General features: G+C 32.7%; 4 protein-coding genes and 1 pseudogene across 4 annotated transcripts in view; 4 read left to right on the top strand and 1 right to left on the bottom strand.

Annotated features, from left to right (window-relative positions):
- LOC130939189 (pyrophosphate--fructose 6-phosphate 1-phosphotransferase subunit beta) overlaps window positions 1-1,772 on the top strand; it is a 7,436-nt gene extending 5,664 nt beyond the window's left edge. Inside the window, exons 13-16 of the mRNA XM_057867307.1 lie at window positions 80-164; window positions 341-385; window positions 978-1,046; window positions 1,196-1,772. Coding sequence (XP_057723290.1) covers window positions 80-164; window positions 341-385; window positions 978-1,046; window positions 1,196-1,272 — 276 coding nt within the window. The 3' untranslated portion in view covers window positions 1,273-1,772. The remainder of the gene's footprint in view (window positions 1-79; window positions 165-340; window positions 386-977; window positions 1,047-1,195) is intronic.
- Window positions 1,773-25,713: 23,941 nt separating this feature from the next.
- On the top strand, window positions 25,714-26,918 carry LOC130971023 (uncharacterized). Its single transcript, XM_057897084.1, has one exon. It carries the CDS (start codon window positions 25,771-25,773, stop codon window positions 26,785-26,787), a length of 1,017 nt encoding a protein of 338 aa, XP_057753067.1. The 5' UTR covers window positions 25,714-25,770; the 3' UTR covers window positions 26,788-26,918.
- Window positions 26,919-32,762: 5,844 nt separating this feature from the next.
- Window positions 32,763-34,297, bottom strand: LOC130934089 (uncharacterized; annotated as a pseudogene).
- A 1,922-nt stretch (window positions 34,298-36,219) lies between these two features.
- On the top strand, window positions 36,220-39,770 carry LOC130971040 (plant UBX domain-containing protein 4). Its single transcript, XM_057897085.1, has 4 exons — window positions 36,220-36,526; window positions 37,956-38,241; window positions 38,529-38,624; window positions 38,942-39,770. The coding sequence occupies exons 1-4, from the start codon at window positions 36,381-36,383 to the stop codon at window positions 39,314-39,316; spliced, it is 903 nt and encodes a 300-aa protein (XP_057753068.1). The 5' UTR covers window positions 36,220-36,380; the 3' UTR covers window positions 39,317-39,770.
- A 29,064-nt stretch (window positions 39,771-68,834) lies between these two features.
- Window positions 68,835-72,089, top strand: part of LOC130945098 (homeobox protein SBH1) — a 3,751-nt gene continuing 496 nt past the window's right edge. The window contains exons 1-3 of the mRNA XM_057873778.1: window positions 68,835-69,212; window positions 69,281-69,521; window positions 71,919-72,089. The exon at window positions 71,919-72,089 is cut by the window's right edge and continues 77 nt beyond it. Of these exons, the coding sequence (XP_057729761.1) occupies window positions 68,835-69,212; window positions 69,281-69,521; window positions 71,919-72,089 (790 nt within the window). The remainder of the gene's footprint in view (window positions 69,213-69,280; window positions 69,522-71,918) is intronic.

Raw genomic sequence — 72,089 nt, 5'->3', positions numbered from 1 at the left:
ATTGTTGAAATTGTTTGGTGATGATGAAACTATCAACTAACTGACTAAGCTCCTGTATTTTATATGATCTTTTGATCAGGTTGCGAATTTGTGTGCCCCAGTAGAGGAATGGACTGTTGGTGGAACTGCTCTCACTGCACTTATGGATGTGGAAAGGAGACATGGTATGCTCGGATTTGCCTGATGCCTGTTCACTGAAATTGCGTTCATAAATAAATCTGTCTCCATATTGTTCCAAGACATGGATTTATTGGGTTTTGACAATAAATGCATTTAAAGTAACATTTTATGTATTTTCTGGACTACTGTGTTCCGCTCTTTATGAATTGTGATTATGCAGGTAAGTTCAAGCCTGTGATCAAGAAGGCAATGGTGGAGCTTGAAGGTATATTTATGATTTATTCATCTATTTTGCTCCACCAAAATAGGAACATTTTTCACTAAGGCGGATTAAGGGAAAATATTTCCTTTTTTTTCCCTCTTCTCCCTTATAAAATATTTATTTTAAGAATAGAGACTAACTTTTTCTATTTAATTTTATTACTGTTTTATAAATTTATATTATTTTGTTTCATATATCATATGCATAAATAGACTTGGAAACCAACTTCGGTTGGTCTCGTGATTAACTCACTAGTTCGCTTAAGCAAGTGTCGAGAGTTCGAATCCCACATTGTTCATGCAGCAACCCATTAGCCAGCAGCAAACCCTTAAATGGAGCTCAGATCTATGGAGGATTAGTCCTTAGCCTGTTGGGTTGAGGGATACCATGGAAAACCAAAAGGAAAAAAATGGACTTGAAAGTTGAAACATAATAATGTGAAACCTGATATGATTCACATTAATATATAATTGCTATGACATAGTCGGTTGCCCAAACTTACAGTAGATGGAACCATATTCTCCATTCTTTGTAAATGTGAACTTGCAATATCTGATACTCCTCTTTGGTAACACATTTCATGTTGAATCATCAGGGGCGCCCTTCAAAAAGTTTGCTTTGTGGCGCGATGAGTGGGCCCTGAAGAATTGCTACATCAGTCCAGGTACTTTCTTACTGTTTCTTCTGCCTGCTTACTATAAATCATTCTTCTTTACATTTATGTTGGCAAAACAAAATTGTTATAAGTTCAACTGTGTTTATTTTGGATTGGAGTATCCTCATGACATAACATATTAATGTTCTTTAATGTAGGTCCTGTTCAATTCACTGGCCCCGGATCTGATGCCATCAGTCGCACTCTACTCTTGGAGCTTGGTGCACAAGCTTAGGCATACCACAATGCTTCTGTCTTGATGATGGTAGCTCTCGATGTGTTTTTTTTGTGACTGTACTACAAAATACAAATATAATGGATGAGAGTTAGTTAGTTAGTTAGGTCTTCAGTTTTTTTTTTTTTTTTTTTTTTGGGTCATCTCCCAACCCCACTTTTTACTTTCGGGAACTTATAAAGAGAATGGTTTACTAGCTGTTCAATGTGCATAGATTTGTCCAACTCTTGTGCGTCCTCAGTTTGTGCCAATGTTTGAGAGTACTGTCTCTGTTTTGTTACCTGTCATAGAATGAAAAACTTGGAAAACCAAATGGTTTATGGCGCCTTTGTACCAAACATGCGTGATTGGCCCCAAAAAAAAAACGAATATTGATGCATTATTGATGTATTGTGAAATTAAAGCAAAAGAGAGTTGAGTGCTTTGGGAATTCCTACTACTATTAATGACATTGAGATATAAATACAGACACAAAATTGTGTTTAGTAGATGAGATATAGATAGAGATATTGTGTTCAGAGACTCTGAATTAATGTATTTTGTATCCATTTTAATAAAGATATAAAGACAATAATAAGATATAATTTATTTTTTTATTTTTTTATTATTTTTAATAATTATATTATCTTATTATTATATTTTTTCTTAAATTTTTTGAATGAAAAAATGATAAATTTATTATCAAATAAAATACAAGAATATCAATTTTTGTGTTTCCCTTTATTTTTTTTTGTTTTCCACGGTATCTCCCAACCTGGCAGGTCAATCTATGACTAGAAACTGGAAGGGGAAATCATGCTCCGGCCCAGACCCATTAGAGCTAGCTACTGTTATATTTAATCATTCATGATTCATGATATGAGTAATGATCCAAGTTTAAATTAAGAATTTAACTTGATGTCGTTATATAACTGTTTCAATCAAAAGGAAACTCAAGACCCAAAAAAAAAAAAATCAAAATGGAATAAGATTGAAAGCAGGCTAGGACCAGCACGGAAACTTTTGCAACTGTGGGCAAATTATTCACCAATTGGCCATTGCAACAGTTCTCATGGTCACTACAAGAGGTGACTGTGATTGCATCTTGAATTGATTTACTTCTGTTTGGCTCGCGCGGGTAATTCAGTCTTTTGTGTCACAAGATTCCAGATTCCGTTGATCGGAAGGATAAAGGATTTCACATATTAACCTTTAATATCATTGGAAACAACAAAATTATGAATCAGTCACGTTTCCATATTTTGAAATTTGTGGATAATTTGATCATGATGGTGGTGGGGCATGCATGAATAATGTAAAGAACAAAACTTAAATTATTTTTGTGATTCAACTAGTCATCAGGTGGTAGCAGGTGTAAATGATGAAAAGGAAGCATGTTATAAACACATTCATACATTCAGATATAGACACACACAAGGATGTATCAGGTCATGTATTCATAGGGTTAAGTACATGACTCCTATATAAATGTCCGGTGTGCATTATTGAACATTGTCCATCATCACTCAATCTATGTTCACCAACGTGGGAGGTTTGGTTGATCATTGTTTCCGAGGAATATGGTATATGGAGGATGGATGAACAGATAGCTCTGATGTGATCACTATTTGGAAGCAAATAAAATAAGAGCAATTATACAAATCTGTCTCTTCCTATGTTCCTTTCTGCATCAAATTAAATTGGCTTCTTCTGCTTCCTCGCTTTCATTATGCAATTCCAAAAGGGCAGGTACCTCTTCTCTCAAGAACATGACAAGCCGTTTTTTTCTTATAGTGATGGCTAATCAGTGTTATTATCATCTTTGTTATTTTTTAAAATATATTCAATGCATAAAACAATATTAACATATGTTTCTTTGTGAAGATTTTTACCTCTAGCAGACATATTAGCGAGGTAATAGGGACACTCACTAGCAAACTCATTTTTCTTTTGGTATTTGTTTGCATTTAATTTTATTTATGGATACACTATATGTCAGAAAATAATTTTTGTAATAATAAGTAGTTGAATGAAATACTTTTATTGATACATTAGTATGATTAAATATTTATGTAAAATTAGAGTTTTTTGTTCCTTTTAGTTTTTCTTTTTCCCACTTGGCTTGTATTTTTTTTTTTTTTTGGTACAAGCAAATTTATCTTTTTATTCACTTTATGGCTTATGACTTCCTAAAATAAGCACAACAATAGTGGAGAAACTAAAGTGCAAAACTATCATTACTGCTTTAGGGTTACTGGCCTGGTTCTATAAAACTTCCAATTTTTCTTTTTCTTTCAGATAGATGGTTTACCTTGTTGGCTCATTCTTTTAGTAATGGAGCCTTTTGATGTGTTATGTAGCCTTATGGAATAGTGGGTGTGCTTTTTATCATTATGGAGAAGAATTTTTTTTTTTAATTAGGAAATTAAAAAACAAATCAAAGACTCCGATTTGACTTTTTTAAATTTTTATAGAAATTTGAGGGTTAAATTCGTTTTTTTTACTAAAGATAGGAAAATTCGAACCCGCGATCTCATAGATGAATATGGGGAGATTACGCCATTTAAGTTATAACTCATTAGCTTTTAAGGTTAAATTTATTAAGGAAAAATAAAATAAAAACAAAATCTAAGAATCGAATTTAGATGAGATATCAAATATGTCATTAAAAAATTAAAATACAAAAATTTGATCTTTAGATTTGTGTTTTAAGTGACAAATATGATAATTTGTGATATGGCTGTTATAATTCAACTCAAACGTTATAACTACGTCTCATGCGTTGTAACTTGCTTAAACGTTATAATTTAGTTTCATGCATTAAAACGAATATCATAACATCCTAAGATGATATTAATCCTCTTTAATACAAATAATTTTTGAAAACACAATTGATAAAATTCATTTCACATACAAAGAAGGTAAGACGTTTTATCAAAGCAGAACATTTTTTACACATTAACTAATTTAAACATCGGAGTGTTTTTGTAAGTATTTTCTCCCTTTATTCTTTCTACACCAAGACATATTTCTCAGATGAAAAGTTCAAAATTCAGGCAACAAGTTTGGAATTGAGATAAGAAGCTCGGAATTGATAGTTAAAAAGACGAACTATACTTAGTCAATCCACATAATAACAATTCGATTTGTGTTCTTCACATTTTGGTTAATCATATCATACTCCAACAACCTTGTAAAATGCAGCCCACGAGAACTGTGCAATAATAATCAGCTAACACCTCATCCCCACATTTGAGATGACAGAAGGAGAGCTTTGATTCATGATTCATGATTCATTTCCTATCTACCCATCACATATATAAGCTTTCCTTGCTTAGGTATAAATGCCAAATTAAATTTAAATAACGAGAAATTTTCAAGTATTCTGATATTAATTATGTACATATTTTATGATTAAAATGAATAGAATACCAATATTTCTGGAATACTTAAAGCCCTTCCCATTGATACACATGCCATTGCAAAAGCAAAGTGGTTATGATATATGGTTGTGTAGATGATCATGGCAAATCAATGTTTGCATCACACATAGTGGAAGCATAGACTTAATTCTATTTCACTACCAACCAATTCCTACATGTAATGCGAATCTTGTCGTTTTCCCTTGTGCCCTTAATTCCGTGATTCTCCCCAACAGCTGGTTATGATTGTGAATCTCATGATATACAGTGCCTTTTTTTTGTTTTGTTTTTGTCTTTGTAAGAAACTAAGAATTATTATTGAATCATCATGATCTTCACAAGAGGAACTAATTTCTCATTTCTGTCATCTTTCAAGCCATTAGCTTTAGCTAGACAGAGTTTAGGGAGAAATCAAAGGAAGGAAAACCATGTTTAAAATATTCAAATATGTTCTATGATTTAGATACATTATTTGTCCGGGCCTATTTTTTTAGTAGGATGGTACATAATTTGATTAATCCAAATAAAAATCAAACCTATTTTTCAGTTAATAAAAAATTTAATCTTAGTTAATTAATTAAATTAGTTTTATATGATAAAATTGGATATTAATCGGTTATAAAATTTAAAAATTAAGTATAAAAATAAAAATCAATTTAAAAAAATTGGTTTTTGAATAGAAAAATTGGTTTATAAAAAAATAAAATTAACTTTTGGATAAAAAAAACGATTTTTAGACCAAAATTTTTTTAAAAAACTAATTTTTTTAATTGAATTTTTAATCTAAAAAATTAAAATTAAAATTTTTTAAAGTTTGATTATAGTTTTGATTAATCGATTAAAAATTGATTTTTTAAATTTAATTTCAGTTAATTAATTTTAAAAAATATAAATATAATTTTTAATATAATTTTATTAAATTAATTAACCAAGATGTAGTTATAATTTTTTTTATAGATTAACCACATTTTGGATTTTAATGTACACCCCTATTTCTTAGTTTCTTACATGTCCATATCGGTGAGTTTGAATAATTGGCTCAACAGAATAAATTAAGGATGAGTAGAAGAAAAGTTTGAGACGATTATTGTAGAAGTAACACCTAAACCAACAAATTAAATTATAATAAGATAATAACGTGTTGGGTTGTTTAATATTTTGTTCCCCCAAAATTGGTAATAAGCAATAGGCACGTGATGCCCTAACCCAAAGAGATGATGAGATAATGGTTGTTGGGTGAGCATCACATCGTAACTAACCCCAATAACAAGATTGCAGTGATGAATTAGTGCATGAAAATTAAAGACAGATGCATGGTGGAGCTAGAAGCATATATATATAGTACTAGCTACTTATGCTATGCAAAAAAGTCAACAGCGTAATTATCGAGGGAGAGTGAAATTAAAGACGACAACATAGCAAAGAGAGCCATATATATGTGTCTATGTATCATATATTCATATGCATGTCCTTTACGAAGGGTCCGAAGCCATATGCCATTTAAATATATATAGGTCCCCTCGATCGGATCCCCTGTCCTAATTAAACTCACTATCATTGCTACTTTGCTTCTTCTATTCTATTCTTTATTCTCTTGGATGCACTCTTGTCGTTTCTTACATATATATTCCCACTTCTTTTTATTTTTTTTCACGGTAATATTCAGACCGACATATTTATACGTCTAAGGATAATTCATCTTTGAACTAATGAAATATTTATACAATACGTACAATAAAGATTTAGAGAATATTAAAGATATAATTATTAATGTAATTTTTTCTCATCAACATAAATCTATTTGGGATGAGTGGTATCATAACATAATATTAAAACAATCTTTGGTGAATTTCAAAATCAGCTTAAACTTTTAGGATAAATAATTTTATGACATGAAATGTTTATTATCCCTAATATCCGAATAATTATTCTGAATATTATAGATGATGTTCATTTTGTAATCGGTTCCGCTACGTTACCAACAGCATATCTGCCAACTTCTGCCAACTTTTATTTATAATTGTGTTTTATGGAAGTGTGTTTATAGATGTGTCTAATAAAAATGTCTTTTTTATAACTGTGTTTAATAGAAGTGTCTTTATAGATATATTTTCTGGATGTGTCTCTTTATATATGTATTTAAAATATATTAATTATTAGACACATCTATGAACACACTTCCATGAAACACAAATATAAATAAGAGTTGGCAGAAGTTGGCAGATAATATGTTGGTAACCTATACTTTTTCTTTTGTAATTCATATAGCCCATTGTATACATGGTATAAATAAGCCATTAGCTCTCTAATAGGACTCATATAAAATTAAAATTTTTTTTTAGAATTTATTTTTTATATATCGGTTAAGATTATAAAATAAAAAATTACTAAAAATATAAAAAATTTAAATTTTTAATATATTTATTTTGTATTTAATAAATAAAAATATTTAAAATTTTTTACTAATAATTTTTCGTATGCCCTTAAAATATATATTAACTAAAATTTTTTTATAAGAATAAATAAGTGAGTTCATCGTTCGACTAATTCGAATTAATTTATTTTTGCTTTCTCTAAATGCAGATAAAATGAACATCGTGATTTTAGAATCTGATGACTGCACACTATGAAACCATTATTACTTAACCTTTAGTTGTTGATAAACTAAGGTCATTAAAGTACATGCTTTCTTGCTTTTTGCATCTTTACGCTAAACTAATAATCCTATCAATAATTATTAGCAATTTTCAGCGAAATGGCAGTAGTTATTAAGCAATGATCTAAAAAAAAATTAATTTAAACTAACTTGTAATTAGTTCGTAACTAGTTCTCCTAAAAGTCATTGATTAAAGAGGCTAAAGTTCAAACAAATAAATTTAAGCTGATAGGACTTAATTAAATACATTTTAAAAAATCTGGACATGTGGCATTTTCATTGGTAGGTTGGTTTGTCTGGAGTTTTCAAAACAAGTGATCAAACATAAATAATTGTTGGTTTTGAGGAAATAATAATAGAATTTAAAAATCATGTCTGCCAATTGAAAGGCATATTGGCTGAGATGAAGTGTTAATAATAACTTAATTAAGTTTTAGTAAGATCAAGACACAACTACAGTTCTTAAAGCAAGACTACTATTATTGCATAGTTTCCCAGAAAATCAAAGTTCGAAGTCGTTTTAAAATTCAAATTAAATATATAGTAATGCAGTGGTAGCAAGCAGTAGTACATAGTAAGAAAGCTGGATAATTGGGAGGCAATGGGAAAAGCGAGAAAACAAACAAAACTACCGGACAGAACAAAAGACAAAATAAAGAACACAACACAACACAACACAACGAATTGAAAGAGCCAGCTGCATTGTCGCTTCAATTGCATGGCTTTCAAAGCATTAAAAAAAATAAAAATAAAAACAACAATAACAAGAACTGTGTACTTCCAGAATAGATAGAGTAAGTAATAGAAGATTACTACTTTAGAGGCCGCGGAAACTGACAAATCACCTAGTTTTTAGTTCTTACAAACAACAAACATGCACGTATCTCATCATTTCCATAATAATAACACTAGGTGTTTATTTATCTTCTTTCATTAATTTTCTTGGGCTCTACATGCAGAATAGTAATGAAGTTTTTAGAAAGTAAGTTTGAAGTTTTAAACCTTGAATATTCTATATGAATTTTATAGGAGCTTTAAAAATATGTTAACTATATATCGTGGTTATGAGAATCAAATCAAATTCGGTTGATTTAATTGAATTAATAAAAAATCTACCGCGTTAAATCGATTCAGTTTAGGCAAAAAATCAATTGATAATGATCGATAAAAAACTAAAAAAATAATTGAATTAGTATAAGTTTTTGTGACACAAATAATTATTTTATTATATCAAATTTAATTAAATTTTTAAATTTATATATATATATATATATATATATATATATATATCTTGAGTAATGTTATATATATATTAAAATTATTTATCAATCTAAAATATATATTAGAATATAAATATATAATAAAAATATATTAAATTACATATATAATTATACACAAATAAATTAGTGATTAATTTTAGTGTATAAATAATATTTTTAATATATATACCGTGATTTGATCAGTAGATAATCAAGTAAGAAATGTGGCTAGCGGGAGAAAGACAAGAGCTTATGGTAAAGAAAGTGCGTGTTTGAAAAATGGGACCTTATTCATTAATTAAATTATGTTGTCTATTGCCAGCACATGACTCATCATTTTGCCTCCAAACAAAGGCCATTAAGGCATTAACATCCTCAACTCTCTATTATCCATCTTTATCTCCCTCTCTCTCTGTAGGGTAAAACCAAAGTCCTACGTGGGCCCCACTGGGGAGCCTTCAGCCCCTTGTATATCATATCCTTTTCTTAGTGGTGGGGCCCACTCCATTGTCAACTAGTTGTGGTCCCGCTTTGGATTTTATGAAACTAGTCACACTACGAAATGGGCTTCAGATGGAGCCCATTTATCATTGGGCTTCTTCGGCACTTGCTACATGACAACTGTAATAACCGTCTCATATTTGTTGCATTTCCTTTTCTAGTTTAGTCATTTCTCTATCTTGTACCCAAATGCACGGTTCACTTCGTCTCATATATTTGAAGGTAAACTTTACAAATCAACTACTAAACCAATTTTTATATTAAATTATTAATTTACTCATTTTTTAATAAAACAATAAATTATCAGAATAATCAAATCTGATATGATAGAAGAAAAAGCTAATATTATTCCATCAATATCTCCGTCAATATTCAACTTAAAAAAATATTTGAAATTTTTTAAAATAAGAACATTCAAAAGTTATTTAAAAAAATATTCAAAATTTAAACTAAAAGAAACTCATTTTTAATCTATAGTGCTCGTTAAAATTAAACTGTTATAGTGTTGATTCTCTAATATTATTCATAATAAAATAATCAAATTTAAAATAGACTAATAATATTTAAATTTGTTTATAGTGTACTTTAATAAAAAAATTTATAAAATGCTAAATATATATACATGATAATAATTAGTCACTAAAGATATGATAATAGTTAGTGACTAATTTTGTGTGTACTTTATGGTTGATTTGCCTTGTTTTACACTATATACTAGAACTCAAAATCTTTGCTGAAATTTGAATACAGATATTCTTAGTTTTTTTTTTTTTTTTGAATTCAAGAATAAGAATATTCTCGCATGATTAATGATTAACATGTTAAGATATTATACTGTGTGATAAAGAGTAAATACTGAAAAATGGGAGTGAAGGAAAGAGAGAGACAGAGAGAGGATGATGCCGTGTGGAATAAGAAAGAATGTCCGCACTCTTGTTTCCAATTTTCGGTTGTCTCCAGCGATTGGGTGTTCATCTGACATCATTAATGGCTATTGCTGATCAAACATTGCACACAATGCGGCCTGCAATTCATTCTGTGTTTCAAATTCAGCCATGTTATAGTAATTTTAGCCATCGTAATTATATATATAATAAATTATATTAAATTAATAATTAAATTTATTAGAATCAGGACGGTTCTACGTATATTGTTGTGGGGGCAAGCGCCCCCACTACAATTTAAAATTTTTTTGAGTAGTATATGATAATAATATTTATTTGTCCTCATTAGATTATTAAATTTGACCCCACAATAAATTTTTACTCAACTTTTAGTACTTAATCGTCAATTTAAAATTTTTATATTAGAAATTTGTTAGAATTTAGAATGATCAATTCTCAAATTTAAACGAAATTAATGTTCTTTTTTAAAAATCAACTCAAAAGAATATTATTTATCTTCTTTTCAAATTAGCTTTAATTGTTGCATAGCAACTGTTTCAATTTAAAGAACTTTTTTAACTATAAATATAAATAAGAGTCGACTTCTAATTGTGTTAGGAAGTGAATTTTTAAATAATTATTTAGTAATATATATAAAAAGAGAGAAATTTTGATGGTAGTTAACAGAAAAATTATTTAATTTTTTAAAATATAAAACCTAAAATAATAGAAATTTAAATTATATATTATTATTTAAATTATTATTTTAGTATTGTAATTTATATATTAGATATTTTGAAGGTTAATCATATTTTACAATAATAAAATATAATCATAACAATAATTATGTTATATGTACATAAAAAATAATTATTTGTATAAAATATATATTAAAATATAAAATACACATTAAAAATAAGTTAAACAATATATATATTTATACACAGATATATAATAATTAATAAATAATTTAATATTTAATTTTTTATATACATATATTATTTTTATTATAAAAATAATTATGATATTATATAAATTTTGCCCCACTACTAAAATTTTCTGGATCCGTCACTGAATTTAGAATATTAATATTTTTAAAATACTTAAAAATTTTCTTATAATATATATATTAAAATGATAAATTGAGTGCGAGTAAATTGACTTAAAATAGTGTTAGGGTTAACAGCTTTTGTGATTTGTAGTTATCAATAGTGTTTTTAATAGTGTGAAATTATATCTAATGATGTAATTATTTTTTTTGTTTTGTTGATTAAATATTGTCCAAATTTTAATAAAAGTGCTAGTTCCCTAGACTTTTTCATTAATTTAATTTAATAGATAGATACGCTTTCTTATAAAAGTAATGTTATATTAATAAAAGTAATTAACTTTAAAATTTATTACATAAAAAATTATCTAAACACACAAATATAATTAAATGCTCGTATAAAATTTTTTATTGTATCAATATTAAATTTTATTTTTATTTAGTTTTTTACTAATCCATCCCTTATTCCTAAAAATAAGGAAATAACTTTTGTTAACATGCATTATTAAGTTTTTCCACTATCAAAGTAACTTCATAAAACTTGGTCGAATAATGAACTCATGATGATAATGAGTAATATTCAATTGTATTGTATATGATGGTCCCCGGAGAGAATCTAGTGGCACTTTATCAGTCTATTGGAGTTAAACTCCAAAATGGTCCCTGAGATTGGCATTTTGCACTGAAATCGTCTCTGAGATTCTAATTGCACCAATTACGTCCCTGAGATTGAAAAAAATGCACCATAGTAGTCCCTGACCCATTTTCCATTAACAACGTGATGACATGGCATGATGACGTGGACTGTAAGTGACACGTGTCACTTCATGATTTGGCCACGTGTAATGGTAGGATGATGTGGTGACCAGTGACACGTGGCATGCTGACGTGAATAGTTGTGCCACGTGTCACAATGTTATTTGGCCACGTGTCCAGTTTGCCACGTGTCGCAACAGTATTCGTCCACGTGTCATCGATTATGCCATTATTGTATATGCACCAAATTAGTCCCTCACTTTGCATTAAGTGACTCATTTTAGTCCCTGAAATTGAATGTCGTGCACCAAACTAGTCCCTTCACCAATTTTTTCTCATTTTTTTTTAAATTTAAAATTTTAATATCTTGGATACACTAATTTCAATTCTATTTTTTCATATATCGTTTAAATACAAGTGCTTTTATAAAAAAAATTAAGATTTTAGTTTTAATTATATAATTTTTTTAATAATTTAATATTGGTAAATTTTGTAATATATAAGTATGTTATTATAAAAAAATAATCATATGATTGATTAGACACATTTTTTTCATAAAAAAACATGTGTTTTTAACAAGAAATTAATAATTAAAATAAATATTTTTTTCTTATGAAATACACATTTTCGTTATGTATAAATGAGCTAGATTGAAGGCACTTCAACCACCCTCACTACCACTTTTGATTTCTGCAGTCTAGACGAAAGAGGTCGGAGATGATAATGAGGGAAGCTTGAAATGCCTTCACGTCAACTCTAAGACGGCGGCTATTAGAGGTATCCGCAAGAAAAAAAATATTTTATAAAAGTACTGAAAGAGGTTGGAGATGGTAGTGAAGGTGCTTGAAAAGTCTTCATGTTAACTCCAAGTCGGCGAATAGGGTATTCGCAAGAGAAAAAACATTTTATAAAAACACTTTTATTTGAAGAACGTGTGAAAAAATAGAATTGAAATTAATGCATTCAAAAATATTGAGAATTTTGAATTTATAGAAAAAAATGAGAAAAAAATTGGTGAAGGGACTAGTTTGGTGCACGACATTCAATTTCAAGGACTAAAATGAGTCACTTAATGCAAAGTGAGGGACTAATTTGGTGCATATACAACGATGGCATAATGGATGACACGTGGACGAATACTGTTGCAACACGTGGCACAACTGGACATGTGGCCAAATAACATTGTGACATGTGGCACAACTATCTACGTCAGCATGCCACGTGTCATTGGTCACCACATCATCCTACCATTACACGTGGCCAAATCATGAAGTGACACGTGTCACTTACAGTCCACGTCATCATGCCATGTCATCACGTCGTTAATGGAAAATGGGTCAGGGACTACTATGGTGCATTTTTTTCAATCTCAGGGACGTAATTGGTGCAATTGGAATCTCAGGGACGATTTCAGTGCAAAACGCCAATCTCAGAGACCATTTTGGGGTTTAACTCCAGTCTATTGTAATCTGAATTCCATGAATTCTAATTTCTAAGAGTTGGTTAAGTATCTTGTAATGATGATTTATTATAGTAACAAATACTAATGATTTATTATGACTTATTGGAGATTTGGAGCTGATCAGGTGAGGAGCTACCAGGAAAAGAGACAGTGCTCCAAACACACCGTCGCTATAGCTTGGACGATTACATAGTTCAACTTATATTTATGCTCATATATAGTTCATATTTCACACTTCACACCAAATAAATGATTTTGAAGTTGGCGGCTGAACGAACTTTTTTTTTCGATCGGGTTATAGATTCTGGACACCGGAGAGGAGAAAAAGGACGCAAGGCTTATAAGACAATAGAAAAACAATGGACTTCAAATGCAAACGGTAATTATTAAATCGACTATGTTATGTGTAAATTAAAATTAGTGATTGTGATGAGTAATGGGTCCAGCGTATGTGCAACTTGTTGGGTTGTAAGGGAGACACTTTTTCAGTTAAATACCTTGTGATCTCTTTAAGAGCAAATCCGAGGTTAGTGAAGACATGGAAGTCTATAATAGGCAAAGTGGAGGAGAAGTTCACCCTGTGCAAAGCTAAGGTGCTAAGCAAAGCTGGTAAGTTGGTGCTTATTAAGTCAGTCTTAAATAGTTTGCCAGTTTATTATTTGAACTTGTTCAAGATGCTGAAGGCTGTTGCTGAGAAATTGATTTCACTGCAAAGAAGATTCATGTGCAGTAAGAAAGATGGGAGAAACGGTATGGCACTAGTAAGATGGGAAGTAGTGTAGGCCCCCAAGAAATTAGGAGGGCTGGAAGTTGGTGATGCTATGATTCGTAATGCAGCCCTTCTGTTCAAGTGGTGGTGGCGATTTGCAAAAGAAGAATACCCATTGTGGAAGAAGATCGTTTGTTCGTATAATAATCTAAATCCTAATGAGCTACTGCCAACTCAAGTGCTACCTACTAAAGGAGGCCCGTGAAAGGATATATGCCAGCTACAGAGCACGAATCAACGTATAAGGGATAAGCTGGTTACAGGGTTGTCAATGGAGATTGGAGATGGGCGACAGACTAGGTTTTGGGAGGATGTATGATTATTCGGTGGATCTCTGAAGGATCGGTTTCCGAGGCTTTTCTCTGTCTCAAACTAGTGTGGATCTGTCATTGGGAATTGCAGATTTTGGGATGGGCTAGATTGGGTATGGAATTTCCAATGGAGGCGAGAGCTCTTCCAATGGGAGTTAGAACTCCTGAGTCAATTACATGAGGCTCTAAGACCTGTGAAATTAGTACATAACCGGGAGGATAGAGTGGTATGAAAATACGATAGGCAAGGTATTTTTTCAACTAACTCATTTGTGTAGGTGGTGAAGGAAGAATTGATTCCGGAGGAGGTAACCAGTTACATCTTCACTAGAACCATTTGGAAAGGTTTGGTTCCACCAAGAGTGGAGTTGTTTACTTGGTTTGTTTTGATAGGCAGGGTTACAAAGGAAAGGCGAAGCCGATTTGGAATTGTCAGACCAGAAGATAATGTCTATGTTTTGTGTAATAATGATATGGAATTTGTATATCACTTGTTTCTAGGCTGTGCATTTGCTTGGCAGGTTTGGAGTGCTTGGATGTCGGGATTCGGCCATCAATGAAAGAGCACTTTTTAAGTTGGACAGAAGAACCAAGGAGGAAGGAGGATCACAAGCATAGGATAAGATGCTTTTGTGCTATCGTATGGAACATTTGGATGGAAAGGAACATGAGGATTTTTCAGAATAAAAGTAAAAGTGTTGAAAAGATCATCAACATGACTGTGACCAGTGTTAATGAATGGATAGGTGTTGATCTCTTTTGTTGTTGATGACTATGCCAAAGATGACATGGAGACTATTTGATGTCTGGGTGTGTGGTTAGTTTATTTAGAGTTGCTATCTAGCTCTGTATGCTCCACTTTACTGTGTTGGGCTCTTATTTTCAAAAAAAAAAGGTACTAATATAAAATACATATTAAAATACAAAATATGCATTGAAAATGATTAAATAACCCATATATTTATTCACAAATACGTGATAGCTGATTTTGGTAGTTAATTTTAATGTACAAATAGCATGTTTATAAAAACAAACACAATAGACAACAAACTCGCAAACAAACTATTGAGTTAGAATTAATTTTGATATATATTAAGATGATGACAAATATTATATTAGATTAAAATTTCAAAAAGTATGTTAATGAGTTTATAAGTATTGCAGGCTCAATATTTGGTAATACATCTTTTACCCCACCTCATGTTGCTTCAGCAAATTTTTCCAATGCAACAATCAAAATCTCGATCCAATGCATATGAAGACAAAAATTAGAACCAAAATATAAAGAGAAGGTTTTGCATTCGCTGAGTTCTAGATTTGCTGAGAGGGAAGTAAAAGAAAATAGGACATTTAGCAACATTACGATGAATGAGAGACAACTAAAACACTAGGATACCAACAATACAACAAGAATAACAAAAGAACAAAACGGATTACAATTACAACCTCAAAAACAACACAGAATAGTGGAGCAAAATAAAAAAGTAATATGCATACCAAAGAAGACAACAGTATAGATAGCAGAAGTAATGGAGCAAAATAAAAAAGCAATACATGCCAAGAAAGACAGCTACAGCAGACAGAATTAACAAGAAAAATGAAGAGGCAGTGAACCAATTTGATGAAGCAAGGTTCTCACTATATAGTTGGCTCTTAACAACATTTGAAGACAAGAAAAATAGAGTGAAAGATTCAAAGCATCATCTCATACATGCAGAATTATTTTTCTTCATCTTGAACTTCATTTTATATTTTATTGTTATGGCTATCTAATGTTTATCTTTTTATAATTGAGAAAAAGATAAATCATAGTGAGGTGAAAAAAAAAAACATGAGAAAAAAGAAGCAAGAGAGATACATTGAAAAACTAAAAAAAAAATCTGTGAATTTGGTTATTGTTGAACTATGATTAATTCTTCTTACCAAGTTTGGATAGCACTTAGTGGTTGTTGAACTAGTTGGGTTCTCCTTAGCCAAGTTGGGACAGCATTTGGTGGCGACTAGGCTTGGTTAGAAGTTTAGTGGTTGATATTAGATGAATTAGGTTGTAATTTATTGGTATTGGTGTATATAATCAGTTTGATTATAGTGCAAATTCTACCATGGTTGTGGTAGAGACTAGATGTAGGTTTCATTACACAAAAAAACCGAACCAGGATATATGCTTACCTGATTCTCTTCTTCCCTACTCTGTTCTATTCTGGTTTTAGAGATAAAATAAAAAAATCTCCTACATAATTTGCTTCTGTATAAACAGAGCAAAGAACTTCTGTGATTGAAACTAACTTGATTCAACTTCTACTTTCTCAAGTTCTAGCATTACCAACGATTGATATCAAGAGTCCAGTCTCAAGGAGTCAAGCTTCACAGTTTGAAGCAATGATTCATGGCCAACAACACGGGTGCAAACATTGTGACTTACATGCTCACTGAAGGTTAGTCCAATAACAAACCTCCCTACTTCATTGGCAGCAACTACTCATACTGAAAAGAGAGAATGAGAATCTTCGTGCAGTCAATTGACTACAACATTTGGAAGATTATTATAAATAGACCTGATGTTCCAACAAAGCAAAATGCCGATGGAGAGGTGGGGCCAAAGAAAGACAACGGGTGAACAGAGAATGAGAAGAAGGTTAACCTCAATGCCAAGGCAATCAACCTAATGCACTGTGTTATCAGTTTTGAAGGGTACAGAAAAGTTTCAAAGTGTAAAATTGCCAAAAAAATCTGGAACAAGCTGAAACTCACCCATAAAAAAACAAAATAAGTGAGAGAGACAAGAATAAACATACCGATGAAGGAGTACGAGATGTTCTTCATGAAGGAGGATGAAAATATTGATCAGATGTTTGAAAGGTTCTCAATAATCATCAACGATCTGGACGCTATAGGAAAGAGTTATTCCAAAAAAAAAATTTAGTAAGAAAGATTTTGAGGAATCTCGCTAAGAAATGGGAAGTGAAAAGTACAACCATTTTCGAGAGTAATGATTTGATAAAAATCACCTATGATGAGCTAAGAGATAAGCTGCTGGCTTATGAAACTATCCATATGTCTCAAGACAGAGATGACAAAAGAAAAAATGTAGCATTAAAATAAAAAATGATAGCTAAAGAAAAGGAATCTAATGACAGCATTTCAGATGACGAGATGGTATTCTTTGCAAGAAAACTGAGGAGATTAATAAGAATCAAAGGCGAAGACAAATGAGCAAATTCATCCAAAATTTTCAAAAGGGATCCGTCCAAATTCATATGTCACCATTACAAGAAATTCGATCACTTCAAATCTGATTGCCCATAAATGAAGAAAGGTGACAAATTAAGGAAGGACAAAAAGAAGGAGATGATGACCACTTGAAAAGATTTGGAGAATTATTTTGAAGATGAAGAAGACTCAGATCATGAGGCTCAAATGTGTTTGATAACTAATCACACGGACATGTATGAGATAGGTTTTTCTGATTTATCCCACTAATGAATTACACTCTATTGTTAAAGATTTAACTGTAAACTCAAAAAATTTATTTGATAAATATGCTAAGTGCAACAAAGATAATAAGGCATTGAAAGCTAAAAATAAATTTTTATTAGAAAAGTAAAACAACTGAAACTTGTGATGAAAATTTTTGAAAGAAGAAAATGATACTTTAAGAGCTGAATTAAACAAATTTAAACTCAAGCATTCAGCCTCAGCCTCAAATGCTCTAATTGTTGAAAATGAGAGACTGCGTGAGAAAATTAAGAGTGTGAAGGAAGATTTAGGAAAATATGTTCAAGGTTTGCAAAATCTTGACAAATTACTTGCTTATCAAAGATCAAGTTTTGGAAAATATGGACTTGAATTCAAAGAGAAAAGTAAATCTATTTTTGAACCAAAATTTGAAAGATCTGAAGCTTCATCTTCTAAGAATATTAAGTCAAAATTTTTCAACAAGCCTCATCATTCTGCAAATAAGAATCATTGCTATAAATGTAATAGAAATTGTCATGTTCTTAATAATGCTTCATTTTTCTGAGATTTTTTTTGTGATAACAAATTATATCCAATTGTTCATAATTATAATGCTTTTAGACAACCAAGAAGATTTCATATAAGAGGATCTAAATGGATTTGGATACCTAATGTTAGTTGAAAAATATGCAGGTTTGCCTTACATCTAAGAAGAAAAAAGACATGTGGTATCTTGATAGTGGATATTCAAGGCATATGACTGAAAAGTCTACTTTTTTTCATCAAAATCAACAAATATAAAAGAGTATTTTCAAAAATAAATTAGGTAAAAATGGAACCATTATCCGAAATAAAGCAAGACTCGTTGCTCAAGGTTATGATCAAGAAGAGATAATTGATTTTAATGAATCTTTTGCACCTGTAGCACGAATGGAGGCCATCAGATTGCTCTTAGCCTCTGTGGCTCATTGTGACTTTAAGCTATTTCAAATGGATGTAAAGTGTGTATTTCTAAATGGAATAGTAGATAGAGAGGTTTATGCGGCTCAACCTCCGGAATTTGAAAACAAAACTTTTTCAAATTATATTTTTAAACTTGCTAAAGCCTATATAGTTTGAGACAAGCTCATAGACTTTGGTATGAGAGGCTTAACTCACTTTTGCTAAAAAATAATTTTTAAAGAGAAGTTACTACTACCACTTTGTTTATTAGAAATTCCAATGATCATTTCATTCTTATGCAAGTTTATATTGATGATATCATTTTTTGTTCTGCTAATGAAAATTTGTGTGTAGATTTTGCTAAACTTATGACTAGTGAATTTAATATAAGTATTACAGGAGAGTCTACTTTTTATCTAGGCTTGCAAATTAAGCAAATTGCTGATGGCATCTTTGTTCATAAAAAAGAAGCATGCCAAAAAAATTGTCAAAAGTGTTAGGATTTGGTTGAATTAGTCCCACATTGCTTAGGATAGCAAATGGAGTGGGTGGCCTAGGCTATAAATATGATGCTAAGTTCTTCATTTGGTTTTGCACCAGTCATAAACACTTTAAGCTTGTATCTGATTTTTCTTTTCCTCTGTACTCTTTGATTAGAGAGTGTTGTGAGGTGTAGTTAGATATTTGCTTTGAGAGAGTGTGGGTGTACTGGGGTGCCGGTGAGAGAAAGAAGTCTATGTGTTGTAACAATTTTTACATAGTGATATTCTCTGGTTGTCATTTGACAACGGCCGTGGTTTTTTCTCCGGTAATTGGAGTTTCCACGTTAAATTCTTGTGTTGTGATTGTGTCTATTTTATTTCTCTGTCAAAGGTGTTTTCTCAAGGGGGAATGGTGTCTTATTCCCAACAAAAAGGTTTGGGATAGAATATGCTAAACCAATGAAAACTCCTATGCATTCAAACATCAAGCTAGACAAAGATGAGAATGTTAGAGATGTAGATGAGACAAGATATAAAAAAATGATTAGTTTCTTAATGTATCTTGCATCCTCAAGACCTGATATTATTTCAAAGTGTTAGAGTATGCTCAAAATTTCAATCAAAATACAAAAAATCTCATATCTCAGGAGTGAAGAGAATCATTACATATGTGTTTGGTACCACTAATTATGGTTTGTGTTATCTAAAAATTGATTTCTTTCGATTAGTGAATTATTACGATGCAGATTTTGCTGGGGATTGAGTTAACAGAAGAAGCACAAGAGACATTTGTTGCTTTCTTGGCAAATCTCTCAATGTGTGGTTAAACAAAAAGCATGAAATTGTTGCCTTGTCCACTGCTGAAGCTAAGTACATTGCAGTCTTTTCATGTTACTCTCAATTATTATGGTTAAAAACACAGTTGGCTGATTACAAGTCGAATGCTTCTAATATTCCATTACTTTATGACAATATGAGTGCTATAACCATTTTAAAAAAATTCTTTTTTGCACTCTAAAACTAAGCATATTAAAATTAAATTTTACTCTATTAGAGAATATGTGTAAAATAAAAATTTACATATTCAATTTGTTAAATCAGAAGATCAGCTAACTGATATTTTTACCAAACCATTGATTGAAGAGAGATTCTACAAACTGCGTACTGCTTTAGATATTATTAATTCTTTTAATTTTTTTATCATTCTAATGCTCTGGTTTAGTGTTTTTGTCTCACATGTCGCTATGAGATAATTTTGGGCAGATAATGAATGAGTTTTATTATCTAAGTTGGTAGCTTAAAACTTGGTGAAATTATCAGATTGTGTGGACCATACGTGCTTGTTTCTTTATTCAAACATGGGCTATGTGTGTCTGATTTTGTTAGACCTATTTTAAACTTGTATTTAAAATAATTGTTTTCCATCATATTTTTAATTAAATGTATTTTTCTAATATATTGTGAACTGTATGTAGCTTTGGTCATAGGTGTGTAAAATCTTTTTTTTTTCAAATTCTTTTAACATTTTCAAGCTGAGACCTTTACACCATTCTATATTTATGTTAATGTAGCACTACATATATCTTTTAACACACTTCTCTCTACTCACACACCTAACTTCTTACACTATAAAACTGGAAAACTAGATAATATTTCAATTTTACTGACAATGAGGATGATGGTGCCTCTAATGACTCTAGCTTTAATGCCTGAATCATTTTTGATCTCGACTACTTCAAACCTTTTCTAATTTTGTTTGGAGATTTTTTTATATTTGTTTATTTTGCTTGTGTTGGAAGATTGTAAATACTTTAAATATCTTACTTTAGTTGCTACTTGAATGTCACTGCTATGCATCTAATACTCTTTTGTAGGTTTTTTTTATTTTCCTTTCTTGATGACAAAAGAAAAAGAATAGAAATGAAAACTCACATGAGACCTTTAATGTTTACTACCTTATAATATGCTGTTAATTCTTGCAATTATCTATGCATAATAAGCATTATATTTGTTCATCTGCTACATCTTTTTCATAGTAGCACTTATGGTGTTGTGATAATAGATAATCTGTGTTGTTATTTGCTATGGCCCTAGATAATTGCTATGTGTTTTGGTGATGTTTATCTATGATGTTGAAATTTGGTTGCCTTTGATTCTGATTTTTTCAATTAAAGTTTGGGTGATTTCTTCATCTGAAATTGTATGTCTTGAAAAAGGAATCATTGTTGGGTGGTCTTGAAGAATTACCCATATAATTAACTTGTTCAGAAGGAAATTACTCATAGTCATAGCTTTCAAATTAAGACAGTCTCGTGTCTTGGATATTTACAGCTGAAACTTGCATGCCTTTCAAGTGTTGAGTGATGGCATTAATCTGTTGAGACATGGCCTTATTCTGAGCAAAAATAGCATCTAAGACATCTAATTCCATGACACCTTTTTTCATGGTTCTTTCTGAAGAATACAAGTACTGCTTATTGGCCACCATCTCTATCAAATTCAAGGCCTCATCATTGGTCTTCATGTGCAAAGAACCTCCTATAGAATTATCCAGTGAAAGTCTCGAAGCCAAAGTAATCCCATCATAAAAAATCTACAGTTGTACCCAATCTGCGAACATGTCTGGAGGACGCTTTCTCACCATAGCCTTCTATCTCTCCCAAACTTCATAGAGAGACTCGCCATCAAGTTTTCTAAACATATGAATATATGTCCTCAGCTTAATCAACCTCTGAGGCAGGAAGAATTTGGTTAAGAACTTACCAACTAAATCCTCCCAGATCACTATGCTTTCCTTGGGTTGTGTCTCGAGTTACTGACTAGCTAGGTCCCTCACAGCAAAAAGGAATAACAACAACCAATAAACATCAGTAGAAATTCCATTGGTCTTGACTGTATCACAAATTCTCAAAAAATTGGAGATGAATAAGCTGGGGTCCTCCTGAGAGCTTCCACTGAACTAACAATTCTGCTGAACTAAAGTGATGGATTGAGACTTCAACTCGAAGTTGTTATTATGCACAATTGGTGGTACGATGCTTCCCACACACAATTTTCAATATTGGGGTTAGTATACGACCCCAGAGTTCTCTTAATAGGTGGGACATTGTTGGGATTATTGACAACAATATGCTCATTATTTTCTACCATACTGACTTTAATTTTCTGTAGCTATCTGAGCTCTGACTTGTGCTCTGTTTCTCCTACAAGTCCTTTCAATTTTAAGATCATACAAAAGAGGTTCTTTATCCCTATTTTTTTACATAAACAATTATAAAACAAAAAAAATGGAATTCTCAACATCACAGTGAAAAGATCCAGTAAAGCACTTGAAAATAAAAAAAAATAAGTAAGAAACTAGAATGGCAAAAATAAAAAAAAATAAAATTAGAAACAAAAAAGTCTAATCTAGGTAATCAATCAACTGGTAGTTGTTAATCACAGTTAATCTCCGGCAACGACGTCAAAAATTTGATGCGAATTTTACACCACAAACTACCAACAAGTACACCAGGTCGTATCAAGTAATAACTCACGGCATGAGGATTAATGGACAAATAAAACAATGGTTGACTAATTATTCTAGTTAGTCAAGTGAAATTGAGAGTTTCGATTATTAAATAGCATAAAAGACAGTGAATTAAAGAATGCAACAGTAAACGTGTGAGAAAACAGTGTGAGAAGATAGTTAAGGCTTTGGAGATGTTTAGATTTTCGGATTAACAATCATTATCATCTACCTTGATCATGCAAAGATTCAATTCATAGCAAATCCTAGGTGATTGAATTCAAATTCCTTGGCAATCCAATCTCTTCTAACCTAATTAACCGTCAATTCCTTGATCAATTAATTATGTCAAAAGGTTAAGTTCAAATTCGGGTTTATAAGCCACACAATCCTTAAGAAACCATAAATAATCCGATTATATATCACGTATCACATTAAATCTAGATAATTGAAGAATTATGATAAAATGATTTCAAGCTTTAATTCCAATTATGTAACTTTTTCAAGATTCAAAAGGATTCAATTTAGATTAGGGTTATTTTCTAATATACACTAATCCTTAAGGTGAAGAATGAAACCAATTTTTGAATATAAATCAATGCATTAATTAGGAGTAAAAGAAAAAATAGTTATTAATCTATCAAAATAAACAGAGTTCCTAACCTTAATAATAGAGATTTAGTGGCTCTAGGTACAGAGAAAATTCTAAAGTGTGAGAAGTGTGTAAAACTGCAAAGCGTGGAAGTGAAAAAGAGGAGCTTACAGGACAAATCTTTTTCCTTTTATATCTAATCCTAATTGATACGCAAACTAAAAATTCAAAACCTAATAATATGTTTTCTATTGATTTATTTGAATTGAAAATAAATAAAATCTTCCGTGTGACTCTGAAGGAAATATGGTCCCCCACTCCTTACAGCGATGTTTAGCGCCATCCGTCCAGAGAGTTTTCACGCAATTTGAAGGTCCGGCGCTAAACACCGGGTTGTCGCGTTTAGCGCCACCTTGGCCGAAGAGAATGGTAAGTTTAGGGTGCCGGTACTAAACGTCGGTAATGTGGCGTTTAGTGCCACATTGACAACAACTTCTCTTATTTTTCTTCTTTTTGTATTTTATCAAATTTTACCCGAATACTACCTGTACAAAATTAAATGTAAGAACAACTCAAAGTAGCAACTAATAGGGAGTAAATCACCTAAATCTTTTAAGAAATTAACAAATCACTAAATAAATCACTAGAAAAAGATATGAACGAAGCTCACGTATCAGTTTGTTAAAAAATTTTAAAATACTCTTAAGTTGTATTTTGTTTTAATTTCGTTCTTAAAAAATATATTTTTGATAGCTAAATTTTGAAGAAATTTAAGACTAATCTACTAATAATATATGACAACTATATTTTGTTTGTTTTTGTTAAAAGTTATATATTTTTGTGAAATTATTGTTAAATTAATCCTAAGTTTTTTGAAAAATTAGTCGTTAAGGATATATTTGATGCAAATAAAAAATTTATGGGACAAAGTTGAGACAAAGTAAAACTTAAGCATATTTTTAAAATTTTTAACAAATTTTAATGATAAAAAATATATTTTACTCATCTAATAAAAATAACAAAATCAACCTAATATCAAATTAAATAAATATAAAAAAGAAATAACTATTTCTACTCGTGAATGTTTAGAACACTACAAAATAACTCACAAAAATATGAAATTTATGTTATATCTATAAAAGATGAATTTTATTTGACAAAATTATTTAAACTCTAAATTTTGGTTTTAACTCTATTAAAAATAATCCAAAATATCTATACTACTTTTGTCATTCTCACTGTCATCTTCGTTTCACCCTATTCTCTCTCCACCAATTTAGTTCATAATCTCCATCGTCAACATTATTATCTTCACCTATGATTGGCACTCATTTACAACTAATTTTTTTTTGTAATGGATTCTCATTACGTATTATACAATGTTATGAATTATTCGGGTTTCTTATGGATATGGAGACAAATATTTGTTTTAATATTACAATTCACAAATTAAAAAGCTCAGATTTGGTTGCGAGAAAAAATCAAGTGTCCGATTTGTGAGTTTGAAAATTAGGAAAAACAAATTGGAAAATTCGATTTGAGTTTAAAAAAACTTTTTCATTGTAAAGTGAATCGAAGAGTTCAAACTGCACGTTTAATTTTTTTAATACTACAATACAAATCTAAAGATTAAATTTGTATGTTTAAAAAACTTAAAATAAGAAAAAATAAATCTAACCTTCATATTTGCATGTTTTAAAAAAGAAAGAAATTTTGAAAGCCATTTTATGCTCTCCATATAAAAAAAATTCAAATTTTTACATTGTTAAAAAACACAATCTTAAAAAGACAACACCAAAAATAAAAGCACTCATCCAATACTTCTCATCTTTCTTCATCTCCAGTTTCAACTTTTTTTCCTAAATTTCATCAACACCTCCTCTTTTGCTTCCAATTTTACCATCTACTCAATCGTCACTGTCTTAAAAAAATAATTTTATTCTATTAGTATATATATATTTCCTTCATTTTTACCATTTTTATTTTCATAAATAATTTTATTAGCATTTAGTATAAATAATTGTTTTTTCTAAATATAAAACTAATTTTATTTTCATAAATAATATCCTATCCTAAATATATTCTGATATATAGTTATATACATTATTTTTGTGTACATCATCGTATACCTTTTGCATCTTTGTTTTCGTGAGTTTGGTACATATTGAACTACAAAAACAAAATCCTGCATGGCTAAATTTAACTCATATCTATATATATGATGACTTATCTACTAAAAGATTATAAGAAATTTTGTACAGTTACGTTTTTTAGTGTATTGTATGGTATTGCTATAAGGATGGTTGCATGGGGAAAAAGGTCCCACCCGAGCGGGGCAATATTGAAAATGTATGTATGTATGGGTGGCTGTTTTAAATATTTGGTCTGCTCCTTCAATTCCACGCTCTCATTTCCTCTCATCTCATCTTTTAATTTCTTGTGTGTCTCTTAAAACAAACAAACAAACAAACATGGACACCAAAAGCCTACAACCTCGAACAAGAACAACCACCTCTGATGATTGCCCGCCAAAGTCGCCGGAGTTTGAGTTCTGGATGGTCCGAAACCCGTCTTGTCCCCAACCCGACATCCTGTCCGCCGATGAACTCTTTGTCGACGGCGTCCTCCTTCCTCTCCACCTTGTCTCTTCGAAAACCCAAATCCATAACACCGACACGCAACAAACATCTACTTCCTCATCACAGCCGGACCCGCCTCCACCTCCTGAGCCATCTGCCTCCATAACCGACTCCTCACCCGCCGCCGCCACGCTCTCTTCTTCCAAGCGCTGGAGAGACATTTTCAGGAAGAGTAGTGAAAAGAAGAACTCGGAGAACAACAACAGTGCACAAGAGAACGATAATGAGAAAGACAAAGCCAAGAAGAAAGACAGGAAAGGCGGCGCCTCCACGGCTTCAGCGGCCGAGCTGAATATCAACATATGGCCATTCTCCAGGAGCAGGTCAGCGGGGAACGCAGTGACCCGACCCAAGCTCTTTCCCGGAGCTCCGGCGACCCGCAAGACGAACAGCGCGCCTTGTTCTCGGAGCAATTCCGCCGGAGAATCCAAGTCCAGGAAGTGGCCCAGTAGCCCGGGTCGGGGCGGGGTCCATTTAGGGCGGAGCAGCCCCGTTTGGCAGGTCAGGCGCGGTGGCTCCACTTCCAAGAACACAGAACCACTGTTTCTCAACCACGAAAAGTGGTCGAAAAGAGAAACCTCCACGGTGGGTCGCCGGAGTAAGGTCTCGTCATCCGGCGGGGAAGGTGGAAAAGCGAGAGTTTTGAACATAAATGTTCCGACATGCATCGGTTACCGAACCCACTTGAGCTGCAGAAGTGATGTGATGAACAGTGCCGTTGGTTCTAACAGTACTGTTCGTCCCAGTAACGGTAACGGTAACAGTAACGGTGCTGACGGTGGTAATGTTGGTTCTAAGCTTTTCAATTTGCGCAGCCTCTTCAAGAAAACCCTTCTAACCTCTCACTAGTCATTTCATTTTTAGCTGAGCCAATGTCTATAATTATCTAGTTTAATTTAACTAATTGCCTACTAGACGTGTATATGGATTAAAATTTTATGGATAAATGTATCACGTGATATAATTTTTACATTTATAGTTCATCCATAAAATATTATTTCCTAATTGACTATTTATTATTATTATCTTATTTTTGTTCCTATATATTGCTGTAAAGAAAGCTACAAGTCTACCTTTTTTCACACCGTGTTTTGGATGTAACTCAAAAAAGTATCTGTTCTGACTTGGAACTTTAGGATTTTGAATAGATGGGTTACTGTCATGGCTAGCTACGGAATGTATGTATATTTTAATTAATTAACTAAATTAAATCGTGTTCTGACTTTCCTTCAGTCTATATATATCTGCAAGTGAGGCTATGAGTCTATGACTTAGGTCACTGTTTTCTACCCTTTATTTTAATTTTTAATGCTGTCATATTTCATTCTGAGTGTACGTCAGAACTCAGAACTGAATAGAGGATGTGCTTTTGGGTATTGGGAGTTGAAAGAATCAAAAGAAAGGAGTATATTCGAAGGGGTGTTTGTTTGTGATTATTTTATGAATAATAATAATAATAATAATAATTTTCTCATGGAATGCTTGTGAATTGTGATTGTACATTTGAAGTGGATAGTAAGATAGCAAGGAGGAAGGAGGAGTTGCTTGTGGTTATTTAAGATATTTGAAGTACGTACGAAATGGCTGAGTTGCTTTGTAGTTGAAATGAAGGCTCTTAATTGAAGCAGTCTGTAATGTCATTCATGTACACACCAACCTCTTAAAAACGATTTAATAGTGGTTGCTTTTGTCCTTCTTCCTGTAAAGTCATCAGACTTTGCTAGCTAGCTAGCTAGTTTAGCTTTGGATCATACTATCATAGTCTTCCCAAGTTTGATTAAAGAATCAAGGCTTCTGTTTAAATTTGGTAATTACTTCCTGACTAGATGTGTTATTACTTTTTCGACGAAAAAATATAAATAGATAATGAAAATATTAAACAAGGTGAACAATTGATATATGAGATGTTCAATTTATTAGGTGTACAGATGGTTATTTTAATATTAAAATTTATGTGTGTAATTTGAAAGTGCAGTGTATTTTTATTTTATTAGACTAATTTTAAAATTCATTATTTACATTATTTACGAAAGTCATTGTCTACCTAATAAAATCCTTTTTATATATTCAGTTGCCAGCGAAGTAGTTGTAAGAGAACTCTCACGTTTAAGTTGGTTCAATATGCGAGTGATGTATTTTAGATACAGAAAAACATACCTACTTCTGGGTACTTTTCCATTTTATGATTACATCATAAATTACAGCTTTGCCTTTAAGAACACTATTCATATGTCATCAATTGGATTTTATAAGATTTCATTTGTTTCATCTCTTAATAAAAATGGTCTTAGATCAGACCGTTGCCTCAAAATGCTCTAAACTATTTGTTTTCCGATATGGATTTGGGCTTTTGGATCCATTTCAAATTTCAAAAGGTTAGCCTTCTAAGGCCTCCAGTTTAATGAGACTGGGCCGTAAGGGCCAGATCCGCTTCAAATCAGTTTCTTATAAAAGCAATGTTATATGACTAGTTTTTTTTTTACTACTTCATCAACAAAGATATTTTTATACATAATATTCAAAAATATAATATTACTTAAATTCTAAATCTTAAACTTTAAATATTAAATTTTAATTCTTAAATCACAATAATATAAATAGAGTATTAACCTAAAATAATAACTAATATTAATAAAAAGTATTGACTCCAAACATTTCTACTCGACTAACCCAAAAGAATTTTAAATCTATCTAGAATAATAGATTTTGAAAGGTAGGAGCTTTTGGAAGTTTTTGAGAGTGAATTCTCTCCCAAAAAAAAAAAATGGATGTGTACAGTGTTTAATCTAATTATTTATTATTTTTTTTATTTATTTTTAATCCCACTTATAAAATTAAAAGTGAGAAATCACACTGTATTTTATCAAGTGTTCAAAAAATTAGAGAGAATCTTGCTTCCAGATGTCAGCCTTAATTAATTCTTGTCCATTAGATATCTTTTTGTCGTAAAACTAAAGCCCAATAAACGGTAGGAGAAACCCAATGGACCCAATACACACAATATAAATGTTTCACTGCAATGAGTTGTATAGTAATTTTCCAAATCAATTCCAAAAGATTTTAAAAGTACACATTTTAATTTTTAAAAAAATTAATACACAAATTAATTTTTAAAGTTTTACTTCAACAAATAAATAAATTTTTAGTTTATTTTTTGATAGAGTAATTACTTAAATTAGTCCCTAAAAATTTTAAAATAAAAAATTTTAATCTCTAAAAAATAATTAATACACAGATTAATTCTCAAAATTTTATTCTAGCAGACAAATCAGTCTTTCATAAAGAAAAAGAGTAAAATAAAATTATTATTATTATTATTATTATTATTATTATTATTAATTGTACAATAATAATATACCATAATTTTTTGTATTTTTTAGATAAAAATAATAATAAATTTATTCATTAGATTTTTATATATGTGTTTATAATATAAATATAAATATATATATATAATAAATTATTAAAGATTATTTTACAAAAAATTTAAAGTTAAAATTATTTGATATTTTATATTTAATATAATTAAAAGATGTCTTATTTTAAAAATATGTTTGTATTAAAAGAAAATATTTTAATTTGAATTTCAAAATATCATTATTTATCTTACTTGTTTCTAACGAAAAAAATATATTAATATGATAGTGTCATCATGCACACGCACAAAACTAAGTTAATAATAATAATAAAGGTTGAGATATAGTAAAGTAAAATAGACGGAGAATTGTTAAAAAAATGTTAGAGATTGATCTATTGTATTAATTTTTTTTAAAATTAAAATATTTACTTTTAAAATTTTTAGAGAGTAATTTAGATAATTATTTTACCAAAAAATAAATTAAGAACTAATTTTGACCGTTGGAATAAAACCTTAAAAATTATCCTATATATTAATTTTTTTAGAGATTAAAATATTTACTTTTAAGATTGTTAAGTAATTACTCTATTATTTAACTTCGAAAAAAAGGGCTGATATATGATATACTTAATTAAGGGATCCAAAAAGCTGTTAATTCTTTTTCGTAAGCCAGTAAGTAAACTGCTTAGTGATTAGAAGGAAGTACACAATAAACTATTATTATATGCTAACTTCTAAGTCATCAAATAATAAAACTTGCTTAATCTAATTGGTTGGACTAAGTGAGAAACAAAATAGGTGAATGTTATGGTGCTTAAAAGATGTTATCTATTTATTAAAAAAGGTTAAAAAATAATATTTAATTTAAAAGATATAATAATAAATAATTTTTAAAAAATTAAAATTTACTACAAAAGGTAAATTAGGCAAAATTTAGACACTAATTTATAGGCACCATAGAATTGGCCAACAAAATATAGCTATAGTAAATGTATGGCACATAAATTTAGGAGTGAGTACTACAAATGATATCATCCTAAATCTTAGTTACATCCGTTTGTCCATGTATCTCAAGATGCTATGATTTAATTACTTTTGTATATAATCGAATTGGTCGGGTACCTAAGTAAACGGTCCTTTGCGCAATTGCGCTACTACTCTCTTTCTCATTCCTTTCGCTTTCTTTGATTCTCCACTTTTCCTTACCTAATTAATATCACTGGTAAAGCTATCTAGAAAGTGAAAAAATTATATATATATATATATATGGTATGCCCTGGATAGACATTATTTACAAGCATATCAGCATATGTCCATATTTAAAAATATCTGTTAAAAATTTTATTAAATAATAATAAAAATTAATTTTAGAAGATGAGTTATTTATAATTTGTAAAAATTTTAAATTTTTACAAATTATTAATATATTTGTTTTTTAAAAAATTCTTTTAATAGTAGCAATTAAATAGAAAAAGACTATTATTAAAAATAAAGTCATAAGAAGAAAAAATAATTATAATACGAATTTAAAAAAATAACATCCCACAGAAAATGAGAGAAAATAATAGTAATGTTGATGGTATTGATAATAATAGAGAAAATAACGATGATGGTAAAATATGATGACAAGATATGATTGGATAATTAAAACTAGCAAGACATCCGCGCTATGTAGAAGCAACACAAATGTAGTATATAATGAGATGAAGTTAACGCGTATTTAGTTTTTTATTTGGTATTGAAAATCAAAGAGCATCATTATAATTTAGAAAACTATAGGTAAATTCTAAAGCACTTAGAACCGATTTATATAAAGAAAAATGGATAGGTAAGAAAGTTGATGTTATTCTGTTATCCCTAAGTAATGTTTTGATGATATGAATAATAGAATAAAATAGTGGCATATATTTGATGATTGAGATTGACTAAGATTTGATTTGTAGAAAATATGAATATGGAAGAATAAATTTAACGAAAAGAATTTATGTTTTAAACGTAGGAATAGTAGTTGTGAATTAATAACTAATACGTACTAACAATTGAAATGGATTTCTGATCATGCAAAAGATATGAAAAGAACATAAGTTTACGGTAATAGAAATACAAATAAAGAGTTAGAGTGAGATCACTAAAATGAGCAATATGAGCCTTAATCCCTTGTTGATGGTAAGATATCTAATATCTCATATGGTAAGATTGCAAGTATTTAAAATTGAAGATTTGGATATTTTCGCTAGATCTGTAAGATTGAGCTAAATATAAAAAAATTATACATTATGATATAAATTGCAATAAAAAAACAATGTTGGTGAAATGTAGCATTGTGGTTGGCAATAAAGTCATAACAATGTGAACTAAGGAATAAATTGTTTTTTATGAGCGAAAATTGATGTATATATAAATCATAAAAATTTTAAAGAATACCTAATTTTGAACTTATTGTCATATATATCTAAAGACTTCAGGGTAGACAATATTCTCAGTCTTGTCTGTGTTTTCGTTATGAGCAATCAGAATTTTCAACCCTTTTTTATTTATCACTCTTGAGATGACAACATAAATTTGGCCGTATGTGAAAACAAGTTTTTTAAGTAGTAATTCCACGTGGTCTAAGGATTGTCTTTGACTTTTGTTTATTGTCATTGTTGGAACATCTTACATTTCTATTTACTGGAACTAAGAATGAAGAATCTATACTACAATATGATAAAAAAAAATATATATTTCTACACCATATTAAGGGCCTGTAACTATTCTTGAGTCATTATAAATTATAATAAATCTAATCTATCTATTTTATCATATACTATTCCTAAGAACCATTAGCAATACACCACTATACTCAACTTAAAATTTAAAGCAACTTTAAGCAAACAACAATATTCAACATGCATAGTCTATTCTAATGTCATCTAAACACATCAAACAAAATTGTAACTCAAAATCAACAAAAACAAAATGAAATTTTAAGATTACAGTATATTCTATGGATAAAAAATATCCAAGAGCCTATGATGATACATACTAGATTGCTAACCCATTTTTTCGCAGAATTGTGTGAATATGGAATAAGTGGAAGCAATTTTGAAAAAAATGCTAAAACTGAGAAATTTATAACAAAGCAAGCCAATCTGAGGGAAACATGATGCTTAACATAGAGAACCATTGCAAGGATAGTGAAAACATAAACCACGACGAAAACACAATGCTAATAACTACTAAAGTAGAATGCTGACAAAAGATTTGTCTCATCACGACTTCTTAAAGAAACCAACACCATCACTAAGATACAAACTGATCAATCCATCTTTTTCTTTTCACAGTTTCTCTTAAATGTTTTGTTCGCCGATGCTTTTATCGTAGAGCCATCACATGCATCTGCGCAAGATCTCTTGGCTGAAGCCTGATAGGAACTGTCGTCATTGCTCTCAACAGCAGAATCGTAGGGTTTACAGAAACTAAACAATTAGTCAATCCAACCATCAACTACCTTTTCATTAGAATCACATATTTCTGCATAAGAAAATCTAATGATAAAAAGAACCACAGATAAACCGGTTACATTGGAGAGACGAACTGTAGCATGTCCATTGGTTTCATCATCCGTTTCAGTTATAGGGGTATTTGCTAGCATTTTATTAAACTACAGGATGCAAGATGAATTTAAGGGATCAATTAGTTTTAACATTAAAGTCTTCAACACATGTATGTTTTTGTTCCTGTGACAACATATACTATACTTACACAAGCATCACAAGAGTTAGCACAACCAAAACTGGACATGAGGTACTCATTATCTGAAAGTTTAGTGACGTTGTACACCCACTCCACGAAATTTATGTTCTTGTAGGTGATGTTAAGCTTGAATAAGAATTTTTTGTCAATGATATTCTCCAAGTATTTAGGGTATGACTATATTTTTTTTCACTTCTTTACATGCACATTATCATTTCTTTGTCAGTTACAGAACCTTATTTGACATGACAAATTTTTTAAGTCGAATGTTGAAGACTTACACATAACTCCTTAACTTTCATAGTAGCCTTTTCCACCATTTGCTCTGCTTCTTTATTCCAAAGAAAAAGCTTCGTACAACTACTTCCATCAGTCACAATAATTTGTAGCCGATACCTGCATGAACATCTCATCAGCACATTACCCTTAACAATAAGATATCATCACATGCAACTGCAGAAAATTTGCTAGTTCATGATGCTAATCAGTTGCTTAGAGAAGCTAAAAAAGATTACTCGTTTAACAACTAATCTTAGCATAGCCTTAAAACCTATACGCCTATAATGATCACACTAATACCTATCTTTGTTCTCTACAACCTTCTTCAGACATGTCTTACACGATGTATAGGACCAGTCATCTTTACCAACCTCTATGGATATAACATTGCCAACAATCCAGCATGAGGTTTTCTAACAAAATGCTCCAAGATCAATAAGAAAATGGTTACGGCTTAAGTAATCATAAAGCACCCTTACCTGAGTCATATTAAGGACCTCCTCTATAGTTCACATTGGGATAATAGTAATACCTGCACTAATCTCATCTACCACAAAGTATTGAGATTGTGTCTCAAGTTGAGTTATTTGTTGTGAATAGGACACAATATCTATTGCCAATTTGTGGACACAACCAAAAGAGTTTATGCAGATCAATATTCTTTTTAAATTCTAATTCCTAAACACATAATAAAGCAGCAATTTAGGCACTCATGAGATAAACTTTTTTTGAAGATAATAACCTCAGGAAGGTTAGATTGAAGTAGCATTTGGAGACATAGTAAGTACTTTGAATATTCACAGAACTTAAGTATATATTGGACTTAAAGGATTGAACCACGATTATAAAAGGCTCCCTATCATCTCCTTGGAGGTGTGGAATCACTTGCTCAACCAATTCTCCGAACAATGTACATTTAATTTTTTGTTTCTTGGAAAGAAAAACATACAAAATTTCTTATACGATTTTTTCACAGTTCATATCCATCATAAGACTTATCTAAATGATTGGAAATCATAACAAAATTTACACCTTCAATATAGTATAAATATTAAACATTACTCTAGACTTTTCAACTGTAGTGCAATACGCTTGCTTTCTTGACCCGCCAGGTAATCATGTCCCTTTTTTGCAACAACCTCTCTTATATAATTTGCGTTCCACAATATATACGTTTAAATATAAAACTGTATAAAAGTTCCTAATTATAGCAGCACTGAATAAGCACTATAAGAATTTAATTTACCAAACAATAAATTTTCATCACTTGAACCATTTGCCTCAAGTTCAACAAATGGATGAAAGTTGAATGGGTTAAAAGCGAAAGTCTCAATAGGTAAGACTACCACCTCAATCTTTGTATAAAAGCTAAGCCTGTACTTATATGAAATTGTCCTAACATTGGCATTATTAATTTTAACAATAAAATTTTGCATATTATAAACAACATTCTCTTTTATCCTTTCACAAGCCTGCAAATGGTTGCATGTATTCTATCATCCTAACTTTGATATTTACAAATTTTCTATATATGGAGTTGGTGAGATTTGTTTTAATATCATCTTGGACAGGTGTCGACTATGCGGTTGCCACGCATCTTCATGTTCATGGAGGGAACCTGTTGTTTAATCGCGACGTGTCGTCGCCAAGAATGATGGCTACTGAACTATTTTTGGAGGGAACTCTTCTAATCGTGTGAATTTTTGGATTGTTCATGAGTTGAGTTCTCTCTTAAGCATGTCCACGTATCATCACTGAGAATGTTTACTTATTAGCTATTGTTAGAGGGAACACTATAGCTTTCTGGCAACGTGTCGTTGTGGAAAAAGCCTGGTTTTGGTGGAAACAATATTCGTGTGTTTCAAGGACTAAACTGCATAAGTATTATATATTAAATAGATAGTAAAAGTAGAAATTATGACAATAATAATAAAAAAATGATGATAATAGTGATGGTAGTAGTTTCTAAAATAAAAAAAATTGTAAAAGTTTAAAATTCTCATAAATTATAAATAAAAACCTACAATATTAATTTCTGTTACTATTTAATAATTTTTAATAAAAAAATTATATTATTTTAAAATAATTTTGTTAGATACTAAAATATTTTAATTTTTTAATATAATTTTGTTAGAGTTAAAATATTTTTTTTATTATAAAAATAGTCTTGTCCTTCGAAAAAATAATCGGAATTAAATTGGAGGTTTGGCAAGCAAACGTATCTTCAAGGGTTTTCAATAATGTATGAAAAGTAGCATGAGTATGCCGAAGTTCTTTCTGTAGTATTATTTTCTAGTTGAAGAAAATCTGTAAATTTGTTTTTTTTTTCCATCCAATTAATATTAATTGCTTGCTAATATGCACATACAATGCATCGTTATGTTTTTGTAGGATTCTACCATACTACGATTTAAATTTTTTGTGATACAAGTTTTATTAGTTTTAAACTTTAATCTGTTTTGGATAATTAAAATGGAATAGTACTTGGAAATTGGATTTTATATATGTATATGTGTATGTATGTATGTGTTGGAATGACTAAATTCATGAATTGATTTGGTTTAAAAATATTTCTTCTGGAATCATTTGTAACATTTGACTTGATTCAAAAATCATTATTGCCATTAAAATACACAAGAATGATTAAACACAGATTTTACTTCAGGGTAAATTGTCTTCAACTTGTAACAGAAAGCTAGTTGATGCTTTATCCTATTATTTTAGCAGCGTCCTATTTGAAACTTTTTAGTTGAATGCTATTTCTATTGGTCATTTAGTACTACTTAGGTTATTAGGTTTGGTTGATTAATAAAATTATGATACAAAAAAAATAGAAAAATAAATATATAAATATTTTGTTTGTTGGAGAAAAAAAGGGAAGAGAGATAAGAGCCAGCTGGCGAGAACGCAAACCGCAAAGCAAAGTAAACGGCGTCGTATCAATCCGTCCACTGCACATAAAGATATTCGCCGTGCGACACGATAAACTGAACTACTCCTACAATCAACGATATATTGATTCTCTTCTCTCTTCGGTAGCAGAAGGAACAAAGCGAAAGAAAGAAAATCAATGGCGTCCAAGGACAAGAAATCATCAAATCCCTCCTCCAGCAGAGCTGGCAGAATCCGTACACTCTCCGATCTCAACCGCCCGTCCGTTGACTCCGACTCCGACTCCGATGAACCTCAGGAGTATTACACCGGCGGCGAGAAGAGGTAATATTATTATTATTATTATTATTATTATTATTATTATTATTGTTGTTGTTGTTGTTGTTGTTGTTGTTTTAATTAAAAAAAGAAAAAACTCAACTTTTCCAATTCCCTTGGTATTTTTGGGTATTCGGCACATGTAAATGTAGGATAAGAAACCATTCTATTGAGTTAATTACAGTTTGCAAGTAGATTGGCTTTAATTGGTGATAATATCATTAGCAGTTGATTTCTGTTGTGTGTTGCGTGATACCACATCATAATTTTGCATTGTTGTAGTTCATCTACTGCTAGCTGGCTCTGTATAGTTAGCAACTGTTAAGTTCTTAGGTCCATGATGTAGCTTAATATCTATGAACATTTTCTATTAGCTTGCTAATTATTGCTCTTGGGATCATCAAAGACTTTGACACTATTCAGAGTGCAAGATTGAATTCTGCCAACCGTAGCCTGACTTATGTATAACTGAAGTGAGAGTTGCAATCGTGCTGCCATAGTACTGTTTTTCTTCCCATGATTAGGTGCCCTTATACTTCAGATTATGTTGTCATGACTCTAGACTAAGGCTGTTGCTTGTTTTGCTGTTTGAGTAATGTTACCTTTTCCCTCTTGTTCATGCTGTACATGTGAACTTTAGGGTTGCCTGGTTGAAAGATAAAGCCTTAAACTGCATATAGCAGAAAATCTTATCTGATTAAAGATAATTGAAAAAATTGAGGGGTATCCACTTGTTGTGGATCTCTTGGTAGAAGTATGCTTTAGACTTCAATCATACTGAATTCTTTGGATTTTGCAAAAAATCATCTCTTGGCGAAGGTGTTTGAAATTTGCCTCAAGATGTTAAAAGCAGTAAAATCACGCTTTTGATAATTGATGTTATGCAATGTTGGGTTTGTCTTGTTCATTTCTTATATTCCCTTTATGTTCATGAGCACTGTTGCTCTTCCTAACCTCAACGATGTTGTTTCTGTTTTGTGGCAACTGTAGAGTCTGTAATAACTTGTGTGAAGCTTTGCATCATGACTACAAGCATTGTTGATGTGATTGTTTAAGCTACTTAATGCTTATTCTGTTGGTGACTAGTTATTTTAATTTTGATGTTGAACATATGTCTATATTTTGAGGCCATCTCTATTACAGTATGCAGGATATTCATGTTTAGGCTTTGCTTCTATGCTTAAGTATTTTGAGAACCATGAGCATTCTTTAGTGAAAGCTCACTCTTGACCACCTTTGATTAGGAGTTATTGTACTTGGGCTCTCTTATTTTTCTCCTAAAAAGCTGTATGGTCTGTTTATTTAATTAAGTGGGATTGGATTATAAACAGGTACAACTTACAATGAATAAATATACGTCTCAATCATATATTAAGTTGGTTTTGTTATTTGGAAGTTTCCTGTTGAATTTAAATATTATATATTGCATCTCCAGTGGAATGCTTGTCCAGGATCCCTCAAAGGGTAATGACGTGGATGCAATTTTTAATCAAGCAAGGCAACTTGGAGCTGTAGAAAGGCCTATTGATCAACTTCAGGAGCCACCAAGGTCAACAAGCTTTACTGGAACTGGCAGGTTACTCTCAGGGGAAACTGTACAATCTGCTTCTCAGCAACCCGAGGCTGTTGTTCATAACATTGTTTTTTGGACTAATGGTTTCACTGTAAATGATGGGCCTTTGAGGAGTTTGGATGACCCTGAAAATGCTTCATTTTTAGAGGTAACTGTTACTATAGTTCTGCATTCATAAATGGATTGGAATCGACAAACATACGAAGCAGAGTTTGTATATGGTCAGAAAAAGAAAAAGAAAAAAGAAAAATAAAACCTTGTGACTATTATTCAGGGAATAATGTCATATTTCAAAAGTTTCTAAGAAATCCAGCATAACTAGTACTATACAGGAATGGTCCAGAGATCTGTTTGGGCTACTAACACCATTACTTTCTTCTTGAATATGTCACTAATTTCATTGTGTTAAATGATATTTGTTATGTTTGAATGCAGAGCATAAAAAAATCCGAGTGTCCAAAAGAGCTTGAACCTGCAGATAGGAGGTCGTCTGTCAATGTTAATCTCATAAGGAGGAATGAGAAGTATCCTGTGAGTTTTTATGTTTGAGTTCGTAGTTATTTGTCTCTTATATTTAGTATAAAACCATGATGAATTTGGTTACTTTTGTAGATATAAAACTTCTGCAGATTTTTATTTCTTTATTTTTATACACTAAGATACTATGTGTCAATGAACAACCCCTCTACTTCACTACCAAAACAGGATGAATTCAACTGAATTTGTTGTTCTATTTTTTCTGAAGAGTTGCATTTTAAAATGCTATCCATTCTTTTGTGCGTGTGGATTTTGATGTTTGAGATTATAATTGTATGTGGAGTTTTATATCTCTTTTTGCACACCTGTAGGAACCCGAGAAGCGTCATGTTGCATTTCAAGGTTTGGGAAGAACTCTAGGAAGCAGCTCTTCTTCAGGGTCACCAGAGCCAAGCTCAACTCCTCCCAACACTGCTCCAACCCCTTCTGCCGGCCTGGTGGTGGATCAGTCATTGCCAACAACCTCAATACAGCTCAGGTTGGCCGATGGAACCCGCTTGATATCACGCTTCAATTATCACCACACGATTGGCGACATCCGTGGCTTCATTAACGCCTCTAGACCTGGGGGTGCAGGTAATTATCAACTTCAGGTGATGGGTTTCCCTCCAAAGCTTCTCTCCGACGAAACTCAGTCTATAGAGCAGGCAGGACTGGCAAATTCGGTTGTCATCCAGAAATTCTAGCAGCTGTACAAAGGCTGCTGTTACGTCACAGGGGTCTTTACTGGCATAAATGCTGCTGTATTAATGTGAACCAGTTTTCTACTGATAGAACCTATCAGGGTTTTTCCATAGTGAGTTTTGATGAGGGATTTCGGCGTGGTGTCCTTTAACTGTCATTATCAAAAGAAACAGGGTGGGTGCGGGTTCATATTTTCTTGTTGCCTAAAATTTTATGATGTTTTCTGTTGCTTTAGGTTCAGTTAGATGGCTTGGCGTTTCGGCCCAAATGTATGTGGAAAAGGGTATCATAATTGTGTTTTTGCTATCAACTTGCTGAGCCTAATGGCTGAATTTTGAAGTATACATTGAACACTTGGTTGAACTCGAAGTCTAGGATAGCCCTCGGATTGTGGAAGTACATCAATCTTGGAAATAATATAAGTTGCCCCATATAATCATTGAGTAATGTGATCTGCATGCATATCCTTTAGTATGCTAGAAAAATACTGATATTACGCGTCGCGTATCGTTGCACGTAAATCGTAATTGTTCCACATTGCGAGCTTTTTCCATTCGTTAATGGAAGAGAGAAATTATGAGAGCCAATAACAGTTAACAGAAAGGGATAATGACGTAGGCAGCAATTCTTGTAATCTTGCTTGGGTCCCAATCATGGATGTAGTGACATCTTAGTCCAGCACGAAATGGTGCAATCCTGCATAAAAAATATTCTGTAAGGTCAGCAAGTTTTGTGATTTGTAACCATCAATTTTTTTTTGTTTATTTAGTACTAGCCAAATTTTAATAAAAGTGTTAGTCTTTAGATTTTCTCTTTAAAATATATTTTATATGAAAAAGTCTAAGAGGTCAGCAACTTTATTAAATTCTAACTAGCATATAACCAGCAAAAGAAAATTGAATAATTAGTTAATTACATATCATTGGATGAAATTTCACACCATTAAAAATATCATTGATGACTACTTGATGACTACAAATCATAAAAATTGCTGCCCCTTAACACTCCTCCTTTTATATTTAACATGTATTTTATTCAGAGAAGTTCTATGGTGTGGATGGGAAAAAAAATCCACACTTGTGGACATTATGTAGCAAGCTTCTTAGATGAACACATTTTGGTTGGCCATAGTGACAAGTTCAGCTGATGGGACACTCGGTCAGGGAGAAGCAGCGGTTTTGCAGTTGTACTGCACACTGTAGAAAAGTTAATAAGTCTAATTAGATGGTAATTATTTTTGGCATCTTGAAGTTATTGGGCAAGTTTAATTTTTTTTTCTATGTATATGGCCATGAGTGAATTTTGGGTTTGGGTCACATTTTTTTTATGCAAGTATGCAGAACAAATTTTCTTGTGGTTAAAAATTAGACAAATATAACATTAAAAAGGAAATGGGCTAAAAGTTTTTTTGGACTTGTCTGGGTTAACCGGTTTTTTAGTTTCCAATCAGGAGTCCCCACGAGTTCCTTCTCCCGCTGGCGATGACAAAGCCGAACCACGAGAAGCCAGTAACTGCGACGACACTCGGGTGACACTGGGAGGCAAAATCGACAACCACAGGCACGGACGGCAGGCAGCAACCACCATGCAGAGCTAGACCACTCATTGGCGAACGGAGGCGCGAGCAGCCTAACACAGAGAAATCGAACAGGCGAGCAGCGGACGCGGAGGAGACAGGGATAGGAACGAGAGCACCACAGCGGAATTCCTTGGGTGCGACGAACGGCGGGTGCAGTGTACCACTCCCACAGACGGCGACAAGTGATGGTGGAGGCTAGGGTTTTCTTTCTGCGGCGGAGGCTAGGGGAAGTAGCTATTTTCTGCAAGAAAGAGTTGGAGGGGAGGGGGATAACGCGTGCAATCCCTTTTCCCCCTTCCAAGTAACGAAACGACGTCGTCTTTTGTGAACCGTCCAGTTTAGATCCGGTCCGAGAAGCCAGTTCGGTTCGGCTGTTCTTAATGGCTTATAATTGGACGGTTTTCACAAATCACCGGCCCGGAAAGATTTTCGAAAGTTACATAAGCTTAGCCACATTCTTTGGAATCTAAAAAACCGGTTAACCCAGACAAGCCCATAAAAAGTTGTAGTCCATTTCCTTTTTAATGTTATCTTTGTCCAATTTTTACCCACAAAAAAACTTATTCTGCACACTTGTATAAAAAAAAATGTGACCCAAGTCCAAAATCCACTCATGGCCACATACACAGAAAAAAAATTAAACTTGCCCAACAGTCCCAAGATGCCAAAAATAATTACCATCTAATTAGACTTATTAATTTTTCTAAGTACAAGTGTAAAACCGCTGCTTCTTCCTAACTTAGTGTCTCATCAGCTGAATTTGTTACTGTGACCAACCAAAACGTGTTCATCTAAAAAACTTGCCACATAATATCTAAAGGTATGGATTTTTTTTCCCCATTCACACCATAGAACTTTCCTTTTATTCATAGTTGATTCTGCTTGGTTGCGTGACAAGAGAAGAATGTTGTTTCAGCCCACCATCAGTTACCAGTTCCTCTAAGATTGTAATCAAAATCGTAAACGCGTCTCTTTCATCCAACTCGTCAAAGATTAGCATTTGCTCACTATGTAACAAATAAATTAAACCATCGTATCTTAGAAGAATGTCGAAACACTATCTTGTCTTAACACCAAAGGTTATCCTTAGGATAAAAAGATTCAAAGGCATGTCTTGTGCCCTTCCACTTAACCAAAAGCTAAATATGCCTTTTAGAAAGCAAGATTTGCTGTATTGGAATTTAATTCAGTTTTCAAAAAAGAAATAAAAGAACGGTGACTGGTACCGTGTCTAAAAGTATAGGAAAATAACGTTTTTTTTTAAATAATATGTAAAAAAAAAATTAATTTTAAATTAATTAGATTTAATCATAATTAAATTTTTTTTTTGCTACAACTGCTCTCTCGCAATCTTGTGCCATGTATTGTGATTTCGGTGTCCCTGCAGTTGCTATCTCGTTGTTTCTTATTAACTAAGTCGGACGTTTATTTTATTATATATGCGGATGGTTCTTTTCATTCTAAAATAGATGTTTATTCGGGTATATTATTGATATTTTATTTGATTTGCTTGATTTTGCATGCACATGCTCCGCAGGATGTGCATTTTACTATATATGCAGATAGTTCTTTGGATGTTTATTTGGGTCATACCATCTGAGTGAACGAAGCAAAGTGGCACGCGATAGAAGTGGCAAAAACACGACGCAGCGGCATGGAAGTAAGGGGTAGAGGTGCAACATTGGAGCAGCGACGGAACAAGGCCTCTGGCTCGGCAACGGTGCCACGTCACGGAGGGGAAAAGAAGGCGAGCAGCGGCAGCGTCGCTTGCAGGGAGAACAGGGGTGGCGCAATGCATGGGAGAAGAAGGTGCAGTGACAGCGTCGAGAGCAGGGGGCGCGAGGCAGGAAAGAAGAAGGTGCAGCGACAGCATCGATTGCAGGGAGCACAAGAGCGGCGCTACGCATGGGAGAAGAAGGTGCAGCAATGGTGCGGCGCGTTGCTTCTTCAGAGTTCAAATGGTGGCGGCGGCGGTAAGGTGCGTTGATGACGGCGTGACAGGAAAGAGGGAGTGAAGCAGCTGCGGTAAAAGGAGAGAAAGGTAGAAGGTGAGAGGCTAGGGTTGTGGTGGATAAATGGAGTAGAATATTTTTTGTTTTAGTGGACTTGGAGTGCAGCCCATTGCTCACGTTATTCGCACCCCTCATTATTTACCTAACAGAACTTGGTGTCTAAAAGTATAGGGGAAGTACGGTTGTTAAATGCGTCAGTCCGGCCCGTTTAGGCCCGGACTATTTAGCCTACGGGTTATACGAGCTAGTCCATTTAAATCTACTTTGTTCGCAGGCCAAGATTTTATAGCCCGAATTTTTTATGACAAGTCCGACGGATTATATGGGCTGGCCTGTTTATTTGTTGTTTTTTTTTTTTATTTTTTGAAAAAAAAAACTTAAAAAGTTCAATTTTAAGGAAAAAAAATTTTGTTGTATATTTTTGGACAGGAAAAATGTTGTATGGCACAAAAAAATAATTAAAATTTCAGTAAACAACTAAACTCATTTGTTATTAGTTTTTTTCTTTTTTTACATATTGCATATTTGATTTGAGTAACTATTATGCTCTAAATTTGTCCTTTTAACTCAAAATAGAATCACATTCACATCCAATTAGTGATTTTATATTTTTAATTCTGATATTTTTATTTAAAGAAGTATTCCTAATTCTCCTCATATAGTTAACAAAATATTATAAACCAATAACAACATCACAATTCTACCAAAAAAATCGCACAAAAGTGAAAAGAAAGTGTTTGGCAGATTATATAGCATGCAAATATATTATAAAAGTAGCAAGCAATGTAATCCTACAATTTTTAATCCAATCCACCAAATTAGTCAATACCTACAATGGAAAGAAGAATAAATATTAGCTACAACAGTGTTTCAAGAAAACATCTTAGCATCAGGATTCAAGTACTTAAAAACATTCCTAGTTCTTCTATAACCAACAAATGAGAAAGGCAAATCATGTTCTATGATTGCTACTGCAATTAATTCACGAAAAATCACAACTTACCTAACTCTTAACCTCCTAGCTTCATCAAGCATCATTTTTCCCAAATTATGAAATTTAGGGAGTTCACGACATACAAAGTTATGTCATCTCAATGTAGAGGTACCATGAGTACTATCCTCACCTTTGTATTCTTTTTCACACCTTTTACATTTGCACTTTGCTTTGCCATCTTTCGCAACTATTTTTATAAATCTATTATAGACATTAGATGTAGTTAACTTATTTCCCTTTTTAGAATTTGACCCATCAATAGCAGTAAGTGGAATACTTACAAGAGGAGTCGCTTGAGTTACTTCCGACGGAAATTTGTCGTCAACAAGATCATCAAAGTCATCATCAGAGTCCGAGTCCAAGAAAATGTGTTCTACCTCAATATTTTGATCAACAAAGTCTCTTGCATAGTCATCCATAATTCCAAAATAAATTACTAACCAAAAATGAAAACACAGAATCAGATTACTCTTTACAATTTACAAAAAATATTATTATAAAATAACCCAGAACAAAATAAAATAGATAAATAATTGATGTTGATGTCATTCTGTTTATCTAAACGTTGAGAACCTAAGATTTATATAAAAAAATAACATGCATATTTTATTATTAAGACAAGAAAGTAATATTACAATAATTGGCTGAAGACTTGTGTGATGATCGAAGACTATGAAAATTGAAGAAGAGTAGAAGTTGAGCGAAGAACAGATGAAATAACGAAGACTAAAGGGTTAACGGTAATGAGAGTCTCGCAAGACTCTAATGGTAGGATGTTTATCGATGACAACGACAAAGAAATTACCGTCGCAGGAAAAAGGATGAACACACGCATAAATTTTTGCAGCTGTGGCACTGTGTAAAAGAATTAAGGATTTAGGCTACTCCAGTCTTCAAAAAATTTTTTATTTTTCCTTTTTAAGTTTGAATTTTCAGTGAGTGACTGAAAGAAAAAGAATTTTCAGTTTTGTACTTTTGTATTGTATTTAGGTTGGATTATTTTTTGGGCCAGGTGTTTTTTTTTTTCCAGCTTGCATAGTATTAATAATTCTCTAAATCTATTGTTTTTGTATGGATTAGGTTATAGATTTTTTGAAATACTCTTTGGCCAAAATTTAAAATTTCAGTTAAAAAAATTAAAACTTATGCGGACCTCCATTTAATTCGTAGACTAGTCCGTTTAATTTATAATTTTTTCGAGTTAATCGGATTTAATTCATTTAACCTGAACTTTAAACTGTCCTTAATTAAAGGCAAAAGACCGTCTATTTAAACGGATATGGGCTTGGCCCGTTTTCACGGCCCTAAAGGGAACAACGCTTGCTTTATGTTGGAAAATTGCGAATCAAGAGCAATGAAAAAACAAACAATTATATATGCATCTTCCACCAACTTGACAACTAATATAAGGTGCCATATGTGTCTTTTAAGTGGAAATCGGCTCTAATAACAGATAGCTCTCAAGTCATGGGCGTTGGTGGATCTTGTCTTGTGTGGCGCACAGATAATGTTCAACTGCAAAATTAAGCTTGGACCTACCACAACCTAATTAATCCCCCTCAGGAGATCATGCAGCAACAGGAGGAAAAGTGAAGAAGGAAACAGTGGCATGTCAATTTTAGAAATTATTATAACTGGTTCCCTACTTCGCTTCCGTTTTGTTGTTAATCTCTTTTCTGCCTAGCTAGGCCACCTGGAACAGCTTTATTGTAAATTGAATATAGATATTGACTTATCAACCAATCATGATTGGTCTACAAAGTAAAACTTAAATGATAACATTGGGGCTGGGGGTACACTAAAAAATGTGGAATAACAGTGCTCATAGTCATAGCCATCTTTTGGAAGTATAGATATTGTGGAATAATAATTGATTTTACTGTAAAAGTTCTCCTTTTGGTGCAAAGGCACCGAGTTGTTTACCAATTTACATGTCTCGATGTTGATGACATCTTTCTTTCGCAACAATGGCCTTATGGCCAGATCCATAGCAACGGTTAATTACTGAAACTATTGTCTGTTGCTTCTAAAGAACACATTGTATATGTATTAGTTACTTCTACTGCAAGCTACTCTTAAGTGTGTTAGGGGTAACTTGGTCTTTTGCATGTGAGTCTGTTGAGTCAGCAAATTCTAGTAGAAGGCTAGAAGCTGTTACAATTTATAAGCATGTGTTAGAATTGTTAGGTTAGGGGGTTAGATAGCAGAATGATTAACTAGTTATATATAAGAAGAGTTAATTCACAATATAATTTTGTGCTTTATCATTAATGCAAATCTCATCTCAAATTCTCTCTAAAACTCACAATGGATTTCTCCATTTCTCGCCAAATTTCTCAAACACAAAGCAGATTTGAACAGAGCATCCCGTGCTTACATGACTATTAGAAAATCAGGTAATACTAATAATTTCCTAATTTGAATAAGAATTTTTCATTTGATGTTAAAAAACTTTGCCATACATCTAATGATGCATTGTGGTATAAGCAAAATAATGCTTTTTGCAGCTACCACGTAAATAGTAATACAAAAAAAAAAAAAAAAAATTGAATGCCACAGATTACATAGGTAAAATAACGGTAGGCATATCTATGAACGCTATTGTGGACTATGGCCCAAAAGCAAAACTTTTTCATATTCAAATAATAAATTATAATATGACAAAAAAATTGATAAATAATAATGACCTGACCAGAAAAATGTGATACATTATAATGACAAAAAAAATTATAAAAAATATACTGGAAAATCATATCACAATAAAAATAACGATAAATAAATTCTTGAAATTTTTTAAAATATGACAAAAATAAAAAATATCATATATATGTTATTTATTGAAAATATAAAAAAGATAAAAAAAATAAAAAAATATTTAGAAATTAGGAAGATAATTAAAAATATGAGTTTGTGTTTCGAGGATTACTTGAAACTGGGTTGTATTTGGGTCTAGACGTGAGGTTCAGACTCTTTCTGTGACAGCGTCAAACTTGAACTGGTGCCGAGATGCCGTCTTAGTGGGGGACGATCCTCGTACATGGTGAATAACCAAATTCCAATTGAAGTGAAATCTTTCAGATAAATCAATGAAATTTAGGATGATTCGATGAAAGGATGTCAATTCACATCCGAGCTCTTCGTGAGGAGGTGGGGGTGGTACCTGTAAGGAATTCCGATGCTTAAGTTAGGAAGGGTTCAAAGCAGGTTTTTTAGTAGACTGTGTCTTGAATATACTTGAGTGTATTAGTATATTTATAGTGAAAAAGATAACCACCTTTTAGAGTAGTTTCACTTTTAATGGTGAATAACTGTTCCCTTTTTCTAGGGAAGTTGTTGAGATCTCTCTTCTAGAAAAGTAGGAGATATCTTAGGAGTTAATTATTTATTCAAATAAGTAGAGTTGAACTGCCACCGTCGCGTCCAACTTCTTTGAGGTCGGGTAGGTGTAGAGGAGACATGATCTCTTTTTGGGCTTGGATATGTCTTTTGGCTAGGTATGAGCTGGTAAACGCGGTGCGGTTTGGTTTGGTTTTGAGGAAAAAAGTTATCCGATTCGAACGCTTAATTTATGTGCAGTGCGGTTTGGATTGGATGAACTTTTTCTGGAAATCCGATCCGATCCGATTACAAGCGGTTTGAATATGCGGTTTTTTAAATAAAAAATAATAACTTAATTTATAGAGTTAATAACCTGTCCAACAATCCAACATAATAATAAAATATAAATCCCATAAAATATTATAAAGCAACATGTCTAAATATTCAACAATCCAATCTATTCAGCAAGTCTTGAATAATAATTCTTCAAATAAAAACAACTAAACAAGCCTCAACAACACAAAATTAAATAATATAACAAAGTCTTAATAAAAACATAACATAAAAAACTCCAAGTTGAGAGGTGAAACACCGATCACTAATCAGATTTATCATCAGAGTCTTCTTCATCTATTAGTTGAGGAATTGGCTCAAGTTCTACAATAAAATATAATAAAATAAATATTAGTAACTTAAACATATTATCAAGTAGTAAAGTTAATCAATATATGTAGATAAAATAAAACATAATAATAAAGAACATTACCTTTCTCAAGTTTTTCAAATTCTTTAAAAGACTCCTTAAGGTCAATTGGCAATGAATTGACTCGAAACCAATTTTGTGCATAAATCAAAGTTTCAACCGTTTTGGGGGTAAGAGAACTTCTATATTGATTAAGCACTCTACCTCTAGTGCTAAAGGCGGATTCAGAAGCAACCGTTGACACCGGCATAGCTAGAATATCCCTCGTAATTTGACTTAGCACAGGATATTTGTAATTGTTAGAGCTCACTTTTCACCAAATCAAAATATTAAAACTGGTTTGGGACCACTTTCATCTTTTTTAAAATGCTCTCAAGTTCAAGATCTATGTTTAACAGGTTTTTTAGTGTTACATGTACCTGGTTTCTCAGACTGGCCAGGATTAGGTGTCTCATCAACAACATTTGCTTTGCCTCTCCTCCTCTTAGATCTAGTTCCTTCATTGTTCTTATCACTGCGTGGCGGCAGCGGTGACAGTGATGGTGGCTACGTCTGTGTCTGCGTTTGTGGCTGCAAGCCTGCAACTGTGGCTGTGGCAGCGACATCGACTCTGACTGTCCCAAAGATCTGACTGATTCAAAAGTGAACGGAGTAGCATTGGTAAATCCTAGCTCACTGGTGAACATCCTGGGATAACCAAAATCAGTTTATGTTATTTTAATATTTTTTTTCAATTAATCAACATATTCAATTGTTACCAACATATACATTACAAAATAAGAATATTACCTCAGGATATGAATCTGACATTGTTGACCTTCAAATTGGAAGCTAAAATCAACTGAACAAATATAAAATTTGCAAAAGTACAACACAAAATTTAACATAACAGATTCTCAAAGATAACAAGAACAGATTGTCAAAAATAACAAATTTAACATAACAGATTGTCAAAATAACAAGAACAGATTGATTGATTTCAAATTCAATATATTAACAGAAATAGAGGGAAAAAACTATTTCTTTTTATTTCTAACAAAAAAGTCATCAAGAAAATAGAGTTGGGGTGGTGTGTCGATATTATTATTATAATTATGGTTTAAAAATTAAAGACACATATATAATATTCATTATTTGATGATTGAGCTTAAAATAGACTAGAAAATCGTGTGCACTTTAATATGATAATCATATAAAAGAAAAAGTAAAAACTGTTATGTAACCAAAAAGAGGAGGCAGTAGCAGCGTCACCAAGAAGAGGAGGCGGCGGAGGGCATCGTTCAGAAGAGGAGGCGGCGAACAGCATTGGCGTGTGACGGTGTGAGTGAAGAGTGAAGAGAAGGTTCCTTTAGGTTAGGGTTTGTGTATGTTTGGGAGAAGGGGAATGAGGTGTGTGCGGTGCTGTGGAAAAAGTTAAGGGAGTATGGGTATTATTATTATTATTATTATTATTATTATTATTATTATATGCGGTTCGGTTGTGCAGAGTGGAACCGCAAATCAAACCGATCAAAAATCCAAAAAACATCCAAAATTGAGTGGTTTGAAACGGTTTTCGATTTGGATCGGTGTAATTTTGCGGTTTTTTTAGACCGGTTTGGATCTGAACATCCCTAGTATGAACAATACCCCTGCTTGAGTACGGTCTTTACAAGGTCAGACCCAAGAAATTGTGCATTAAATTGGTTCCTTATAGATTAGCGCCTTAGGTCGGACAGTCCGCCTTTCTAGAATGACGTCACGTATTTGACGTGTTTTAAATTAAAAGATGTTGCATCTTTTCATATGTTGCGTTTATGAGAATTTGTAAGAACTATATCGTTTGTTGGTGTGGTTGACGACAACCCGACTTCTTATGATTTTGTAGATACTTTGCTATACCCAATTTTTTAACTTGTTGCGATGATTTTTCTTTGTTTGTTATATTGTAGGTATAGCTTTTATCTTTCGTTCAGAAATTTACAACATGTCCTCCAAAGTCCTGTCCAACTTAACTTAGGTAAAGATATCAGTTCTTACTCCCATCCCTGTTATTGATAATGAGTATGCTGAAACCTTTCATAGGAATCATAGATTATGTTTTAATCAGGAAGATGAGAGAAGATACGAAATTGTGGTTGCCGACCTTGAGGAGAGTGTTTGTTTTCCCCAACTTGATAAGTCGAAGCGTCATTTCATCTATGTCTATAATTGCTTTTTCACAAAATTAGAAGTTAGCCTTCTGTTTTCCAAATTTTAGTCTGAGGTCCTTAAGGTATGTAATGTTGCTCCTTCCAAACTTCATCCTAATTCTTGAGATTTCTTGAGAATATATCAATTTCTTTGTTAGGAACTTGATGTCCTTCCTTCTCTTAAAATTTTCTTTTATCTTTTTGGCCTCACCAAACCTTTCATCTCAAAGAAACAGGGCTGGATCTCTTTCCGAGCTGTTTAAGGGAGGAAGGTTTTTGCCATTTTTGATGATTCTTTCCATGACTTTAAAAATTATTTTTTTAAGATCCGTTCTGTTGAAGGTATCCGACCTTTCTTTCTGGGTGAGGGAGATGAGCCCCTTTTTTTCTTTGTATTGAGAAGAACATCCCGTAATAGTTAAGTATAATTTGGATGACTTAGATGAAGTTGAGAAAAGTGTAATCGGTTTGTTCCAGGAGTGTTGGGGCCGATCTGCTTATCTGGATATCAAAAAATTTTTAGGAAATCCAAGCCAACTTCAATCTAAACTAGGTAGCCTTCTTTTTTACTTTTGTAGATATAGTTTTGTTTTTGTGGCTAATATGACCCGACTTTAATGTCGTATAAAAAAGATGGCTCCTAAGTCAGTTGCTATGAAAACTCTTCGAACTGCCAGAAAAAATATTGTTGCGTGAAACATACAGCTGAAAGAGGTCGGTGAATCTGGTGACCTTTCCTCTCCTTCTAAATTGGACTCAGGTGCCTCAGCCCTAGTAAAAATTATTGCTGACACGACTCTCCCCCGACTCTCCACCCGACTCCCCCCTTCTAGTTCGGGGAATCAAACAATTCCTCTTCCATCTCCCAATCCCGGGACGAACCCTAAATAATGTAAGACTGTTGAATCGATGGGCATTTATGAGCAAGGCTTTGATGCAGTAGCTTGGTGCAAGAAACACATTCTTCCAAATAACTTTATTAGCATGGATGATGTTTTCGTAAAAAGTTGTCTTCAATGGCTTGCCCGATGTGAAATTCAGACGACTGGGGTGTGTGCAGCTTTGTTGAGGGAATTAGAGATGACTCCCCTTGGTGCCACTCAGCGTACTTTGACTGATCTACAAGCTGAGGTAGTGTCTTTAAGGGAATAAAAAAAGGAGTTGGAGGGTGAGAAGGAGTCACTTATTTCTGACCTTACCAAGGCTCGGGAGAAGGTAAAACAATCTGAGGCCGCCTTAGCCGTAACACCCTAATATTCAAGTCCTTATACTCGAGTCATAAGTCAATGATATTATGGTGGTACGACTCTTAGGTGGATTTTTAATATATAAATATAAGTATAAGTGAAAGGAGTATTAACTTGAGAAGCCTGAAAAGAATGAAATAAAATCGCGTAGTTGTAACACTCACGTATCGAAGCATAAGAAAACTCAATGCGTTCAGCTAACGGATGAAATAACTAAAGCATATAAGGAAGAAATAGGATAAAACAAAATAGACATAAATATAAGTATACTAGCTACTAGTCGCTACCCGCGAAGTTTAGGTCGATTAGGGTTACAGAGTTAAACAATTGACAATAGAAGTTCTTATCTCTCCCAAAATATATCACAGCCTCTATAGGCAAGTTTCAAAAATAATATATATATATATATATATATATATATATATATATATATATATATATATATATATATATATATATATATATATATATACACATCAATAAAGTCTTTCCAAATTAAAAGGAGAGATCCTAAAACAAAAGTAAATAAGAAATCCAGTAAACTTCGCCGCTTCCCAAATGAACCACTGCTCACTGCTAAGCCCAAGGATCTGCATCTGAAAAATAAGAGATATATACGAAATGAGAACCCCCGACCTACGGATTTTCAGTACAGTAAAAGTGCCAAATAAATACAATGTATTATAACATAAATTCACTAAGCATCTTAAACCTCTTATCTCGTCATATCCAACCTAAGTTCTCACTAGTCCATAACTTGGCCACTATCATAAGGGATTCTATTCTAACCCAATTTCCTTCATACTTTCACTACCTTCTAACCAATAAAACAAGAGCTGAATTCCTCAACTATTTCTTTTCCTCCACAATTTTCCAAAACACCAATAGAGTCACACAGACAAACAAAATAGACAAAGTCAAGCACATACTGAAAGCATATATAATAAGTAAGCAATTAGCAATTAACATGAATAAACAATTAAGCAAGCCAAGACATTATACACTCAAACAAAACATACAAATGCATATGATGAATGCCTGCCCTATGGCTGATGATATCATCTGTCGGTTATATAGCCAACTGCACACGTCCTGGTAGCTAACCATGGACTGAAACACCCATGCGGAGCAAGTGAGTTTGAGCTACCACCCCCTTACTACTACCTGCTTAACCCAGAGCCAGTGGAATAATAACTACTACGGCTACTACCCAGGCGGATGTATAAAATCTCAACCTGGAGCAAGTGGAATACTCCACTACTGCTGCTACTACGAAGGCGTCACAATCTCTGATCTGGAGCAAGCGGGACGAACCACCTTCCTTGCTACTACCCAGGTATCTCAAGCATTGACTTGGAGCAAGTGGGATGAACCACAACCCTTACTACTACCCAGGTATCACAAACATACATTCATTCAAAACTCCATAATTAAATTCATTTCTTCATAATTCTTCTTCCCTATCTCATACCCAGAACAAGTGGACATCGCCACTGCCTACTACCCGGTCACATATATCTCATTTATTTACAAACCAACATTCCCGTTAAACTTTTCAACTTACATCACTCCTTTACAATTTTTTTTCACTCACAAGTTATTATCCTCTCAATATTCAACTCCCTTTCTATAATTAAATTTAAGTTTAGGACACTAGGGAGTAAAAATAGAGGTTTAGAAGTTCGAAATTAAGCTTTAAATCACAAAATTCTTGTTTGCTGGAACAGGGGCCACGCGTACGTGTGGGCGTACATTTTTTCTTCCTCGTGTACGCAAGTACCTTGCTCGTGTACGCGAGATGCCCAACCCAACAAGATTGGCTGCGTCGCATGCAGGTGGTCGTGTACGCAAGCTATGCAGAACAGTAAAAATGCTAAATGTTACAAATTTTTCAGTTTTGCACTCCGAACTTCTGACACGCATAACTTTTTCGTTTCAAAATATTTTTCATCCGTTCTTTAAACGGTGTAAACTTCTCAAACCCAATTTTCATATGAAAGAAGTTTGAAAGAAATTGGGGGTCCGGAAGCCAAGTTATAGCGCACTGAAGTTTGGCTAAAAACTATATTTTTCCTCAAAAACACCAACCTCTATTTTTACCAAATTTTCATTTTCAAACCAAACCACTATCAACCATAACACTTCCAAAACACTCATAATCAATGCCAAATGATTATCAACCTTAAATCAATAATTCAACCATTTAAACTATTAAACTCTCAATTCCTCAACTCATTCAATATTCTCAACTTAATATGTTTCAAGTCAATACTCATCAATAATTATACAACAACATTTCTACATATGCCAACACATACTCATTCAACCAATTCATGCTCATACCTAACCAATTCTCAACTATTCCACATTCAATTCAACACAATATACAATAATATACATCGTCATTATCATATCCAATCTTCACATACAATATTACACATCACAATCTCAACCACAATCTCAACATTACTAACCAATATACATATTAACTAAATTTCAATCACCAACCATCACTTACCATTCTTACCTCCTTCCATCCTTCGGCCTAAATTTACGGCCTCCGACCCAATATTTCATCAATTCAACACAACTTATAAATACACAATAATTATCCAACACCAATATCAATTTCATAAATACCGTATCAATTTCCTTCATGCATCCTCTACATACATCAATCCATCCAAACATATCATTCAAGCTTAATCCTAGGGGCATCTAACCTGAGAATTCACATCATATTACACGGTACTTAAATAAAACTTAAACCGTACCTTAGTCAATTTCTCGTAACACCCAAGGACACCTCAAGGTCAACGTTCCTCAAGAGTCCATGATGTCTGGAAAATTGTCAATAAAGATTTTCACAAAAATATCGCGTTGCAAGTATATTTCTAAACTGACAATTAAACCTCAATCAACGTTTAGATTGTTTGTCACAAATACAAACCCAATAAAATAAACCAAAGTATTCAAATATCGAGTCATCTCTAAAGGAATTGCAGGGAAGTGTGTTTATTATTGGTTATGAAAAAGTATTTTTGGGGTTTTTAAATATTGTACAAGGAATGTAAATAACAAGAAAATAAACTGATAACTAAGTAAGCTCTTAGCAAGGAAAGAGAATTAGAAGTCCTATCATAATTATCATCGTCAATTATGATGATAAATGTAAGTTGCCTTCACTTAGTTAACCTCTAACCAATGAAGGAAAGTCAAGTACATACAATCAACTTGAGTTCACAAGTTCTAGTCAACTCATAGTGAGAGACTAGCTTTAGTGAAGTTCAAGCTAACCGGCAATCTTCAATCACCAATCAACAAAAGACTTTTGATAACTCAAGAGTCTCTAAATAATCAATCCAAGTCAAGAACATAAAAATCTAAATTAAAACCCACCCAATTATTTTATCAAACACTTGGAAGGCACAAAATAAAAGCATAGAAAAGTAATAAGAGAATGTAAAATCTAAGACCAACAATTGCAAGGGATCAATAACAACAAATGAAGAAAGAAGCAGTAAACATGAAATACCTCAAATTGCATTAAAAGGAAATCGAATCTAACATGAAGAGTTCATAAACTAAATTGGGAAAAAATCAACAAGAGAAGATAAACTAAGATGCTAGAATAATAGAATGTAGAAGAGAAACTAAATTAAAGCAAGATGGAAATCTGAATTGGAGAAGAAATAAAACTAAAACCCCTAAAACCTAGAGAGAGGAGAGAGCCTCTCTCTAGAAACTTACATCTAAACCTAAAAATTGTGAATGATGAAAAGTGAATGATGGATCCCCTGATTCGTTCCACTCTGCAGCCTTTAATATTCATTTTCAGGCTTCAAACTAGGCCAAAAACAGCCCAAAAATCACCCCTAGCGTTTTCTCGTAACTGAAGCACATGACGCTCATCATGCGTACGCGTCAGCCACGCGTACACATCGCTGAACGAATTCCTGGTCATGCGTATGTGTCGCTTGCCTGCTGCACCGGTCACGCGTACGCGTCATCTACGTGTAACGACCCAATTTCTGGTACGTCATGATCATACATAGAAACTGAGCGCTACCAACTTGTCTTCCTAATTATTATCTATTATTTATTATATGAGCCTGATTCGTTGTTAAAACCGTAGTTATGAGATTCTGAGCTTAAAATTGTCTTTCTAAAGCTTTTACGAAAAACTGCCTTTTTCGTATTATTATTATTATTATTATTATTATTATTATTATTATTATTATTATTATTATTATTATTATTATTATTTTAATAAAAATAATAAAATAATGCGGAAAAGGCAGTTTTTCGTAAAAGCTTTAGAAAGACAACTTTAAGCTCATAATCTCATAACTACGCTTTTAACAACGAATCAGGCTCATATAATAAATAATAGATAATAATTAGGAAGACAAGTTGGTAGCGCTCAGTTTCTAGTATGATATTGACGTACTAGAAATTGGGTCGTTACACTACACGTGCGCGTCAAGGCCAGCTTCTCAAGACTTCAATTTCTTGTGTTCCTTCCACTTTTGCATGCTTCCTTTCCATCCTTTAAGTCATTCCTGCCGTAGAAAATATGAAATCACTTAACGCACGTATCACGGCATCGATGGTAATAAAAGAGGATTAAAAATTAGCAATTTTAAGGCCAAAGAAGCATGTTTTCAATCATAGCACAAATTCGGAAGGATTTATAAAACCATGCAATTTATATGAATAAGTGTAAGAATAGCTGATAAAATCCACTCAATTCAATACAAAAATAAACCGTAAAATAGTGGTTTATAACCCTTGGAGATTCTTCGGATACTTCTATAGGAATTATAGCTTCTATGCCATAAGCAAGTCGGAAAGGAGATTCTCCTGTTGATGAGTGGGGTGTTGTCCAATATGCCCACAAGACTTGAAGAAGCTTGTTTGCCCATGCTCCCTTTGCATCTTGTAGTTGGTGTTTTAATCCGACCAACACGACTTTCTTCGCAGTTTCTACTTGTCCATTGGCCTCAGGGTGTTCTACCAATGTGAACTGGTACTTAATCTTGAGACTTACTAGCAAGCTTGTGAAGGTTAAGTCAGTGAATTGAGTCTATTATCCATGGTGATGGAGTGTGGAACTCCAAATCGAGTGACAATGTTCTTGTAGAAGAACTTCTGACTTCTTTGAGCTGTGATGGTTGCCAAAGTTCTGCCTCGATCCACTTAGTAAAATAATCAATACCCACTATAAGGTATTTAACTTGTCTGGGGGCCTGTGGAATGGCCCAAGGAGGTCTAAGCCTCATTTTACAAATGGCCAAGGCAAAGTGATGCTGATGAGCTCTTCTGGGGGTGCCATGTGAAAGTTAGCATGCTTTTGGTAAGGGGAACATTTTTTAATGAAGTCGGCTTCCTCCCTTTGTAAGGTCGGCCAAAAGAAGTCAGATCGAATCACTTTTTTAGCTAGCGACCGTACTCCTAGATGGTTTCCACATATGCCGCCGTGGGCTTCCTCTAGAACTTCGTTAGTCTTGGACGTTGGGACACATTTTGGTAGAGATGTGGATATTTCTCTTCTATAAAGGACGTTGTGAACCAGGGTGTATTTTTGTGCTTTCCTTGTGAGTCTCCATGATTCCCTTTCTTTTTCATGGACGATATCAAACTTGAGATATTCGTTGATGGAAGTCATCCACCCTAAACTTAGATTGGATATGGTCATTGTGACCAACTTGTCAACTTCCTTAGTTATTTGATAGTGTATGGAGAGTTTCCTGGATCAAGGTTCTATTATTGCCACCTGGCTTGGTGCTGGCCAACTTGGAAAGAGCATCAGCTCGGATATTTGATTCCCAAGCTATATGTCGGATTTTTACTTCGTAAAATTGAGCTAATTGTTCTCGTGTTTCTTCTAAGTACTTCATCTTGTTGGGATCTTTAGCCTGATAAGTCTCATTAACTTGAGAGGTTGTTACTTAAGAATCACTAAACACAATCAACTTCACTGTCCCAACTTCAGCAAGTCAAGCTTCATACTCGGCTTGATTGTTGGAGGATGAAAACTTAAATTTCAATTAAAGTTCTATCCGAGTTCTCTCTTTGTTCTCCAAAATAACTCTTACTCCACTTCTAGCTTTATTGGATAATTTGTCTTTATACAAATTCCAAGTTGCAGAGCTTTCCTTAGCTTCAGTGTATTCGGCCATAAAGTCGGCTAGATATTAAGATTTGATTGTTGTCCGACTTTCATACTTTAAGTCGAACTCGGATAGCTCTATTGGCCATTATAGCATCTGTCATGTAGTATCCGTCTTTTGTAAGATGAGCTTCATAGGCTGATTAGTTTGGACCTTTATAGTATGAGCTTGAAAAAAAGGTTGTAACCTTCTAGAAGTGACAACAAAGGCATATAAAAACTTTTCTATCTTTTGATAGTTTAGTTCTACCCCCTGTAGAGCCTTACTAATAAAATAGATTGGTTGTTGTCTGTTCTCATTTTTTTGGACTAAGGCTATGGCTCTGTTTGGTACAACACTAGCTCTTCCCCTAGAACAGGTCGGGTGAAAATTGGTGGTTGACTCAGAAAATTTTTGAAGCCTTGAAAGGCTTGTTTGCATTCTTGAGTCCATTGAAATCAACTCCCTTTCTTAAGTTTTGAGAACATGGGTAGAGACTTGAGATCTGATCCTGTCAAGAATCTGGATAAAGCTGCCTACCTTCCATTTAATTGTTAGACCTTTTTGAGATAGGTCAGGCTTTTCATCTTCAATATTGCCTAGCATTTGTCCGAGTTGGCTTCAATACCCTTTGGGTGAGCATAAAGTCTAAGAATCTTCCGGCTTCCACTGCAAAGGTACATTTTGAGGGATTTAGTCCCATCCCGTACTTTCTGATTGTGTTAAATACTTCAATTAAGTTGGACAAGAGGTTGACGTCTTCTTTTGTCTTGACAAGCATGTCATCCACATACACTTTCATTAATTTTCCAAGATGAGGTGAGAATACCTTATTCATTATTCGTTGATATGTGGCTCCAATGTTCTTCAATCCAAAAAACATTTTTATATAATAATAATTAGCTTTTGAAGGGATGAAAGAGGTATTCTCTTGGTCTGGTTTGTACATCGAGATTTGGTTATAACCCGAGTATGCATCCATAAAGGACATGTACCTATATCATGAAGCCGAGTCAACCAATGCATCAATATTGGGAAGAAGATATGGATCTTTGGGACATGCTTTATTGAGGTCGGTATAATCAATACACATTCTCTATTTTCCGTTTTGTTTCTTCACCAAGACTACATTTGCTAACCACAAAGAATATTTTACTTCCTTTACAAGCCCAACATCTAATAAAGCTTGTACTTGTTCTTCTACGATTTGTTCTCTTTTAGGTCCGAGCTTTCATCTCTTCTGTTGAACAGGACATGAACCCGGGTAGACAACGAGCTTATGATACATGAGGTCAAGGTTTATCCCAGGCATCTCGAGGCTTTCCAGGCCAAGAGGTCAGAGTTTTGTAAGAGATTAATGAGGTCTGCTTTTAACTCTTTTCCGATGTTGGCTCTGAATCTTGTTGTTTTCTCTTTCTGGTTTTCGATTTGTACCTCTTCAATATTTTTGCCAGGTTGTGGTCGTAGCTCTTCTCGTGCTCGGACACTGCCAAGCTCAAAAGTGTTGACTTCTTTACCTTTTATGCTTTTCCATAGATTCAGGCTCTCATTATAGCATTTTCGTGCCAACCTCTGGTCTCCTCTTATGGTGGTAATTCCTTCTGAAGTCAAAAATTTCATGCAGAGATGCGGAGTGAAAGAAATTGCAACTAGTCGGTTCAAAGTTGTCCGACCTATCAATACATTGTAGGATGATGCTACGTCGACCACAATGTAGTCTATGCTCAAAGTTTAGGACTTTTACCTCTTACCAAAAGTGGTATGTAAGGAGATGAAGCCGAGGAGTTGAATGGATGTGTCTCCTAACCCGAAAAGATTGTCAGGATAGGCTATTAGTTCTTTCTCTTCTAGTCCAAGCTTGTCAAAAGTAGGCTTGAATAAGATGTCGGCCAAGCTCCCTTGATCTATCAGAGTTCTGTGGAGATTTGTAATAACGAGTATCACTGTAATCACAACAGAATCATAATGTCCTGGGTTATTCCTTGGGCATCTTCTTTGGTGAATGAGATTGTGGGTAAGTCGAAAACTTTGCTTTCTTCACCCGACTTGGTAGACTTCTTTTAGATGTCTTTTGAGAGAAGACTTGGTTATCCCTCCTCCTGCAAATCCTCTAGCTATCATGTGGATTTGCCTATCAGGGGGTCTGTGGTAGCCAATCTCATCGTCCCCTATTTTAATCACATCTCTTCCTTTTTTCCAGATCATCCGAACTTTTGGCAAGGTATCTTTCTAATCGACCTTCTCTAGCCAGTTTCTCTATCACATTTTTCAAATCATAGCAATTATTGGTGGAATGCCCATATACTTTATGATACTCACAATATTCCGTCTAACTTTCAACTTTCTTGTGCAATAGGATGAGAAGGTGGAAGTTTTCTAGTGTGGCAATTTTTTCTGTGGATGTCGACAAGAGAAACTCGGAGTGGGGTGTAGTTATGATATCTTCGAGGCTTCTCCGAGTTGTATTCCTCTTTTTTCTTCGCTTCCTTATCTTTGTTTGGAACTTGAAGGGAGGGTTTGGCCTTGGAACTATTTCTCTAAGTTGAAAATTCTCCTCCATATTAATGTATTTCTCCATCCGTTCTTGTACTACATACAAAGAGGTCGGATATCACTTGGATACAGATTGAGAAAATAACCTTTCTCTAGGACCATTAACCAACCCCATTATTACTGTTTCTACGGGTAAATTTTAGATCTCCAAACAGACTTTGTTGAATTGCTTCATGTAAAATCAGAGAGTTTCTCTGACTTCTTGTTTGACCCCAGTAGGCTAGGAGCATGTTTAACTTTATCTTTATATATCGAAAAGCGGGAGAGAAAATTTCTTGCTAGATCGTCGAAACAAGTTATTATCTTAGGTGGTAGACTATCAAACCACTTCATCGCCGCTTTGGTTAATGTCGTTGGGAAAGATTTGCAGCGAGTTGCATTGGACACATCATCCAGGTACATCTGACTTTTAAAATTGCTAAGGTGGTGTCTTGGGTCGGTTGTTTCGTCATAGAGATCCATGTCAGAACTTTTGAATTTCCTAGGAACCCTAAGTCGCATGATCTCTTCAATAAACGGATCATCTCCTCCAAGTGGGCTTTCCTCCCGATCCGCCCAATTACTCCGACTTCGAAGGTCGGCCTCTACTAGTTTTGAGAGCTTTTCTTCTAACTCTCTTCGTTGTCGTACCTCTTTTCGTAAATCTCTTTCTGCCTCTCTTTGTCGCTCAATCTTCTGCTCAAGTTGCTATAATCGGGCATGGTGGCTGTGTACAAGTCTCATGATCTCTGTTGGATAAGGGGCTCTTCATCCTCGGGTGGATGAACTTCAGAATGGATTCACCACGGTAGAGGATTTCCCGATGTACCCTTTTCGTGGGGGGAATGGATCCTCTCAATTGTTAAAAAAAATTGAGAGTGTAAAGTGTGATCTTTAACTCTCCATTACTCTCTCTCTCATATTTATTTTTTGTTCCACTTATAAAATTAACGGTGAGAGATCACACTTTACTCCCTCAATTGTTAAAAAATGGAGAGGATCCATTCCCCTTCGTGGAGGCCACTCGTTCTTTCATGTCGTGGAGGTATCACGAGTGCTCGGTCATCGTTATGAGGTTTTGGTTTTGACTCAAACGCGATGTGACCGTCCTCGAATTAATTGTCCACCATGATTCGGTATAAACTTCCAGGTTCCCGACAACGGTGCTAATGTTTCAAGAGTTACTTGAAACTGGGTTATATTTGGGCCTAGACGTGAGATCCAGGCTCTTTCTATGGCAACATCCGACTTGAACTGGTGTCGGAGTACCGTTGTCCGAGTTCCTCATGAGGAAGTGGAGGTGGTATCTGTAAGGGACTCCGATACTTAAGTTAAGAAGGGTTCAAAGCAGGTTTTTTTTTGTAGACTGGGTCCTGAATATACTTGAGTATGTCAGTATATTTATAGTGGAAAAGATAACCACCTTTCAGAGTAGTTCCACTTTTAATGGTGGATAACTGTTTTCTTTCTTTAGAAAAATTTTTGAGATTTCTCTTCTAAATAACTGGGAGATATCTCAAGAGTTAACTACTTATTCAAATAAGTAGAGCTGAACTGCTGCCATCACGCTCGACCTCAAAGAGGTTAGGTAGGTATAGAGGATATATAATCTCTTGTATGGGCGTTTATTCTTTTTGGGTCTGACTGTGTCTTTAGGTTAAGGTATGAACAGTTTGAATCCTAATTATATTTTTATAAGTGACAAACGACTTTAATATTCAGTAAACAATTTATGCATATATTTTATTCGAATTTTTGTGCGAATATTTTGATAACTATTTAAAAAATATATACACAAATTTAGAATAAAATTTAATCTTTAGACTTTTTTATTTTTTTAAATTTTCAGTCCTTCACAAAAAATAAAAAATGAATAGTTTAAAATCATCAAATTTTAAATCTAAAAAAGTTTATTTATCTAATACTTGTAAAATATTTCATCAAAATTTTATTTTTAAAATCTTTTGAGAATATATATCTAATATATTAATATTTTGTCATATTTTAATTCTTTAAAGATTTTTTTTTCACCTTTTTATCTTTTAAGATTATCTTACCAGAATTTAAACCGTCAAATATCATTTTAATATTGTATTGTATGTTAAAATTAGAATCAAATCTTCAACCCTTGAATAAAATTATTGTAAGGTAAACCATATTTTTTTAAAAATTATATATTCACTTGCAAAAATATCCTTAATATATAATAAAGACAAAAATATTTTAAAACTATAAAAAGATAGATAAAAAATCATGTCCATTAATAGAATGATCAACATAATCATTTGCCAAGATATTAAATAAAAAAGGATAATTTTTTAGTTATTTATTGTATTTTTTAATCTAACATATCAAAAATTAATTTTTTGTGAATTAAAATTTTATTTAAAAATTTATTGCTAATTAATAAATTGTTACATAAACAAATTAAAATTTAAACTTATAATACTTATTTAAAAATAAATAAACTGACTAATTGACCATCTCAAATTGATTGTTAAAAAAAAAAAAAGAAGACATTATTGGTAGAAAAAAGGAAGAGTGGTAGCCAGTTAACACAAAAGGTGGGATTGGGTAGTAGTTGTGGTCTTTTTTCTCTAAGATAAAGACCTAGTAGTATATGTATTTGGGTATTCTTTTCGCAAATAAGGATATATTTTTTTTTTTTGTCAATCATGGAGCTGTGGATAGATGGGACGTAAAGGGGATGATAGAGAGAGGGGGTAGTAGCTGCTACCTGCTAGGGTTGCTCCTGTTTTCTATGTGATGGCTGTCCCCTCAATACTATATGCCCCGCCATTGCACCACTCCCCTTCACGGTTACTCTCTTCTCTACACTTACTAATCATTTATCAACTAACTAACATGCTCATCGTCATAATTTTACACCAATCAAACTACTTCACCAAATGAGAAGCATGTAAAACTGGAACTCATCAATAATAATATTTTAGAGAAAATAAATAAAGGTGTCAGGAGAATTAGGACCCACTGATTGGATTGATCATGGAGCGTTCATGTGTATGAATGCGAACTATTGCTTGTTTATCTTTAAAAAAAAGAAAGAAAGAAAGAAAGAAAGAAAACTATTGCTTGCTTGTCTCTATTGTCTGGAGTCTGGACTGTGTACTCTCAAATTAAACCGAACCTTCACTTGCTTACATCAGTGGATTAGGTTTCATCAGCTGCATCTTTTTGCAGTAGTTTGCCAAAACTCGAGACTACTGGCGCCACCACACGCCAGAAATTATAAATTCAAGAGAAATTCTTACATTAATCGTGGAGGAAATTTTAAATCTTTACCACAGATTTTTTGCTTTAAATTGAATTTTACTTATATTTCTGCCCTCTTATTTCTTGTTGCCGGATCTTTACTTCCGTGCGTGCGTCAATCGTATTTGTTGTCATGGGGTGATGAGAAATTGAGAAGACATGCCTATGTATCTAGCTGATATGGAAACCATTGTTATTACATTAATGGTTTTTATTTTTTTTACTAAACCGTCGTAAAATATTTTTTATCCAAGACAACTCTTATTCAAGACAACACTTGGAAAAAGTTGTCTTAAATAACAAAAACAACATTTACTGAAAATTGTATTTGAATACGACAAAAGCAATGCTTTTATTTTTCAAATAGTAAAAACTAAAAAGTGTTATCTTTAATAATTAAGAGTATATTTATAAAATGTTAGAATATCAAATAATTTAGACAACATTTTAGATAAAAAAAATAATATTTTATAAAAGTGATCTTAAAAAATAAAAACAATATTTATTTTTGACTTGGAAAAAAAGCCCTTAAAATAATTAATCTATAATTTTTTACTCTCCAAAAAAAATCTAACCTCTCTACTATGAACCCTAAATTTACCCAGTTCCTAAGCCTCCTCACACCTTTTCCTCTCCATCACCAAAAAATCGTCCTCCCTTTGTTTCGCGCCAGGCTCGCGTTCCATGGCTCTTTTCTTTTCTTCTTCATCTCTCTTTCTCGTAGCGCCTCTCTCTCGTCCTCCATAGCACGGCTCCACACGCAGCACGTCTCGTTCTCTCCCAACAGTAGGTCGTCGTCCTCCACGGTTCTATGCAGGCCGCAGTAACTTTTCAGTAGAATGTTGTCATTCTCGTAGTGTTCTCTCTCTTCGTTGTCCTTCTTGCACTTTACCATTTTGTCTTCATTAGCAATTCATCAAAAATGGAGCTTGAGTCAAATTTATTCTTCTATTTCTGAATAAACCTTTTTTTAATATTTTTTTGGTTTTTGATTTTTTCTATTATTGATTTTCAATTTCTTGATTTACTGTTCTTTCTTCTAACTTTTATTGGCTGTTGTTACTGTTTTTTTTTTTGAATTTCTTAATTGTTATTAATTTTAATTTAATTGTTATTGTCGCTGTCAAAATAGTTACTTAGTTAGAATCACGAGTTAATTTGCAACATTGCATGTTTTTGCGATTCTATTCCTTTCTTTTATAATGTTCTTGCTTTGCGTTTTAGAGAAGTAGTATTTGCGATGAGTAAGCACCAAAAATCAACAAAATCACGTTTTGGTGATGACCCATGACGTAGGAGCAAGTAGAGTTAATAAATTAATTATGTTAGTTAATTTTAATATGGAAATACAAGTCTCGTATTCTTTAGGATAGTGATCTTTGTGTTATGTATTAGTCTCACATCGTCCAAGTTATGAAGGCTTTTCTTCTCCTATTAGTATAAATAACTCATATACTTTTTATTTATAAAATAAGCTGTGTGCTTATTTTTCTCTAGATTAATTGAGAATAAGAGGTGCATCCTTGACTTGGCCAACCAAGGTGGGTTTATAGCTATTTTCACCATAGTGGGGTTACTAATCTCGCTAAGATTGGTGAATAGGGGTGGCAATATGTACCCTACCCGCGGGTACCCAACCCGACCCCACCCGGTTGGGTAGGGTTGCCAACCCGATCTGCAGCGGGTAGGGTAGGGTGCGTGTAGGGTTTTCGTGCGGGTCGGGTAGGGTGCGGGTTGAGCTTCAACACTACCCAACCAACCCACACCCTATATATGTATATATTATATACTTATATAAAAATATGTTTCAAGTGGATGTTGAACTAAAAATCTCTCACTAAATGAAAAAAATCCTTAGCCACTAAAAGAAGATTATTAATTGAAAATTTAATATCTTTTTTTTTTACATAAAAGTCAGTTCTATTTTAAATTATTATCAAGTTATATAATAATGTTGTATTTTTTTGTAACCCACAGATAGGGTCGGGTACCCGCGGGTTGAGAACGGGTAGGGTTAGGGTTGAGATATTCTCAACCCGCGAGTAGGGTAGGGTTGAATTTATATGAAATTCTCAACCCGTGGGTAGGGTTAGGGTTGGCTCCAAACCCTACCCTACCCTACCCATTGCCATCCCTATTGGTGAATCTAAACTATATCACTATAGTGAAATTGTCAACCTCGTCAAAATTGGTAACCCAAACAGCGTCAACCAATATTTAAGATAGCAGAATAAACAAAAAATTGGTGTCCATAAAAAATATTATATATATATACACGTGTGTTTTATAAAATTTTAAAATGGGTTTTTTATTTAAATAAAATATTTGGGCTCCTATATTACCTAATTCCCCTAAATGGTTTTTTTGAACGTGAATCCCTTAAACCATATAATATATAAATCGTCTTAGGGTTGTGTGTTTTAATGAATACATAAATCATTGTACCCTGGGATAATTTATGCATGAATTGCACAGGTGAATAAGGCATAAATCGTCCCAGCCCACTATGTGTTACGAATAACACGTAAATCGTCCTAGCCTAGGATGATTTATGCATTTTAACCTAAAACACTCTACCCTGGCACGATTTACGTGCTTCTTCCTAACCCTCTACCCCTAGCACGATTTACGTGCAAATCCCAAACCCACAAGTCCCTAGGACGATTTTTATTTGTATTTAAAAATAATTTTTTTAATTTAAAAATTAATTTCTAATCAACATTTAACACTTGATTATTAGTAAAAATTATATATTAATTTTATAAAAAATATAAAATAATATATACTATTTTTAAAAATTAATCATTTAATCTTTGATTTTTCATAAAAAATAATTAATTAATACAAATAATATTTTAAAAACTTAAATTTTGGAAACAAAATAAAATTATTTTAAATATTTTAACATTTTAAAATAATTTTTTTAGTTATAAAAATTCTTATATTTTGTGACAAACAAACAACTTGTTACAAACAATATTGAATTTTGTGACTAATTAATTTTTTATTACAAAATAATTGAAGTTTTTAAAATAAATGAATATTTTGTTACAAAATATTTTGAACGTTTGCAACAACTTCATTTTTTATTACAAAATATTATAAAATTTTGCAACAACACACTGATTCGTTACAAAAGCCAAAATAATTTGTAACAAAAAAATCAAATTATTACAAAATATCAAAACATTTTGTAACAAATTGTATTATTGTTACAAAATATTATTATTATTATGTAACAATCACTAATTTTTGTTACAAAAATTAATTTTTTGTAATAATTTTAAATTTGTTACAAAATTTTTGTTACAAATATTTTATTTTTTTATAATATATATATAATCAAGCCCATAATGTGATTTACATAAATATTTATGTAGTAGAATATTCTAGAACAAATAAATAAGTCAACACAATATAAATTTGATGAATAAATATATGAAAGTTAACTTTAATTAATATTAGTTTATTTTTTATTGTAAATTAATTTTTTGTTTTTATTTTTTAAAATTTAAAATTTAAAATAAAAATAAATTAAAAAAAATTATAACTTAAAAATTAACTTCTTAATTGAACTCAAATTGGATATAGTAGTAAATATGGTGTGATTGCATAAAAAAATGGTTGTCATATATTAAAGAAACACATGTCTTTTTACTTTAGATGAGTTAGAATTCGAATTACACATAAAAGTTATCACATAAATCGTCCTAGGAGCTTGTGGGTTTGGGATTTGTACGTAAATCGTGTTAGGGGGTAGAGGGTTAGGAAGAAGCACTTAAATCGTGTCAGGATAGAGTGTTTTAAGTTAAAATGCATAAATCATCCTAGACTAGGACGATTTACGTGTTATTCGTAATACACAGTGGGCTGGGACGATTTATGCCGTATTCACCTATGCAATTCATGCATAAATCGTCCCAGGGTACAATGATTTATATATTCATTAAAACACACAACTCTAGGATGATTTATATATTATATAGTTTAGGGGATTCACGTTCAAAAAAATCATTTAGGAGAATCAGGTAATATAGAAGTCCAAATATTTTATTTAAATAAAAAACCCTTTTAAAATTAATATGTCAATGTATTTTATATTATATCCTATATTCATATCCGTATTCATGCATCATAAATATATATAATTAAAGTATATATAATCAAGTATTAAATACTGTGAAGTCTTTGTTACGGAGCAGGTGTATATAGTTATATACAGCGTACATGTATAACGAGAAATATATATGGTAGTAGACACGATAATCATAGAGAAAAGGAGAGAGAAAGAAGAGACATTCGGACTGTCCCACTAACTTTACCAGCTTTATTTACTACCTTAGCTGCATACGCGCTTTCCTCTATGCTCAATAATAATCATCATCATCATAATCTTCTTCTATTACTCTACATTAGATTAGATGCTGGCCCATCATCATCATCGTCACTGCTACACTTACACACGGGAGTATATATAGTTGGAGGAGCTAAGCAACAATTATCACACCATATAGCTTTAGCCAAATAAATATATTCTTTTTTCTTTGGAAAAATTAGTCTTTGTTGAAAACTACTTTTCTCAATTATATTTTTAATTTGAGAATTAACAATCATGTCGAAAGAAACAATGAACGACAACGATAATGGACTTTTATTAAAGGTTAAAGAAGAGGACGGGATGATCACAATAAATATTAGTTTTTGATATATTTTTATTACTAATAACATTTTTAAGAATTAGTCAAATTCCAAAATAAAAAAAGTGAAATATTAATTTATCTGGCAAAAATAATTTATTATAAAATAAAATATTTGATATAAAATTTTTATATAAATCCATTTGAGTATTTATTATAATAATACTAATAATAATAATTTTGAAAATTATGAGTATATATATGAATAATATAAAATATTTTATATAATAATATAATTTCATTATTTTTTAAAAGATCGTTCATACGGTAGTAATTATTTACTTATATAATTATTACATAATTAAATACATATATAATATTTTTTGCTTTTTAAAGAGCGTATTTTAACTAGTTTATACTTTACACTTTTAACTTATGAAAATTAAATTTGAATATACTTATATGTATAAAAAATAATTATTTTTGATAACATAAGGTTTACATCTAAAATTACTTTACATAATTGTGCAAATAAAAAGAAGAATATAAGGGTCCTGTGACTTGTTGGGTGGTCCTCGATTTGATCGTTCCTTACAGTTTGGTTTGAAGATTGAATCTCTGTGTTTGTTGCAGTGGAAGTAGTGAAGGAAATTCATTGGGAAGGTAAAAGGGTAGCAGTGCACGAATGAGGTGAGCCCCTTCTCTCACTCTCTCTGTGCCCCGCGTGCTCTCTGCTGCTTCAACTCCAAATCTCTATCCTTTCTAGTACTACTCCTCCATCCATGCAAACTCAACTGTTCTGGATTTTCTTCTGATACTTTCTTTCTTTTCTACCATAAATTCCGGGAGAGACTGAAACACACGCATCATCCTCATCCTCATCCTCATGTTAACTGACTGAAATGGAGGAGGGTAATGGCACTTATAGTATGATGGCTTTTGGCGAGAACATCATGACTAGTAGTAATAATAGTGGGATTTATCCAATCATCATGATGCCTTTACTCACTACCACTCACAATCAAGTTATTAATCCTCTTCCTAATCTTAATTACTCTAATCCTAATAATGCAGACACAAATAGTTCCTTCCCTCTTCCCATGCTTACTACTCATCAAGAACCAATCCGCAACAACACTGGGATATGTTACTTTATGGACATACACAACAACCACCATGGAAGCTCTTCTTCTTCTTCCTCTTCATCAGCTCTCAAGGCCAAGATCATGTCTCATCCTCACTATCATCGCCTCTTGGCTGCATACGTCAATTGTCAAAAGGTGAACAATAACCATATATAATGATGATGAGAATCTTTTTGTTTCCCTGACTGGTTAGAGTTGTGCAGGTTGGAGCACCGCCTGAAGTGGTGGCAAGGTTAGAAGAAGCATGTGAATCTGCAGCGGCAATGGCAGCAACTTCTTGCATAGGTGAAGATCCAGCGCTGGATCAGTTCATGGAGGCCTACTGTGAGATGCTTATCAAGTACGAGCAAGAACTCTCCAAACCCTTCAAGGAATCCATGCTTTTCCTTCAGCGCATGGAGTCCCAGTTCAAATCCCTCTCCATTTCTCCTTCCAATAACTTCGGTGATCACCCAACTACTTCCAAACGCTCTTTTCTTTCTTTCCTTTTCTTCAATAACCATATCACTATTTTGTTTCATGAAAAAACATTTTTTTAAAATAAAGTAGTAGTAGTAGTAGTAGTACTAGTGGTAGATACATATGTATGTGTGCAAGGTAACTCGGTCTTCTCGGTATTAGGGCATTGAATGAAGCTTCTCTCATCTAACTACTCTACTTTAAATTAAATTCGCATAATTTCACCTGTTTCTGGAAAAGCAGAATCCAAGTATTTATTTGTCAGTTTATTAAAATTTCCCCATTTCACATGCTTACCGTGACTATCATGAACCTACTAGGGTTTCTGGAAACTGGTGCTGCCTAGTGTTCATCCCCAGGTGGAGTATTTGTCCTGTTTGGCATAGATTATTGGGGGAAAAAATAACAAAAAAAATTAAAATATGAAACTCTATAGTTAGTTCATGGATAAGCATTTGTTTTTTGTTGCATTCCACCAAATTTGAATAGGTATAGCTTCCCATACTTTTATATCATATATATATATGGATGATGATCAACAATGAATTTTCTTCTGAATTGGTCTTTTTAGATTGATAATTTCATATAGCTTTTTTAAGTTGGCTTGTGCATAAGTGCATTTACTTTACTCTAGTGTGCTTATTATTAACAATTAATTTACTACCTTCTTTATTTGTTTTTAAGAATTTTTCTACATTAGAGTTTTAGAAGTAACTATAGTAGCAGTAAGCTAGAAAAATGATTAGGAATTACAATCATTACTCATAGTAAATTTTCAAGTTTATAATCATAGAGAACTTACTAAAAAGGATTTCATCATTTTTTCTATTGACTACAAAATTCTTATTCCATATTATTGTCTCATAATCACTCATTTATATTTTTGTTATTATATTATCTCCGTTCTATTTTTTAACTATTCTGTGGTGATAAATGAATGTGGGAAAAGAATGGCTCTTCCTATCTCAACCAAATCTTACTTTTAAAATTAAGATTTTGGCAATCAAGTACCCCATTAGGACTTATTCTTTCAAGAAAACTTTCTTTTATAATTTAATTATTTTTAAAAAAAAAAACTTACATTCAATGTATTCGTGTGCAATGTTACATTACTACGGATAGAGTCCATTTTGGCGTTTTTGTATCCGTAGGTGCAGATGCATATTACCATGATTTGCAGATGCATTATCCTTGATATGCTTATTATTGCTATAATTGTTTGTAACAAGATGTAGTGGTACTATTTATTTGCTTGTCTTGTAACTAAAAATGGATAGCCACTGTCTTTATCTTCATGTAAGTAATGAATATGTCAATTCAATACCACCCCACCATAATGTCAAACTTTGCTGCTAAAGTATCAAAGACTGATGGAAAAACATGTAAAGTTCATCGCATATTGCATATGGCCTTAGCTTGCATATAAACTTAACCTGTTTAAGTGAATCAATGTTCTCAATCTTTCAACTATTGATGGGCCAAATATAGTATCCTTTTCCCCATTGATTGGTTTAAAGTGTAAGGCTAAATGGTTTTGGAGATAAATCCATAGATCAATGGATAGTATATTTTTGTCCTTTGTCCCCCACGTGTGTGACTAGCTAGTTCATCTAAAGTTAACATTATTAATTATGGAATTGGATTATTATTGGGGGGAATGGATCCTAGCAAATTGTCCTGGTGTGGTTAATTATCAGACTTAAGACTATCCAAGTCTATATTTTAAGGAGTAATAATAAAAAATATTCATCCACTTTTCACCTTAATGGTATTGGTGAAGGAGTTCAATACACCCCTAATAAATATTTAAGGATAATTAGCCATTGAATTATGGTTATGGGTATCAGCTTCTATGATTTCAACAATTGATGATATTCTTGCTAGAGATATTGCTGCATTATGATCTAGGACTTATGCAAGTGACTGATGTAAGGTGAATGAAAACATTGAGTGCTGCTTAGTCTTTGAATAAGCTTATTAAACAGGAGATCTTATATTCTGTATTTAGACTGTTCCGTCGCGGTTGCCAATTCGGTGTAGAATGAATGCCTAAGTTCAGTAAGTTGTTAGATAAAGTGTAACCTAATACATATGGCATATTGCTGAAGAGTCATTCATTGGTGTTAATTGTTTGCAATGGTTAGTTATTACAGCTACATATAACATTGATTGAAGTAATTGAATAATTTGTTGGTTTTCTTCTTGATCAAGAAAATTGAGATGTGATGTTCTTTGCACATTCTGAGCCCAAATGTTAAAAGGAGTTGCAGATAGATACACTTTTCTTTGACAAAAATATGATTAGTCTTAATCATGCCTTGCTCTTTAATATTCAATCTTATGAGTTCTAGTGCTTAATGCGGCTGATATGAAACAAATCAGCCGGTAATGAAGGTGTTGATAGGAATGGATCATCCGAGGACGATGTTGATTTACAAAACAATGCAATAATTGATCCGCAAGCAGAGGAGCGGGAGCTGAAGGGTCAGCTTTTGCGAAAGTACAGCGGATACCTTGGTAGTCTGAAGCAGGAATTCATGAAGAAGAGGAAAA

The sequence above is a fragment of the Arachis stenosperma genome, chromosome 1 (assembly GCF_014773155.1).
Source record: "Arachis stenosperma cultivar V10309 chromosome 1, arast.V10309.gnm1.PFL2, whole genome shotgun sequence".
Classification (NCBI taxonomy): Eukaryota; Viridiplantae; Streptophyta; class Magnoliopsida; order Fabales; family Fabaceae; genus Arachis; species Arachis stenosperma.
Note: the sequence above shows the minus strand (reverse complement) of the source record. Positions and strands in the feature narration are given on the sequence as shown.

Bases quoted from the DNA above. Each gene is read 5' to 3' on its own strand.
- LOC130971023 (XM_057897084.1), top strand. From the start codon at position 25,771: ATGGACACCAAAAGCCTACAACCTCGAACAAGAACAACCACCTCTGAT.
- LOC130971040 (XM_057897085.1), top strand. From the start codon at position 36,381: ATGGCGTCCAAGGACAAGAAATCATCAAATCCCTCCTCCAGCAGAGCT. The intron at 36,527-37,955 runs GTAATATTATTA...TTGCATCTCCAG, and splicing joins TACACCGGCGGCGAGAAGAG to TGGAATGCTTGTCCAGGATC. The intron at 38,625-38,941 runs GTGAGTTTTTAT...GCACACCTGTAG, and splicing joins GGAGGAATGAGAAGTATCCT to GAACCCGAGAAGCGTCATGT.